The sequence below is a fragment of the Cololabis saira genome, chromosome 1, assembly GCF_033807715.1.
Source record: "Cololabis saira isolate AMF1-May2022 chromosome 1, fColSai1.1, whole genome shotgun sequence".
Taxonomy (NCBI): domain Eukaryota; kingdom Metazoa; phylum Chordata; class Actinopteri; order Beloniformes; family Belonidae; genus Cololabis; species Cololabis saira.
The window spans coordinates 38,679,732-38,730,211 of record NC_084587.1 but is presented as its reverse complement, the minus strand read 5'-3'; the positions used below and the strand labels follow the sequence as shown (position 1 = coordinate 38,730,211).

The following is a 50,480-nucleotide window of genomic DNA, read 5'->3' as shown; positions in this document are numbered from 1 at the left end:
GCCACACTCATCTGTTAGAGAAAAAGAGAGATGCTGGTTATTGGACTCGCTGTGAACAATGCTTCACGACACACACACACACACACACACACACACACACACACACACACACACACACACACACACACACAAAAACAGAAGCAGGGAGAAGATGAGGCTGAAAATAATGATAGATGGATGAGGATGTCTGATGATTTCACTCCATATTTATACTAAACAGAGCACGTAACAGACTGCAGCAGTAGGACTCAAATGAAGAGATGAAATGTTACGCTGCTGTTCTGAGTCGCCGGACGATCACAACAAGGTGGATTAGTCTGAGCTCCATTTGTATTGCTTCAATTTTTAATGCTCTATTGTATTTTGCAGTTTAACAAGTCCAAAAAGCTATGGGCAGCAGCAGGATATTTGCAGGAGGGGGGGCTTGCTCGCTACTCGCCATGACATTAAAGCAAAGTAAATATCTGTTGTGTCTCATTATCATTCATTTTTAAGGGGGAGTATTAGTATAATGAATGCCTGTGCCATCTTCTCTGGGCCCTCCTCCTCCTTCAATATTAAGAAGAAGAATAATATCATTCACACAAGATAAAGTGCAGGAAAATATATATTCCTTTGCAATTAAAATGGTCAGTTTTGCTTATGCACAACAGGAGCCATATAACACCAAGTTTTGTTCTTAATTACCTACAATAACAGTGTGATATATGGGGTGTGCGGTTCTTTGCTGGGAGAGCATGATATGAAACAAGACGCTTTTAATAAAGTCATAAACACAGGCGCAGGCCCTGTGGAGCAGAACATGTGTGAGTGTGTGTGGGAGTGTGCAGTGTTTAATTTGTTTGCACGCAGAAAAAGACTCTGAGACAGAGATGAGCACCTGTATCTGCAGACACGCACAAAAACAGTCACCTCAAGATAACTTTAGAGAAGAAATGGCCTCTCGGTGCAAATGTCAGTGTAAAACAAATCATTTTGAATTGTGTAACCAACTAACATTGACATGTTTCTCAGTTATATCGGGGTTAAAGGTTTCATCACCCCTTTTGCCTCAGGTTTTTTTGATGTTTATGTTCTCACCAGTGGTTATTACAAGGGGCTATCGCCTCCTCTGGACTGGTTGTAAAATTAGTGCTGATTCTGCTTTAAGTTCAGTTTTGTTTTTTCTTTTTAACATTCAAAACACATAACAGACAGCACAACCGCTTATTGATTCAAGGTTTGATTTTTACACACACACACGCACACACACATTGATTTTGATATGGAATTTTGCAACTAAAACCTTTATAATTTCTGCTGACACATTTAGTAAATAGAGAAGAACATCGGGCAAATACTTCAAAGAGCCAACAAAATCATTCCTTAAGAACTGCGGATAGTTGACAAATATTCTGGAGAAAATGTTCCTGGTGACATCCATGACAAGAGAAATAAAACATAAAAAAAAAAAAAAAGAAACTTAAAATAAATTTCTTTCATACTGGAAATTCAATTTGATCAAATAAAGGGATATAATTAAAAAGACTGATAAATCAAACTTAAACTCTGCACAACAGCTGCAAATTAGAAAATTAGATTTTTGGTAATTTGGGAAAGCTGGCCCTTTAATTTCTACACATTTAAGTGAATATAAATTATTTATCACCACACAGGCACAAACTGGCGGCACATATGTTGTGTAATATTTATGTTGTCACTACATTAGCATGACGAATGCAGACACTTTTCATTAGAGACAAATGAAAGCTACTTTGACACAAATATGGCAAAAACAATAACAGCGCAGTGTGAGCCTCTCCATGATTGATAACACTGCAGAGGGGAGATTCAGTGGTGTTGGGCTTAACCAGGCTCTCCCTGAGGGGTTCTCCTTTGGCATTTGTCAGACAAATCCCTTTGTCAACCTCTCCCCTCACCATTTTTATTCATAAGCATTTGGCCCCTAAGAAAGACATCAAACCAAGAATACAACGAGAGGTCAACATCATCCTTGCGCAAAGTTAACCTCTGCATTGATGAAGCTAATTCACATTTCCTCAGTCCAGCCTCTGGGGGTTCAGCAGAGGAGGGGCAGGAGGAGCAGAGGGAGGTACCATAGAGTGTGTGCATACATGAATGTGCTGGGGGGGTGTGTGTGCCTCCTCGGTGTGTGTCAGCAGCCACTTTGTAGTGAGACTCCCTCTTGACCCGGGCCCCTCCGCATGGGGTTTGTATTGATAGCATTTGCTGAAAGGAGGCGAAAGTGAATGTTGTCCGAGCTCATTGCAATGACAATGGAGGCATATGGTTGTGTGTGCGTTGGTGTATGGTCATGGCAGCCACCATATTCCGCTGTGCAGGGTTGCCAGGTGCTTCATGAACAGGCCTACTGAGAGTTGACAAATCATACACAAACGCTGCAGACAGGCTCGTGGCGTTTCTGCCCAACAGGGGGTTCTCTGTTGCTGCCTCTCTCAGTCTTTCTTGGCTTTTTTTACCCCCCATTGATCAAAATAACACAACAGACCACAACAACTTAAAAGAGGTAAAAATAGAAAGTATATCTTTGGTTTTAATCTTCCTAATTAGCACCCTGCTTCTTCATTAACTGTAAAAACTCCACCGAGGGTAAAAGGATAAAGCTAACCTGGTGTAGCAGCATCCCGTCCCACACAAAGCCACTTCTCCTGTCATGAATAGTCAGCTCCACCCTAATGACTATTCAATACAGTCTGCAAGCTGGAGATGAACGGCCAATCCACAGCAGCATCTGCTGCAGGCCTTACTCGCCAGACGCCAGCCTTGTAAGAGGGCCATTGCAGGCTAATTGAAAGACAGAGGCCATCTCTCAGAGAAAGTGTGTGTGCGTGTGTGTGTGTGTGTGTGTGTGTGTGTGTGTGTGTGTGTGTGTGTGTGTGTGTGTGTGTGTGTGTGTGTGTGTGTGTGTGTGTGTGTGTGTGTGTGTGTGTGTGTGTGTGTGTGTGTGTGTGTGTGTGTGTGTGTGTGTGTGTCAGGAAGGAGGCAGACGTGACGGGGGGAGAATAAGGGAAATAAGTGACAAATGATGGAAGGAATGAGGAAAAGGGAATGATGAAGAAAAAGAAAGCGTCTTGTCTCAGAAAGAAACGCTGACCTGTCTGTGTTTGGTCCCATGTGGTCAAATTGGAGAAAGCCCATATGGGCATTGAATGAACACAACCCAAACCCACTTTGTGTAATTAGACTGGCCCCGTAACCTTATCATATTTTAAATGCACATTTGCATCAGTCCATGGTGTGGTTAGAAACAACCAAAACCAAAACTCTGCATCAACTTTAAATACTTTTAAGTAATTAAAGCTAGAACTGCAGCATCTTGGACGATGCAGATTGGGAAACGTCGAGTGGGAACATACAGCCACAAATCCAGAGAATATAATACATCTTAAAAGTCCAGTTTGATCTACAACTTTACATATAAGTAATCAAAAGAAAGCTAATAATTACACTTCTCAATGTAACAGATTTGTTTCTGTTGTTTTTCAGCTCGAGGTCTCTTTGTCCTCCTTTGCATCAAAGAAGAATTTTTAAAAAGAAAGAAAGAAAAAAATCACTGCTTCCGCAAGTGAAAACTAAAGGATTGCTGTCATAATTCTCCCCTGTTCTCCTCTGGCAGTTTTTATTACCAAAGGCTCTGAATAATCTTTTCCACCCATGGCCTTCCCAAATAACACAATCCTTCAGCATCACTGCTTACTGTGTTTTATGGAGAAGTATAGATGAGAAAGGAGGAACATTCAAATGACGCACTATCTGCGGCTGCTCGATGGCATTCATAGTGCAGTGGAGGATTCATCAGCAGCAGCAGCAGTTGGATTTAGAGGCTGAAAGGTGTGTGGAAGTGACTGCTTGATTATTGTATAATTAGCTCCCATTCCAACAAAAACAGCATATTGGGAATGGAAGAATAAAAATAGTGTGAGTCATGTTCTCAGAGACGTTTAACGGTCTAAACTGGCATGGCGCTGACTCATTTTTGATGGCCACATATGCGCAGCTTCAGAATGTGCCCTCTGTAAATTAGGAATGCTTATGTTCAGGCTGCACCGACAACAAGTGTACAGGCCCCAAACCACACCAGTATGATCAGGGCGGGCGGCCCTTCTGTTGCTGCCTGGCAGAGCAGAGAGCGATCAGCCGCTGTTCCACCAGGTAGATGCAGTTAACGGATCGCATGGCCCCAAGTTCACATTTTATTCTCATCATGTGCAAACATTCTTACCATTAGAAAACCTCTTTCAAACTACTTATTGGCTGATTTCTTTTTTTTTTTTTTTTTGAAGAGTCCACAACCAGTGGGTAGATTTTGCATTACTCCAGCCAGAGACCCATGAAAAGGTTTTGTTCAGGAGGGAATAAATCCACAGTGTGCACTCTGCATGGGGTAACTTTTACACTTCTTGTGTTTCTTGGAAGACTGTGCACCTGTTTTTGCTTTTCCCTGCTTGAGGATAATGTCCCAACTTGTAATTTATCGACTGTTCTATCTGACACCATTTTTATGTTTTCTGTGTTTGCTGCAGGCTGAACTGAGTTTGGGGTCGGGGTCTCATGAAAACATTTCCCTTTTGATTTGGGAAGTGGACAGGATGATGCTCGTCTTCATCAAACATTTATTTTATAATATTAAAGTATATATTTAGTATTCATTTAATATACATTAAAAAAATTTCTTGAGGATAATGTATTTTCTTTTATCCTACTGCACTTTTTTATTTGCATTCATCAGACTGACTCTTTACATATTGATAAATTCAATTAATAATCATGATTACTTTATATTAACCTAACCTTCTTCAATTTACAACATTAAATCCAGAAAGAAATTAGGAAATTTAAGTATTTATTTTAAGACTTTAAGCATAATCTTCTCTTAGCCTCAGCATGATAAAACATTTTATATGCATCATATTTAGTTGTAATGGACTTCTTTTATATTTTATTAACTATCTCATAGTGCGGTTTTGTTTTCTATTTCTGGTGCTTCCTCACCAACATGTGTCTAGTTTTCTGTTGTATCCCGTTAGGCTTCAAAATGTCATTTCTACATCCACCTCAATCCATGGAAATAAACAGAATTCTTAAATTAAAACTGATGTCTCAGACTACAAGTACCAGCGTGTAAGTCCAGTAACAGATGAAGCAGACCCTGCGGTTTAAAATTGAGGTTTTTATAAAGCAGTATATTGTCTGGAATAAATTATTAGTAGGCCTATATGTTAAAACTAATTGAAATCAAAATGTGCGTTTTCTGTCTATCAAGCAACAGCAACAGCTGTCACCCTAAGAAAGGTTAAAGATGAATGTTCGTAACACATGAATGTTGGTGAACAAAAAACGTCACAAGAATGTAATGTAGAAAAAAAGATTTAAAAAAAGATAAAAGGTAAAAAAGATGTACTGTTCAACTTTCTGTTTATAATAATTTTGATAATGTACCATCCAAATTTCTCTTAGTACTTCTTTCCATAGGTGCCATCATTCTGTGTAGGACACGTTGATGTTCAGTAATGTTTTTGAGTTAATAGAATTCTGAAGTTAATGTTGTGATTATCTGAAGCTGCTGCCATATAAAATCAAGATCATCTTGGCTCAATGCTACTGCTGTTTTGAGAACCCTTAAGCTTTTACCAGACTTTTGTGAAAGAAGCAAAAAGGGTTCAGATGTGAAGAAAACACTTTGCTGAGCAATGCAGTGCAACCCACGTTCATCACGGTGATAATGGTGCTGCTTATGATCTGCTGTTCTGGCAGCACTAGCTCTGCACTGCGAGGCTGGAGAAGCCGGGCCGTTGGGGATTTGTCAAAGGCCTGTTATTACATCTCTAGTCGCTTAAAATATGGCTGCCTCTCCAGAGATCCAACTGCCAGATAAATCCTCTCTCCTCCAACCAGACTGGCCCTCGCGATGAAACCATCCAATGGTGCATGCACCTCAGCCAGTGACCTCTGGTAATGACATGTGATTTATACAGTACAAGTTTATAAGAGAGACACACATCTGAGCCCCGCATTCTCTCGCTCTCTCTCTCTGTACCTTTATCTGGTGTCATGTGAGATAACTGGCAGGCCTTTTAAGAGAACTGAGACATGACACCCATCTACGGGGTCTCACGAAATGACTACAATGGGGACAGTTTTCCCTGCAGCTGTCTAATGGCAGTATAAGCCTGCAGTGAGCGGTGTCGGCGTGTCTCCTGCTGCAGGAGGTCATTCACATACTGCATGGTGGCACTAAGCTCGCAGACCGCAGTGTGAAAGGCCCAAATCAACACCTGCTTGGAAAGAAATAGAGCTATTAAACTCTGTGTACATTAATAATTGTGTAAGGAGCGTCACAATAAATACTCTAAATTTACACTGATTGATTATGGTGAACTGCAGTTTTCAGAGTTTATTAGAGACGACGCTTCAAAACCAGTTCATTTAAACAAAACCAAAAAAAAAGACAACCCATCATTAGACTTAGGAAAACTGTTAGATACCTAACATACACAGAAAGTAATTTCCAAGATGGTCAATTATATTGTTTATTCTGTCCCCTGCAAGAAATGTCCACTGCAGTTTAGTAAGTTAAGAGATGAAGTTTTCTGGCTGAAGGAGAGCTGAGGCACTGAAAATGTTGTTGACCTTGGCGAGAAAGACACAGATATGATAACACAACATTACAAATATGCTTTTAAGAAAGAGAGCCTCCAGAGCAGCTGGTAACACACATTTGATGTCATGTGAGAAAATCATCACTCTAATTTATAACGTGCTGCAAGTTAAAAGTGTTGCTCCTTTTATCATTTGTGAATCATTTATTATCATTTTTTCAGACTATGAATTATATTTGATATTTGACTTTTTATGGGAATATTATCTTCATTGACAGGGCTCTGCTTTAACAGAATTTAAGTTCACATGTGAACAAATTAGTTGCTACATAATTTGTTTCTTTTTTTTCTATCAAGTGCCTTTCTAATTCTAACTCCAGATCTGGACACATTTTTAAATAATTTGGAAAACCTCATAATAAAATAAAAGAACCAATAGCAAATGTGTTTGAAAGAAGCTGCTTATATTTCCACACAGCATCCAGAAAACAGTTAGCACAGAAATCAGATCTGACCCCCCACCAGCAGCAAATAAATACTGTCTGGTCGTTTTCTTCAGCTGAATAACCCGATAAAACGAAACTGGTCGCATAACCAGATGGCAGTTGCAAACTGGGAACCACTTTCCTTTCTTGTTGTTTATTTTCTAGGGGTAGAAAAAAAGAAAACACTTGGATTCAAATTATATTGTTATGAAACCCTTTTGATTTGGAATAAATTAGGCATTTTTATACATGTAACAAAAAATACTTAATATATTTCCGCAATAAATACAAAATGGGCCATTAATGTTAAAAAAATACATGTACACTAAATTGTAAATTATAAGATGTCGGCAAACGAATAAATATAAGGAGTCAATTAAAGAGCATCACCAAAAATACTTAGAAGTTAAATGCTAAATTTACCTGGTCCCTTTTTGCATCCTCCTCCTTCTACTCCTAATCATCGTCTTTCTTTTCTTTTGCGTTTATTAATGACCTGAAGGTGTCATCACTACATCTTAAACAGATATTCGTTCTAAAAATCAAGGTGTACGAAAATCACAGCAACAAAAAGCACGGAATTGCTGAAGAAGAATTCGGTGAACGATAATAAGTGGAAAAATAAAATACGTTAATTTATAATGTACTTTAAAAAAAAAGGGAAATTGAAATATTATGAATCGAAAAACTGAAACTTTTCGCTTAAACTGCAAATGAGTGATGAATAGAAGTTTGTATTCCCCCTCTTCTAGTTTGCGGCGCATGCAGCCTATGCAAATACTTTCTCCGGTATGTCAGTCAAGCGCCAAAATAACTCATCACGTCAAACCTGCGCGATGCTCGGAGAGCTGAGGAAATGAAATCTTTCTCGGATGATATAAAAGGAGCCCTTTCGCCTGAGTTATGGCCCGGGTTTGGCGTTGCTGAGAGGGATGCATGCTGCTGCCTCTCTCCCCTCAGAGGAGGCATCATCAGAGCTGATATATGGCCCAGCTCTGCATTAGCTTTATAAAACAAAAGATTATCCACGCTTTGAATGGAGCAAAAAAAAATATCCTCCTGACTATCGCTGCGGTCTCTAAAGTAACCCGAGTCGACTTGTCTTTTCAGAACCATCGGCATAATCCAAATACTTTTTAAACTGCAGACTCAACTGGAGCTGAACTGAAGTTTCACGCGTAAAAACGCTCAAATTGTCGACAGATTGTGATTCTTTCACCCCTTCTCCCTTTTTCGCCCTCCCTTCCCCCCTTTCTCTCTCTCTCTCTCCCTCTCTCTCTCTCTTTCTCTCTTTTTGCTTCCCCTCATTTACCCCATATACCTATTCTGGTATCTCACCACACGACTAAATTAGACCAAAGATGATAAGAGCACAAAGCATTATAATTCCGCCGGGCTCCTCCTCCTCCAGCCATGCGTCCTAATTAATGGGACACCCCCAGTCGCAAAAAGCCCCGCACTGGACTGCAACATAGTCAAAGAGTGAACGGAAAGAGGGCGAAAAGTGCCACTGGAGATAATTGATTACCAACCAATCAATGATAACTTGTTAGTAATCGTCAACTCTTTGGACCTCGCCATTTTCAGGGAGGCATCTCACTCCTGCGGACCCGCAGCTCCCGAGGATCGACACTTTGTACAACATCCCACTGTGGAATAAGAAATCATTTTCCTCCTTTGCCCCTGCTATATCTGAGCTTTTTATTTTTATTATTGTTATTATTACCTTATTTTATTTTTTACCTCTGAACTGTTATGTGACATTTTCCTTCCCCCTCGGAAAAAACCTCCGCCGTTTCTTTGACTACATCAAGCAAGTCTTATAAACTCTTGCCGTCAGACCGATGATGACATCGAAAGAAGTGGCCAAATGTGATGCAGCGGAGCACAGGAGGCGAAGTCCGCTGGACCACTTGCCGCCTCCTGCCAACTCCAACAAGCCGCTGACTCCCTTCAGCATCGACGACATCCTGAACAAGCCGTCCGTGAAACGCAGCTACACCATTTGTGGCACCGCTCATCTCATCTCGTCCTCGGAGAAGCACCGTCCGTCCAGCATCCCTCTCTCCAGCCGGGCGCTGCTCACGCAGACCTCGCCGCTGTGCGCGCTGGAGGAGCTGGCCAGCAAGACCTTCAAGGGCCTGGAAGTCAGCGTTTTACAGGCTGCCGAAGGTACAGAAAATATACAGTAACTTTTATTTGATGTTGTTTTGGAATGCATTTTGTTCATTCAATCTGAGAGACATTTTAATTTAGGTTGGGAACATGTTGTTGAGGAGTCTTTAAATACAATGAAATTATCCGTGCTGTACTTGTGGATAAATGTTCTTTTTTTTTTTTTTAACAATATCTTTATTGTTTTTTCATTTACAAACAGAATATTATAATAAAGGACATTTCACATCTAGTTCTGACTTAACAGTTTTAACCCCCCCCCCCCCCCCCCCCCATCCCATCCCACATCCCTTCTCTCTTTACATATTTCTTGTTATACAATCCAAAGTTGGTACCAAAAAATGTTCTTTTTTGCGCAATTTTCCTTTTATATATTAATGAACATATATGTTTTGTATTACGTGATTTTTTTTTTATTTCTTGCATTATATTTATGCATGTGTTATGTAGCCTATGTTATTTTTGAGTGGGGATTCCTTTACGCACGCAGAGCATGTATCAATGATTTTCATTGAAATTCTCTCTACATCACAGGTCGGGACGGAATGACTCTTTTCGGCCAGAGAACCACCCCGAAGAAGCGTCGGAAGTCCCGGACGGCCTTCACCAACCACCAGATCTACGAGCTGGAGAAGCGCTTCCTGTACCAGAAGTACCTGTCCCCGGCCGACCGGGACCAGATCGCGCAGCAGCTGGGCCTGACCAACGCGCAGGTCATCACGTGGTTCCAGAACCGGAGGGCCAAGCTAAAGCGGGACCTGGAGGAGATGAAGGCCGACGTGGAGTCGGCCAAGGCCATCGGACAGGTCCCCCTGGACAAGCTGGCCAAGCTGGCGGACCTGGAGAAATGCGCCAACGGCACGCTGGGCCACCCGCGGCCCGAGTCCCCCGCGCGGGGGCCGGGCCCGCACGGGGAGCGCGGGCTCGGGAACAAACTGCGGACGTCGCCGCTGTCTCCTTTCTCAGACCACACAACTAGTAAAGAGTGCTCGGAGGACGAGGACGTGGAGATTGATGTGGATGACTGATGGCGCATGCAGCGAGGAGCTGGAGGGCCAACGCATCCATATAGACAATAAAGAAGAGAAGAAAATCCAAGGAGAACTTGTACACTTACTGCTTATATTGTATACCATGACTCAGAACATGTACCAAAATGTATGAATTTTTTTATCGGCACAGATTGACTTATTCATAGTGAAAGCATGAACGCAGAGAAAGAAATATGCAGTGATATTTTACAGTATATTCATTAGCAAACTGTTACTTCTTTCGATCAAAGCAATATGGTCTAAAATAACATGAGTAACTTTTTTTTTTTACACAGTAGTACACTACACAGATGCATTCAAATGCACGCGGGCGCATACTCACACACACACACACACGCACGCACGCACGCACGCACGCACGCACGCACGCACACACACACACACACACACACACACACACACACACACACACACACACACACACACACACACACACACACCTGTCCTACTGCTTTTCCTGTAAGGCCTGTCTCATCACACCACAATGAAAGTGCTCGGGTTTTCCATTTGCTTGCATGGAAATGCATGATTTGATTTGTGATCATCATCTATTTATTTTCCCCCTTTTTTTTTTTATTTCATCGCTCTGGTAATACCTGTGAGCCTGCACGACTGCCTCGCCCCTGGCGGCTGCTCTCCTCTTCTCCTGCCCCTCGTCATTGTTTGACCGCAGCTCTTCTGACTTCAGTGCGGATGATGATGATGCCGACGACCGGAGAGGCAGTCCGGAGACTCACAGATATCTGCCTTTATTTCCTGGAAATGTTCGAGCGATGTCGAGAAACGGCAGTTAAAATTGCGGTGGTTTTGACAAGCTATAGGCTTCTTTTTTAGATTATTGTTTGGATCTAATGGATTTGCAGTTATGAAGTTGTTATGTTTTGTATACCTGTAAGTGCCTTTCTGAAATCAGGACATTATTTGAAAACCAATGCACAGACTGTATTGTACATAGGCTACTATGGGAATAAAATTTGCTTTTCAGAATATTTCTTTTATCTTGTAATCTTTGGATTGATATTTTTTTTGTTTGTTCTTTGTTTGTTTGTTTTATTTTAACTAAATACAGAAGCCGTAATTTTACAAACTGCTCTTGTTACCAATTCAGGCGTGTAAGCCTATGAAAAGCGGCCTATTGAGAGTTATTATACTGAATTATTTTGTCCCTTTGTGTCCTTTTCTACTCGAACGCTCTAAACATTTTGTGGCCCGGAATCCCGCATCCCCTTTCACATCCTAAATGCGTATCGTGGCTTCTTGACCCTTAGACGTGTTTCTCCATTTGTGCTAAAAATTTATGTGAGAAACACAAATCTGGTGCCGGGGCTGAAAAAAGACGAGGATGCCACAAAAACACAAAGTTTTGGGCCAGTTTCCCCGGGCCTTTATAGACCTTTTTTGTTCTGCGGGACTGGGCCGTAATTTTGAGCGTAAAGCATGAAAAGTGGGGACAAATGAGCAGCGTTCCCTGATGGGACGAGTCACAAAGGAGCAGGGCCGGTTCCCCGCAGGCAGCAATACTGAGACAAGTGTGTCCCACCGCACAAAAAGGACGCAAACGTTTGGAAGCCATATGGTTTTTGAAATTTCCTCACAATTTCAGACAATTTGATGGATTGAGTTAACCCTCCTTTTAAACAGTTTAACTGGGTGCGAACAAAGGCTATAATGCCTACATAGACTCTCCCTTCATGAGGGCATCTGCGGCTATTAATGTCTGGCCCCTTTCTTTGCTTGGCGTTTTGAACAAGTCAATGAATTACAATGAAACTGCCGCTTTTTGTGAGCCGCTTGTCTTTATCCGCTTTTTAGCCCTGGAATAATATGTTTGACTTCTGTCCAAGAACATTTTCTAAACAAGAAATGGATTTTGTTGGAAGTGTTTTTAATGTTAAATAGGCAGCCATAAAGAGCTGGGACTGTGACATTTCTGCCAAAGTCTGGTTAGGGAGTCTTTTGTTTGTTTTCTTCTCATCTTTTCTCTTCTTTTGGCTTTTTATTTCTTTTGTCTTTAAGGAGTTTAATGAAGCTGAAAACATGGTGATGTGAGAAAGACACTATCCAAAAGAGGAACTCAAAAGGCGACCTCCTGTTTAACCTTCTTTGTTTAAAGAAAGGATAAGTTAAGCTGTCTTCTTCTGGGTTGTTTTATAGTGTTTGCTTTTTTTCTCTTCTTGAAACTATGTTTTTTTTAAAACAGCTCTACCCAAATAAGTTGAAGGCACTTGATATGACTGTGGCTTTTGTAGATTCTATAGGCAAATTAGTCCAAGATTCTGTAACACTTACCCCCTTATTTTGCTCTATAAACAGTATATTTGTAACAGATTATAGAGTAGTTGTAGGTTTTTCAATGTATATATCTAAATTATACCCGCCCCTGCTGGCATTTAAAACTTTATACTTGTATTTGAATAGATATTGAATTACATCATAATAAAATGGTAATTAAATTAATAGAGAAGTTATACTTGTTGGCAAATACTGGCCTTATAGCTTATTACACCTGCACTATTAAGCAGTTTAATAAATGTGTACACACTTATTATGAATGCAAAGTGAGAGATTTTTAAAGGGTGTATGTCAGATTTATTTAGGTCCAGCCTTTCAATTTAAAGGTACCACGCAGGAAAAAAAAAAATCAATTGAGTTAAATTATTTTGAAAACTGACCTGCAAATATGAATATGTCAGTTCAAAACTTATATTGTTTTTGCGTGTGTGTGTTCAGGAGCTTATTCTGAATCAAGCATATTTATGAAGGGAGAGTGTAAAGGGAGGCTACGATTATGGATTTCACTTGCTTATTTTATGAGGGCTTGTCAGGCGGGTCGGTGATAAGTAATACTACAGTTTGAGGGACCACTTCGTGGTAATTAATCTGGAGGTTTTAAGTGTATTCCAGTATTTCACTCCAAGATAGAAAAAATCACTACTTCAATCATCCGGAAAATTGAAGTTTGATGCATGAGTCCCTACTGAAACAATAGTACAGCCCTCTCTCTTTTCATCCCTTCCCCACTCATTTTTATACTCTCTCTGCCTCTCTTTTATTATTTGTGTCAGGTGCAAGTGTAAAACACTATTTGATTGATTAGTTCAATGCTTTCCACCTTATTGTCTGCAACAAAAACTGTATATATATATATATATATATATATATATATATATATATATATATATATATATATATATATATATATATATATATATATATATATATATATATATATATATATATATATATTACTGATTATTATTATCATTATCATCAATATTGCTAATTCTATTATTATTATTATTACTGATTAAGTATAAAAAGGAGATCTTTAAATGACTTTATATTTGCCTCGAGTCAAACCAGTCTATATTTCTAAATGGAGACAAAATGTAGAGTTTTAATCATAGCCTTCCTGTGGAGCCAGTTAATACTTCAAACTTCAATTTTACGGACGATTGAACTAAGCATGTTCCTGACAGAATTGATGTATGTATTAATTTCCTTTAACTGTTGATTAATTAGGCTGCTCCGAAGGCTCAAATGGAATGCTTTACTCATAAATTTGCATATTAATCAAATTCTAGTTGATCATTCAGATAATCGAGACTGTGATTTTTTTGATTTTTTTTTTTTTTTTGTGGGGGGGTGCTGGCAATAAAAACACGAGATCCTCTCAGCTGCTGCAACCACACCGCTAAAATCAAAAATCCAGAATGAGTCAGGCCGAATATTTGGATTAAATTCTTCATTTTGTTTTATGTTTTACTGGAACAAATGCTGCTAATCTAAATGACGGAGGTCTATTAACATGAACACAGCCAATCAGAAATGTGGCTCATAAAAGAGCAGAAAAACATATGAGAGAAGAGGTAGATAAGTGTTGCATCCCTGGCAGCACGATAATAATTTAGCAAAGCAGTAGAATAACAAAATACTTTGTCTTTTAAAAAACGTGTGTGTGTCTTTGTGTGTTTGTGTGTGTTTGTGTGTGCGCACGCGCGCGCGGCAATTATTAACCACCTATTTTAACTCATCTGTTATTGAATTGAAACCAACATGCTATTTAAAAAAAAAATATTGAATTTTTAAATCCTTTAAAAAAGAGGGGTAAAATGAGGATGAATTAAAGACAACTTAAAGAAACAAAGTAAAAAAGGAAACTATTTTTAAAAGAAAAAGAGAGGACTCCAATTTGCGAATTAACTTCAAAAAAGTCAGAAACAGTGACACCTGCCGGTGACTATAAGAACTGCGCTGCACTGCAGTTAGCGCTGGGGGGATACTACCAAGTAATACACATGTATTTTTGAAATAAATTAATTTATTTTCTATTTATTTTAGAGTTTATGATTTGTTTCTTGCTTTTTCTTTTTTGTAGGTAATGTATGATTTCTGTTGTTAAATTCTACAGTAAATGATTTTAGTGTAATCAATTAATAACATAGATTCCTAATTATTTGTTACATGGGAAAATAAATGAACAACTCAATTTAAGCAAAAACACGAAAGGACCACTGAATTTACATAAAAATCCCAAAGAGGCAGACATTGAGGGAGTGTGCTACTTGATAAATCAAATTAACTAAGGTTAATATCCTTGAGAAAAGACCACTCATGTGACACAACGGTACCCTGTTTTTTCTTTACACTTCTGTTTTTCTTTTTCTTTTTTATTTTTTTTTTGGGGGGGGGGGTTATGAAGTGAGCCACTCTGCTGCACCCCACCCTCCTTTTTTTGTCTTATCATACGTCTCATTTACCTTAAAAGTGGAAAGTCATAACTGGGAATGACGTTACACTCAATTTGACTGTGTTTCAGTTTCAAAGTTGGACAAAATCATGGAAACACTTACGTCTTTAACCTTTCTAAACATCAGATTAGCCATTGTTAGTATACTGATTGATAACAATACTCTATGAGGTATTTAGTATACAAACATCATGGCAAAATGTTCTTGCCAAATATTGTCAATTTGGCTTACTTTAAAGTTTACTGCAACCTTTTGAGCTCCAGGGACAGATAACATCCCTTATAGGCTTTCTGACCATGCAAGCTTTTTTTAAATAATTTTTAGCTGGATGATTTGATATTTAGTGGTTAAACCTAACATATTATATTTTTGGTGTAAAAGCAGGTAAAAGGTTAAATGTAAATTAGATTCCACATAAACCGCTGGGAGCAGAGTATACAGCATTTTTTTCCAATCATCCAAACACTATCATATAGCATGTTTTATTTTATTTACACTCTAGAAAGCAGTGTTTTTGATTCTCCACACATACCATAATGGTTAGGTATCGATCCCCTAACCTTCAGGCTGGAGGAGAATGGGTGCAGATCCCGGGGGGGACGGGGGGGGCATGTCCCCCCCAATTTCTGAAAAACATGAATTGTCCCCCCTAATAAAAATACCCTAAATTATTCAAAAATGAACAAATGTATTTTCAGACTTAAAGGTTGAATATGTAGAATATTTATTAAAAATATATTTCTAAAAAAATAATACATCCACCGTGCGTTTTGAAGTGTACAGAAAGCAATGGGTCCATTTTTTTTTTAAGAACCGTTTACCACCATAACTGTGTTAAAACATGATCAGTTAGTTTAAACAACTTGTTTAGGGCTCCATATTTCATCCATATATCAATTGATCGTGCATAAAGTAGTCCAATAGGATAAAAGGAAGATGGTGAGAAGAATTTGAGATGAGTAGACACTACATGTCCAAAACCCTTAAAATTATGATTTACGAATATAACAGCAGTAATATATAATAATGATAATAATAATAATAATAATAATAATAATAATAATAATAATAAATAATAATAAATAATAATAATAATAATAATAATAATAATAATAATAATAATAATAATAATAATAATAATAATAATAATAATAATAATAATAATAATAATAATAATATATAAGAAGTGACACGTCCTGTTTAGGACAAATAAACAAGAAAGGTAAGCACAATAAATGATTCCCTGTGCAGTATTTTTTGGCGAGCCTTTACCAATTTATGGCATAGTATGAGTTGCATATTGGCAAAAAATTAAAAATTAAAATCACGTTGGTGTTCCCCCAAATCCTCACATCGGATTTGCACCCCTGAGGAGAACCAACTCTTTCCACTGATCCACAACTACTTAGTAAAAGTCTATAAATATCATACGCTTGATGTTCTCTCTATGTTATGATAAGCTGCTAAAACCTACAAAAGAAAGAGAGAACCCGTGCACTTCTAACAAATTCATATTTTCCTCTACATTTTCTCTCCTTGTGACGGCGCTTGCGCATGCGTAGACAGCAACAGCAGCGGTGTCTGTGGCGGACGTGACGTCATTGGCGGTATTTTGAAAAGGAGGCAGCGTTGAAGTTGTTGTGTGTTTGACAACAGCGTGTTTAAAATATGGTAAGATGTCATTTTTGTTGGGGTAATACTTGTCACATAGATATGTGCGTTTTGATGTATTCCGTAATGGTTTTACGTTTATAACAGATAATCGATCCTGCTAACGCACTTTGTCGAAAGTTAACAGAAGCTAGCGTGGCTAGTTTTCAGTCTTTGTCATTATGCATTAAAGTCCAGCCTAAATCGATATGTTTGACCAGTATTGTTTCCTTGTTCAGGGGGAGGTGAACGCAGGCGGTCAGACAGCACCGGAGCTTTCAGAGGACGCGCATTCTGCGCTGCTGGAGATGTGTGAGGAGCAGTTCAGTCAGCTGGAGCAGGTACAGGTTTACACTAGAGTTATAGTTAGTATGTTACAGTTATGATGTTAGAGTTAGAGTTATGATGGAGATGTGTGAGGAGCAGTTCAGTCAGCTGGAGCAGGTACAGGTTACACTAGAGTTAGAGTTAGTAATGTATGTTATAGTTAGTTATGATGGAGATGTGTGAGGAGCAGTTCAGTCAGCTGGAGCAGGTACAGGTTTATAGAGTTAGTTATGATGTTAGAGTTAGTTATGATGTTAGAGTTAGTTATGATGTTAGAGTTAGTTATGATGTTAGAGTTAGTTATGATGTTAGAGTTAGAGTTATGATGTTAGAGTTAGTTATGATGTTAGAGTTAGAGTTATGATGTTAGAGTTAGTTATGATGTTAGAGTTAGTTAGAGTTACGATGTTAGAGTTATGATGTTAGAGTTAGTTATGATGTTAGAGTTATGATGTTAGAGTTAGTTATGATGTTAGAGTTAGTTATGATGTTAGAGTTATGATGTTAGAGTTAGTTATGATGTTAGAGTTATGATGTTAGAGTTAGTTATGATGTTAGAGTTATGATGTTAGAGTTAGTTATGATGTTAGAGTTATGATGTTAGAGTTAGTTATGATGTTAGAGTTAGTTATGATGTTAGAGTTAGTTATGATGTTAGAGTTAGTTATGATGTTAGAGTTAGAGTTATGATGTTAGAGTTAGAGTTAGTTAGAGTTATGATGTTAGAGTTATGATGTTAGAGTTATGATGTTAGAGTTAGTTATGATGTTAGAGTTATGATGTTAGAGTTAGTTATGATGTTAGAGTTATGATGTTAGAGTTAGTTATGATGTTAGAGTTAGAGTTATGATGTTAGAGTTAGTTATGATGTTAGAGTTATGATGTTAGAGTTAGTTATGATGTTAGAGTTATGATGTTAGAGTTAGTTATGATGTTAGAGTTAGAGTTATGATGTTAGAGTTAGTTATGATGTTAGAGTTAGTTATGATGTTAGAGTTAGTTATGATGTTAGAGTTAGAGTTATGATGTTAGAGTTAGTTATGATGTTAGAGTTATGATGTTAGAGTTAGTTATGATGTTAGAGTTAGAGTTATGATGTTAGAGTTAGTTATGATGTTAGAGTTAGTTATGATGTTAGAGTTAGAGTTAGTTAGAGTTATGATGTTAGAGTTATGATGTTAGAGTTAGTTAGGATGTTAGAGTTAGTTAGGATGGAGATGTGTGAGGAGCAGTTCAGTCAGCTGGAACAGGTGAGTGCAGGTTACACTCATCAGTCTGATGGTAGAGATAGAGTTAGGATGTGTGGAGTTATAGTTAGGATTTTAGAGTTATAGTTAGGATGTTACACTTATAGTTAGGATGTTACAGTTATAGTTAGGAAGTTAGGATGTTAGAGTTAGAGTTAGGATGTTAGAGTTAGGATGTTATTGTTAGAGTTAGGATGTATGGAGATATAGTTAGGATTAGGGCTGTGCGATTAATCGATTTTAAATCTAAATCGGATTTATTAATCACAATCGATGTTAAAAAGGGAAAATCGGAAAATCGATTTTCCTGTTTTGCAGCTGGCTGCATTACAGACAGAGCTCGTCTAGTCATCTTTGTTTGGTCAAGAAAATTGTAAATGTTGTCACTTTACTAAACTCAAGGAGGATTTACAGTATCTTTCAATTGCACTTCATTCCCAATAGGGAAATTTGTTTGCTATTTTTCTTTAAAAATACCAACCAATCTTAAAGGATACAAGCTACAGACTGTGCTTGTGTTGTGTTGCAGCTTCAGAATGAGATCATACTGAGTGGACCAGACTTCTGTGACAGTCTGCAAGAGCAGGTAAAGTTGTTGACAGTTTCAATCGTTCTTGAAATTTTACAAAAATGGAAACCTGAATTTTAAATGTTATAATAGTTCCCTCTTTTTTCACATCAGTGCTTATACCAAGTCTTATTTACACAAAATATGAACTTTTCCACAAAGTAGTTTGATGAGATGCTCTACTACATTGTCTGCCTGAGATTTCCACAAACATTATTAAAACTTAAACTCCCCATTGAGATAACGCCGGCTTAAGTCGTAAAATGTCTCTACAGGTGAAAAACAGCTGGAAAAGCTTGTGTAGGAAATACAAAGTTTAAAACAAATGTTGTTACACCAACAATTTAGCGCACTAAAAAAATTTTAATAAAGCGAGAACTGTTAAAGAGACTTTCTTAAACTTGACATCTTTTGTTTTCAAACAAAGCCACTTTCCATCCAAATGAGCTTTTCAGCAGCATTGCAAAAGTCAACTAAAAAAAAAATTGCCATCTTCAGCCAAAATTAAGAAGCCTTATTAAGCTTTTCATGGCAGAGGACTTAGTGTGGATTGGGGGGAAAAATAAGGATGAATGACAGCAGTGACAAAGTGCAAGACTTTATTTACTTACATTATCCCAGATAATACTGTTTGGACTTTATTGTCCTGTGACCATGTGTACCAACCTCTTACCGTTAAAAGTTTTTGTTCTTGCTTTGACTAACATGTTGGATTTTATAAACTCTAAACCAGAGGTATTCAACTAGATTCGGCCGGGGCCCACATCTGCAAAAGGACTGTATGGAGAGGGCCGCACAATTTGAAAATGTGGGGGTTTTCAAAATGTATTTTGCACTCAAAGACGATGACTTATGTAAATATAATACATTTGTATTATACATTTGAATATATCTAGTTTACATATGAATTATGTATTAATTGTTTCCAGATTTAGTAATTGTGAATGTTAAATATAATATTCAGATAAAGAAATATTATTTTGAATGCAAGTTCATTTTGAAACCATGCATTGTGCAAACTTAATGAAATTGATATTGACCTACTTTTAATAAAACACGCCATAATGACAAAGAACCACCACCAAGATTTCCTTATTTGAATATTATATTAAGCATTGGGCACAAGCATTTTAGTCCATAGTAGCCAGTTTGATGTTATAAATAAGCAACTAAAATATTAACCATAAGCTCCTTTATTAATTACATCTGTGCATTATATCAGCAAAACAAAACAATCACATGAAATTATAGGAGGCTTAGAAGTTCCATCTGAAATGCAAAGTCCTCACTTATTCAAATGAAAAAAATGTCAGGCCAATCCTAGAAGCCTAATGATGTCAACAAGTCCTCTGTACAACGGAGGTTAATGTGACAAACATTAACACTGTGCAACACTGGCAAAAAATCTGAATTTTTTTTTTTTTTTTCAACAAACAACCCCTTTTTTGAAATATGACCCGGGGCCACATAAAAGCTCCTGGCGGGCCGCATGTGGCCCGCGGGCCGCCAATTGAATATCCCTGCTCTAAACAGTTCACAGTTTGTTTGTTTTTTTTGTTTTTTTTTTCTTTTTAAAGGGGAATCCTAAAATGTACAAGTAGGCTGGATGTTACATATAAACTTCTCTAGTTATCAGTTTTGAAAGGAATACAATGTTGTAGACATACTCTTAAGATTCTCAGTGGTTGTAACAAAGCTTCATGTTAATAAGTTTGAAAGTATATAATTAGAACGTTACTGATTTTTGTTTACACACCGCATGAAGCATCTTCAGAAAATGCATATTTCAAGTTCCTTTCACAAACCCTCATACACTTTTAGTTGATATGTGCTTGTGGCACAAAATCATTATTTTTTTAAATGAAAACTTTTAAATGCAAACTGAGAAGAAAAAATGCCTTTTTTTCCCTAACAATCCTGTCCATTGGGAATTATCTGAAAAGAAAAGTTCCTCTCCGAATACTTTAGTCAGAGCAAGTGTTTGAACATAAAAAGTATTGTTACTTTAAATTAAATATTTTTTGTTGAATTTTAAAGGGCTTGACAGGCTGTTTTTAATTTTTATGGTTTTAATTTGTTAAAATAATTTGATGATCCTTTAAAGTGGTGATGGATTTTTATTTAATTTATTTATTGTGAATATTTATCTTTAATAGTCCATAAACAGACTCACGGCAACAGAGGCTGAACTGAAACAGTGGCAGGCACTGGAGCCAAAACGTAAGTCCTCCGTTCATACTCTGATGGGAGCTGTGACTACAAAATATGATCTTTGTATTTACAACTTAAATATCAACGTCACAAATCACACCCATAGTTTTCTTGCTATATTTTACATTAGCTATTTGCTACGAAGTGAAGAATTTTAGGATTTGTTGTATAAAGTTTTGTTTCAAGATTCACGCCTTGTACATCATTTTGGAAATGTGTGCATTGTGATATACAAGTACTTATTCTTTGATTTTTTTTCTTCTTTTTTTTTCTTCTTCAAATCTCCATCCAGTGCTGGCAACAAATCCTGAAATTGTATTTCATGCTGGAAAAGAGGAGGTATGTTTATCTGTGAAATGCAGTAGCAATATTTATTGATAAATCATTGCCTCTAGTACAAATGTAGACATCTTTGTTGTTACCCGTCCATTAAGGAAAGAAAAAGTCACATATTTAGGTGGAAAAACGCTTGAAAACTGACAACAGTGGTGATAAATAATACTTTGGTAAAAAATGTACTAAAAAACCCAATTTTAAACATGAAGGGTATCCTCAGTTAATTATTGTGTTGTACAAACAGGTATTTTGGTCCACTCTTCATGAGAAAGCTACTCCAGATGTCTCATGTTTGAAGAGTTTCTTTTCCAGACTGCAAGTTTCAGCTCTTTCAACGGATGTTCAACTGGATTTAGATCAGAACTCGTTTACGGCCATTTCAGAATAGTGCAATGTTTTATTCCTAGCAATTCGTAGGTGTTTGTAGTTGTGTTTTGGGTCATTATTCTGTTGGAGGACCTGTGTCTAAGACCAAGCTTTCTATCACTGGGTAACACATTAGTCTTCAGAATGTCTTAAGATTTTATTGTTCTTGCAAAGATTCAAGACACCCTGTACCAGATACAGCAAAGCAGCTCAAGAACATAACTCGTGTTTTCATAGCACCTCCAGTCTTCTTTGCCATGGATGCTTTATTTTTGCGTCTGTGAACATAGAGCTGATCTGACTTGACAAAAAGCTCCAGTTTGGTCTCATCTGTCCAAAGGGAGTCCTCCTCAGTGGTCTACTTTGTCTCAAACAATGATGGATGATGTAATTTGACACTGATGTAACTTGACGTTGGAGTTCACCTTGAATCTCTTTAGAAGTAGTTCCGGGCTCTTTGATTACCATACGCATTAGCCTTCTCTTCAATTTGTCATCAGTTTTCCTCTTACATCAACATCCAAGGTGGTTGCCTACAATTCTGTGGACCCTAAACTTTTGAATGAAATTTACAACTGCAGTCAAAGGAACATCAACCTGTTTGATTGTCTCCTAGCCTTTACCTTAAACTTTCTTGTCTAGAATTTTCTTTCCGATCTCCTGAGACAACTCTCTCCTTTGATTTCTCTGGTCCATGTTCAGTGTGGTGAACACAACGATACCAAACAGCAGAGTGAAGACTTTTCACCCCTTAAATAGTTAGACTGAGTAACTGAACACTGAAGATACATGTGGTGTTAAATACAAGACATACTGTTGTTTAACATATGATCAAACTATTTACAATCTTGCCTAGGGGTCAAGTTTCATTAGTTAGTTTTAGTTTGTAATGATTCTGTTGAACCACAATTAAGAAGCAATATCTGATTTTCATTGGTCAATTTTCAGTAAATTGCTATGATTACTTTTTTCATTTTCATGGTTGTAGGTTTTTGTTTTGTTAAGTGTACCAAAACATTTGTCCATGTGTGTATGCAGCTAAATTCTCTCTCTTGTTTTCTGCAGATGCTCAAGCTGTGCTCTGAACTTGAAATGTATGTTTCTTGTTGTGAAGCCAAAAGAGACAAATTGAAAGAGACTAAAGAGGAGTATGTAAAGTTTGCTTTATACTGCAGGCATTCCATAACTCGATGTTCTTAATCAGGGTTTAAAAATACTTTTAATAATAAATAGATCCGTCTTAATGTCAGAACCTTTTGTCTTTTTTGTAATTTATTTTTTTTTACAGTGAGCAAAGATGGCTGGAGGAGAAGAAACAGGTGCTAAAAGCGACCAACGATCACGTTAAACAACTTCAACAAGAAAAAACAACTTTATCCGAGCGCAAGTGGGTGTTGTGGCAAATATTACACTGATGGAGCTCAGGTTCCTTTTTATATCAAAATTAAGAAAAAAAAATATATTTTGTGTAAATCAATGAATGCTGATCTACTTAAATGAAGCTTATGGGAGTTTTAAAATAATTACATGTATATTTTCAATTCAGTGTGCTGCATGACATCAAGGGAAAAATCCAGAAGATGAAGGCCTACCAGGAACAGCTGATGGAGTCTCTGGGAGAGATCCTGGAGGAGCACCTTCCTCTCCCCCAGAATGAATCTTTCAAAAGCAGGAAGAAGGTACCGCCACCTGCTGTACCGAACAATCTGGGTTGGACTCACTCCAGTACTTCTAACAAGCTTGTGCTTTTCCTTTCAGAACATTGCACAAGAGATTAAAGAAGATCTTATTTCACTCAATGAAATTCTTGAGGTGAGTTTGCACACAGTACAGCATGTCAAATGTTATTGATATCAGTCTAACTGATCAATATTAGCTTTGGTTGAACCACAGTTTCTTAATCATCGAAATAAAGCAAAAAAATGTTGACACAAGAAAACGTTGTTTATATCTGAAATCTTTTTACACGTGATGGACATTGTGTAGTTTGTGTTTTTTGATTGTTTGTTTCTTGTCATGTTTTATGAAAGTGGTTCCTGTGTACAAATTCAAGGACATCACTACAGTACTCTTGTTTTTACTCTTATTTAGTTCATGTCTCCTCTCTTTATATAAAGGACATATCAGAACACAACCTTTGCATAATAAACATTTCATGAATAAGATATGTTTATATGTTTATTCTTTTTAAAAAGAGAGTGAGAGAGAGCTTGATTTTTAAATCTTTGATGATTTCAGAAATCAAGCAGCGTGTAATCTTTTGTTCAGTGTCCATCAACATTATCAACCTTCACCTTAACCAGGTGCTTTTGGTAGAACTCTGGTGGAATATTTGGCCACTCTTGTAGAAAGAATTGGTAGGAATCAACTATCCATGTTCATTTTATGACATATTTCTTATGTACCATCTATTGGTTATTATTTTTTTAATCATTTTTTTTTAAAGCAGACTTGAAAAGCTACCTAAAACCTTCATGTCTGTTTTGTTATGACTCAGTTTGAGGCGAGGCCGAAACACCGTCAGATGCTGCTGCAGTGGTTTCATCTGATTTTATTGAAATGTGCTTATTGTTTAGAAATGTCTCTAAGATCTGCGATTTGTGTGATTGTCTTTCTCTGACCTGCACTGACCTCGTTGGACCTTCACATCACGCTAGTTGTTTGTCCAGTGAATGCTGTCAAACAAACATTCTCTCTTGGCACATGGAAGCTACTTGGTGCCCTTATCAATAACTGGATGTGAAGAGTCTTGGCAGGTGTTAAGCATTCCTGTATTCATCATCTAAGTGGTGTTTATTTTTTCTTTTGTCGACTTTTTTGTTGACTCTCTAATAGAAGATGTGTAAGATGTAAAATGTACAATAATGACACCAGTGCCAAAGAAAAGCTCAATGAAGTCTTTGCCACAGTCGTGTCCAAGACAAATGTAAACTTGTATTGCGTATGACCTGTTGCTTTTATTCATGTTATACAAAACAGCTAATTGCAAGAAGCATTTTCCTACTAATTATACATAATTGCAGACTCATTTAAACATCTCATTTCTGAGAAGTTGTAACATGGTATTATTATTTAAAGGAGCTTGAGGCTCCTTTAAGAAATGAGACTCTCTAGCGCCACCCTTCACCACGACGGCCGTCGGGGGTACTGCAGCCAACAGTGAAGCCGGTGTCGTGCCAAAAAGTGATTGCCTGCCAGAATCTGATTTCTCCCCTGAAAATGGGTCTTTTTACCTGCCAAAAATTGATTGAAGGCCAAATGCAATTAATGAAAGGTTGATTCTACCTAAATAAGATTTGATCTCATTCTTGAGCTTCATAATATAAACACTAGAGCTCACAGGATTGCTTTAAACTCTTTTAAAGGACCATTACAACACAAAATAGGCATTTTCACCTGCCAAAAATTGATTGAAGGCAAAATACAGTTAATGAAAAGTTGTTTCTGCCTAAATATGACTTGATCTCATTCTTGAGCTTCATAATCTGAAAATCTGACGTTTTAGCGCTATCGTTCAACGGCACCGGCACGGGAGAACGGGGAGAACGCACATGCAGCGTCATGTGACGTCACATCCGCAGCCCAGCGCGGGAAATTTGGGCCCGAATTGCAGCACATTTTGCAGCACACAGCCTGTTCAAGGCAAAGGAGAGATACACTAGAGGGCTCATTCTTTTTGGTTTGGAACGCTTCATCTGACATTATTACTAGAAAACTTAAAACATATACAAACTTTTTTCATAAATTCTGCCTCAATCCGGCCTTAAGCTCCTTTAAATATTGCAGTACTTTTGTACTCACTGCTTGTTCTTACAATTTCATGCAAGTGGCAAAAAATTAGTGTCACACAAGAAATGGGTGTTGATGCTGTGTGTCTCCTTGACTCCTGCAGATGCTCATGAACAAGGCCCTGAACACGCCACACGACCCCTACGTGACAATAGATGACACATTCTGGCCTCCTTACATAGAGATGCTCCTCCGTTTTGGAATTGCAGTGAGACACCAGGAGAATAACTTGAAGATCCGACTGGAAACCTTTTTCTAACACACTGAAGTGTTACATTTCTCCAGCATCACTTTTCTAGTAGTTTATATCCAAATTAATTTGTACAGTAATTTGTGTAAGCTAATATGAAGAGTAACTATTAAGCTGTGAGGCTAGTGATATAGTGCATGTTGTACCACATCTGTAAAGTATGTTTAGAAATTGTTCTAATCCTTCAACACAATTTTAGATCTGTTTTACATATTAAAATATCTACATATTAACAATGTGTTAATATTAGAACATCTAAGTTATCAAAACATTTCAGGTCTGAAAGCCTGTAATTCAAAGATGGGTTTTTACCACGTTTACTGTGCCATAAACAGGAAATCAGCTTTGATTAGAGTTATGAAAGATTAGAGTCTTGTAATCCCCCTATTTACATTGTTTTCAAAAACACTGGCTTATGATAATTTGTATTAACACCTGAAGTATCTGTAATCACTTATTAATTCTACACCTATGTTGCATTAGCTCTTAACTGGTAAAAATAGTCTGTTTTTTTTTTTTTTTTTTAATTTTAAGTTAAGCCATAAACTTTGAAAATGTCAGTGATGTATATATGTATATGTATTTAGATGTTTTTAATGTTCAGATTTCTTTTTAATAAATCTCTGAATTTAAGATGTGCTTCTTGATTACTCAATTGTTATTCATTATTATTCGTCAGGGAAAAATATGATTAGTGCTCATGAATTGTCTCAATGTGTAGGTACTGTAGAATACAATAATCCACCTTTTTAGTTTAGTTTATTTGCACATAAAAATATACAACCGTTTTAAAAGTACGGACGAACAGTATGTAGAAAAAAAAGAAATACAATATAACAGAAAATGGGCGGGAGGAACCAAAAAACGCATAAGGGCTTGTCGAGTGGTCCTCCTATAGTGAAACAAACAATATCTACAGAAATATGTAAAACATAGGACAAATGAGGAAAATTAGCTAAATTGCTAGAAAACAAAAACAGGAATCTAATGAGGGTGTGCAGAGAAGTACTGGAAATGAATGGTTAAGCTTTGCTAACTTGGGCTAGCAAATATAATGTGATTTGTTTTTTGAAAGTATTTGTACTCGAGCATTCTCTAATTTGGTGTGGTAAGGTGTTCCAATAAAGAGGAACCTCTGAATCTAATTGAAAATTGGGAAAAAGTAGACCTGAAAAAGGTGGGATGGAGATTGTTTGCAGACTGAAGTGATGAATTTGGGAATTGAATTGAAATAAAGAATGAAAACGGGTTGGAAGTAGCTTGTGAATGGATTGATAGACAAAAAGACAAATCTGAAAAACATTTACAGCAAAAATAGGGAGAATACTTAGGGATTGGAACAATGGGGTGGATCTAGTACAGGGGTGTCCAAAGTCGGTCCTTGAGGGCCGGTGTCCTGCAGGTTTTAGATGTTTCCCTGCTTCAGCACACCGTGATAAAAGTAGCTGTGTCACCAACAGAGTTGTCCAGACCTTGATGGCAAGCTGGTGATGACCGTTAATTTGAATCAGGTGTGTTGAAGCAAGGAGACATCTAAAACATGCAGGACACCGGCCCTCAAGGACCGACTTTGGACACCCCTGATCTAGTAAGTCTATTGGAAAATGTAATCATTTTGATAAAACTTTTTTGCAGGATAAAGATACAGTTGAGGTTGCTCATGAAGGTACTTGTCCAAATGACATTGCAATATGAAATATAAGGGTAATATAATATAAATTAATACAGATTTTTCTTGGTAATAGATGCCGTATACGTCTGATTACTCCAATATTCTTCGCAATCTTGTTCGAGATGAGTGCAATATAATTTTTCCAAGTGAGATTTTCATCAATCATAACACCTAGAAATTTAGTTACCGTAACTCTTTCCAAAATGTTATTGGAAATATGAACATTTGGAAGGGCGTTAGTGGCTTTTTGGTTTCTAGGGGAAAATAACATGTATGAACTTTTCTTTATATTAAGTGATAATTTGTTGGCCTTGAACCAGGTGTCAACCTTGATCAATTCCATGTTCATTTCAGATATTGGTTTATGACGATTGTTACCAGATAAAAAAAATATTGGAGTAATCTGCAAACAGAATAAAAAATGCTTTAGATGATACCATGTATAGATCATTTATGTAAATAAGAAATAGTAACGGGCCCAGAATCGATCCTTGAGGCACACCACAAGAAATCAACCTGTAATCCGAACATGTATTACATGCTTTTGAACCATAACAAACTTGAGCCACTTAAACCAAGAAGAGAACGTTTTTGTAATAATATATCAGGGAGAATACTTAGGGATCGGAACAATGTGGTGGATCTAGTAAGTCTATTGGAAAATGTAATAATTTTGATAAAACGTTTTTGCAGGATAAAGATACAGTTGAGGTTGCTCATGAAGGTACATGTCCAAATGACATTGCAGTATGAAATATAAGGATAAATCATAATATAGTATAATATAAATTAATACAGATGTTTCTTGATTATAGATGCCGTATACGTCTGATTACTCCAATATTCTTTGCACCTTTTTAATTCAAAGATATAAGTTGGAGACCATGGATAAATCTTTGACTCAGATAATGGTTTTACTTCATCATCTTCTTCTTCTCTGTTTTATTGGTGGGTCGCAAACAACTTTAAGGTGCATACCGCCACCTACTGTATAAGATTGTGTAAAATAATTTAATTTAGCCTGTTTTTAAATTCTATTTATCAGCCTAGTGTCTTTTAAGAAATGCATTAGTGCCTTTCTGGTGATTTCAACCCCCTCTCCCTCTGTTCCGAGTATCCCCCTCAAATTCCACTCACGTCCTGCCTCTCTGACTTTTTCCTGTAGCCGTTCTCTTTCTATTTCATATCTCTTACAATAAATTAGAATATGTTCACTGTTTTCTTTTACTCCACAGTTCTCACATTTATCACTGTCCCTTTTTCCCATAACATACAAAGTGCCATTTAATCCTGTGTGGTCCAGTCTGAGTCTTGTTATGACTGTTTCCTCTCTTCTGTTCCTTTCTGTATAATTCTTTGTTAGACTTTTGTATTTTGTGATATCCCTGTCCTTTCTGATCTTCCTCCCACCTTTTCTGCCATATTTCCATCCTTTCTTCTTCATTACTGATTTACCTTCTCCTTTTCCTAGTGGAATTGGTATTGTTATTTCCTTTTGCAATGCCATTTTTGCTCATTTATCAGTAAAAGTAAAATTAAAGTAATGAAATTAAAGCAAGAAGTAAGAGAAAAGACTGCCAGTAAAACAAATTGCCTCCATGGGGATAACAAAAATTCTTCAAGAAATAAATAAATAAAAAATAAATAAATAAAGGTGCAGTCTACATGTTACCTTCATCCTTAAAAAATCAAATCAAATCACCAATTAAATAAATACCCAACTCAACATAGCAAGCATCACCACTCATTAATTTGATATAAAGAAATGATCCTTCTTTTCAATGTTTTTTTAAATAAGGTTAAGGTTCTACATAATTTCAAATCCCTATCTAATTTATTCCACACATCCACCGCTGCCACTGTAGTGCATCTTAGTTTGGTGTTGGTTTTCTGATTTTTGATTTCCTGTATATGCTCTCCCCTCTGAGGTTGTTATGGCTTTGTCTTAAATTGAACATATTTTTAATATTATTTTGAATACATTTTAAAAGTAGGAACCGCTGCTTTTTTTTTCTCAACTTTATTGAAGCAAAAGACATAAGTATACACAGAATTGAGAGCAACATCAGACATATGTGTATACAACATAAACTACACAATTATACAGTCACAAATACGCCAGGGGAATTAGTCATTGACAAAGAAAAACAAATTATTATATAGCTTACAAAGGTCATAAGTTTTAACAGCTTTTTTATTTACAGAATCAGATATGGAGAATATGTATTGTTTGATATATGCGGACAGCTCCGGAAAATTCGACTTTTTATTTAAAAATTTGGATCTGTGGATATAGAATTTAGTTAAAATAACGAGCAAATTGACCAAATAAAATTTACAGTTGAGATTCCTGTCAAATTCAATATATCCAAACAATAAATTTTCCCAGCACAAATTAAATTGGGGGTAGATGTGATCTACAATAAAGCGGGACAATTTACTCCACAGTTTTTTTGTGTACAGGCAAAACCAAAATAAATGAATCAGTGTTTCATTGGGAAAACCACAAAAAGTACAACTCACATCAATGTCTTTCTTAAGTCTCTGTAAATAATGATTGGTAGGATAGAATCTGTGTAGCATTTTAAAGGAAATCTCTTTGACTTTATTAGTTAGGAAAAACTTCTGTGGTAATAGCCAGACTTTTTCCCAATTAATGTTTCCAACAAAAGAAGACCAGTAAGATAGTGAAGAAGGTGTACTGATGATCTTAAACTTAAACTTAAACTTTATTTATTTATATAGCACCAAATCATACAATATGCAACACATGGTGCTTTACATGCAGAATAAAATAACAATAAAAAACACAATTTAAAACATCCCAAACGACCCCACCCCCCACGCGTACACATGTGCACACACTCACACGCCCACACACACACACACACACACACACACACACACACACACACACACACACACACACACACACACACACACACACACACACACACACACACACACACACACACACACACACACACACACAGAGTAAGTGGACTGGTGACATGGCTTAGCACTAATGATCCAGGTGAGGAAAACACTACCTATGGGTGTCCGTCCACACCGAGAGGCTCCACCGACCATGACCACAAGGAGCATCGCCACAGAGACCCCCCCAACCCGGACAGACCAGGGCAGACCCCACACAGAAGGTGGAGTCCCACCCCCAGCTACCCAGGCCTGAGGGACCCCCATGACGACACCCCCATGGGCAGAACAGGCACACCTCCCAGTGTGGACGACCCCCCTGAGGAAACACTGGAGCTAAAAACTAAAAGATTAAAAGAAAGTAAGAAATGCCTAAAAGTGTAAAATTTTAGAGAAATCTATACAAAACTTAAGATGAATAATAAATAACATAAAATAAAAAGTCACTAAAATGGATTAAAGTTTTAAAGATAATAAAAAAGCTAAAGAAGTAGACACAATAAATAGCTAAAAAGACTAGGTAAATGAGATAAGATAAAAGCCAAACTAAAAAGGTGTGTCTTGAGCCTCCTTTTAAAAAAAATGATGTCTTGTTGAAAATGCTTACGAAAAGTAGGAACCGCTGCTTCAGACTCACACTGCGCCCCGTGACGTAGCACCCCGTGACGTAGAACCCCGTCGTCCAATCAGCGGCCGCCGTCGCGTCGCTCGTCATCTCTGAATTCTTGTGGGCGGAGCCACGGATTCCGGTTCCGGGTGTTTTCATCTGCCAGTCGGAGGTTTTCAGACCTCCGATTATGCTCTTTTATCAGAAACTTCTCCCGACTGACGACTGATTGAGGTAGAGTTTTCGTAGCCCAGAGAGCCCCCACTAAAGCCGCTGAACATGACGACCCGCTCGGAGAGGGAGAAGGCCCAGAAGCTGAACGAGCAGCACCAGGCCATCCTGTCCAAAATGCTGCGGGAGGAAGACAACAAGTACTGCGCTGACTGCGAGGCGAAAGGTACCAGTTTCACCACTTTCACACCACAAATGCTCTTATTTAACCCAGAATCCGTGCATAAAGCCGGTCCCGGCTAAGCGGCTCGTCAGCTGACATTTCTCCATTTCTAAATCGACGCAGAGCCTACGGCGTAGGGTTTACGGCGTAGGGTATGCGTCGACGCGCACCTTACGCCGTATGCTCTGCGTCGGTGTAACGCGGAAGCATAAATCAGCCTTTAGTGGCTACCCAGGAAGCTAACTTGTGTAAACCTGACCTCTCTCTTCACATCCTCCACCACCAAACCCGGGGGTTTAACCAACAACGGCAGCCTTTTTTTGAAGGAAAATAGTCCTGTTTTCATTTGAAAACGTAGCCTTTTAAAAGGCAGAGTGCTGGAATGGTCAGGTGTGTTTGAGCTGTTCTCTGTCTTGTCAGGTCCATGACAGTTATTGATCAAACCATGAGTTAGACAGAAACCATCATTATCAAAATACTTGTTCATACTTCTGTGCACTTCTCTCTTTAAGATTAATTTCTATCTGCATCTTAGATTCTTAGTTAGTTAGTTTTTTTCAGCACTTTATACTTTCTCCTCTAGAAACTGCACTCTGGCATACTGAAAGTCCCCCTCTGATTTTTGGCCCAATTGTGTTCCTCTTTTCTTTTTTTTTTTTTTGAGCTGCTTTGGATATAAGCACCTGCTAAATAAAATGTAATATAATCTAATGTACTTTGTGCATCTGGCAGCCTTTTTCGAAGAAAAATAGTCCTGTTTTCATTTAAAAACGGTGGAAAAACGTAGCCTTAAAAGGCAGAGTTCTGGAATGGTCAGGTGTGTTTGAGCTGTTCTTCAGAGTAAATACAAATGTGCATCTCTGTCCTGTCAGGTCCCAGGTGGGCGTCCTGGAACCTGGGGGTTTTCATCTGCATCCGGTGTGCAGGCATCCACAGGAACCTGGGAGTACACATATCCCGGGTGAAGTCAGTCAACCTGGACCAATGGACCTCAGAACAAATCCAGGTGCTGTTTTGGTGGTTTTGTTTCTTAAAACAATCAGCCATTAGATATTGTATCCTCCTTTTGTAACCAAACTGAATATGGCAGGAGACTACTCTGAAATGTGCACATACTTGTGTATATGGACACAACCTTATTTCATGAAACTTGTAATGGACAGAAATTAGATACAGCCCCTTCTGTGGTGCAGTAGCTTCTGAAATCATATAAAACTGAACAAGCTTTACATTTTATCTACATTTATGTCATTTGGAATTTGCATGAAAACAGATTTTTTTTCCCCTGGTAAATTACTGTAACTAGCCAACAGCAAGATTCAAATAATAACTATAAGTCATTAAATGAAAGTTCTAAACCATCCATATGAATACTTTTGAATACAGAAGCATGTGAATAAAAGGCCACGCCATACAAGATCTGCCATTTAAAGTAGCTAGACATTAATTTTAGCTCAGTGCTTTTTATCTAAACCCTAATTAACTGTATAATCTGCTTTTCTGCTTCCTTGTTTGTAGCAAATAATGTTTTGAAGGTCACTAAAACTAAACCAAGGAAATCTTGGCTAGATTGTTGAGGATATATTTGATTCAGAGTTTGATCAGCATCCAAGATCTATATTAATTTCATCTTGATGAATGTAGTAGTCTTTGACTGTTCCTGTACAGCTCTTCGTGGAGTGGGTTGTAGCTACAATGAGTAACCTGATCCTCATGCGTTAAACCAATGGACTGTTCCTGTAGTTATTTTATACAAGAAGCTGTCTTGCTGTGATTACAGTTGTTGTTTTTCTTCTTCTTCTTCTTCTTCTCCAGAGTATACAGGATATGGGTAACACCAATGCTAGGCAGCTTTATGAAGCCAACCTTCCAGACACCTTCAGAAGACCTCAAACAGACCAGTATCCTTCTCTACCAGCAGGGACACCACCGTAAACTGCTACACTGTGGAATACAGATGTATCTTTGTGCCACTTTTATAATTGTTTGTTTGTTCACTTCTTAACTCTTCCCTCAGAGCAGTTGAATTCTTCATCAGGGATAAATACGAGAAGAAGAAATACTACAGCAAGAGTGTGATCAATGGCAGTAGTGTATGTATTGAACAAAATGTTAGCACCTAACGTAACGTGGGCTAAAAAATGCAGTGTTTTTCATACCTTTTTTTTTTTCAGCCAAAAGATGGTAAGAAAGAAAAAGAGCCTGACAGAGGAAGCAAAGCTTCATCTTATACCAAGGTAAGACTGTCATAACCATTCCTCCATGTCTAAACAATGTAGACACATTAACTGTGTTTGTTTGTTATTAATATTATTATTGTAACTTCTAATCTATTTTAAGAGTGAAGAGTCAAGGCCCGTTCCTAAAATCAGTCCTGTGAAGACCCCAGAACCCTCTGTGAATTTACTAGGCCTTGGTGAGTGCTGGATGTGGAAACTGAGACATTATTGATGGAATCAGGGTTAATAAGATTTGAAATTGTAATTTTGTGTTTATCGTCACTTTGATCAATATAAATAGTTGAGGCAGTAGTTAAATTGTCTTGTCCTTGGAATGAAATGTAATTGTTGATGGACTGTAATGTCTTTGTACGTGTCGTAGTTTATTGCTGACATGGTTTGCTGTAGTCGTCTTTAGATCTGGCCTGGTGCTTGCTGAGGCGTGTTGATATTGTGATGTTGCCTGAGAGCATTTCCTCATCAATAACTTACTCATTTTTCACAGCAAACTGATGCCCATAACAGTTATTGATCAAACCATGAGTTGGACAGAAACCATCATTATCAAAATACTTGTTCATACTTCTTTGCACTTCTCTCTTTAAGATTAATTTCTATCTGCGTCTTAGATTGTTAGTTAGTTTGGTTTGTTTTTTTCAGCACTTTATATTCGCCTTCTCCTCTAGAAACTGCACTCTGGCATACTGAAAGTCCCCCTCTGATTTTTGGCGCAATTGTGTTCCTCTTTTCTTTTTTTTTTGAGCCACTTTGGATCTAAGCACCTGCTAAATAAAATGTAATATAATCTAATGTACTTTGTGCACCTGGCAGGCTGCAGTGCCACTGCTTTTGGTCTGTGTTAAATGAGTAGGGAAGCCCTATTGAATTGCTGTAAACTCTAATTAAAAATTCTTACAACTACTCGGCACTACTACCACCACTGCTTTTTTCTTTTTTTTTTCCTGGTTCAGAAGAGGAAGTGTTGCAGCTGAGTCAGCAGCTCAGCTGCGATAGTGAAATACTGTTCGCTTCTTGTTTTGTTTGAAGAACTGACGAGCGTTTGACAAACATGCCGTCAAACGATCTTAATACAAAACAGCCATCCAAGTTCTTCTTAGTTTACTGGTGTGTGTGTTGTAATGGACTTATCCCGTAATGAATCACCTCCCTGTCTTGATGTATAGGAGTTTGTGATCCAGTGATAGGATGATCATTATGTAAGCATTTCAGCTTGTGAGGTTTTGATCTTTTTAACAAAACTGTTGATGCAAAGTATGCATTATACCATTTCATTATAACCAGTTTGTTAATAACAAAAAATAAGAGATAGAAAGAACGTGTGCATGGTATTTAGAGGGCATTGAATTATGACCCGTTACACCATTCATTAATGATTAATGAAAACGAAGCCCAAATGCAGAAGCAGCATGTGAAGATCTAAGTACACATTGTGATTCAGGAGCTTGATGAGCCTCGTTTAGCTTCAATAACTGGATGTAGCCATTATCTGTATGATGTTATCAGTTTGTCACATTATTGTGGAGGAGATTTCGCCCACTCTTCCTCCTAAAGTTGCTTCAGTTGGTTGAGATCCCGGGGCATTTGATCCACGTTTCTAAGTTGTGTTGGGGTCTGAACATACACTGGGCTGTTGATGTCCCATGATAGCTCTCTTTATCAGCAGCTCTGTTGTAGATGTGCCTGGGGGGTCATTGTCCTGCTGCGTGACCCAGTTTCAGACCAATATTCCACCGTGTATCATAGCAAAATTTCTCTTCTGTGCAAAGGGACAATGTCCCAGAAGTCTAGTTTGTTCAGATGCAACTTCGCAAATGTAATTATCCAGTGCATGTCTTTCCTTTTTGCCGTTGTGCTTAACACGCATCCAAATCCTTAACAACACCAGACCTCCAAAAATCAAAGAGTTGCCCCCACTTAATGATGATCAATTGATCAAGTGTATTTGATAAGCTGATTACTTCCTAAGGATACAGTGATGGTGCTGTGATTAGTTTGTTTTTTTGTTTTTTTTTTACATACTGCATCTGCATTTTGGCTTAGGTTTTGTTTAATAAATAATGATATGGTGTAATATGTCACAACAAGTGGTGGTGTTGTTCATCTTAAGTTTCATTTGCCTTTTCACATGACTAAATGCAGTATTGCACCAGTAAAACCAGTTTGTCCTCTTTCTCGTCACAGACGCACCAGCTGCTGCTCTGACTAACAACGGTAGCACAAGCACAAGCCAGAACAACGACCTGGATATATTCGGCCCCATGGTTTCCAATCCCCTTCCCTCTTCCACATCCGCAGCTCAGTTTTCTCAGGTATAACCAAGCAGGAGTTTAATTAAGATTTCATCCCAGGTTCAGAGTGCTGCACAGCAGGGCTCGACAACAGTTGTAAAACCGAAATTAAATGTGCGCTTCAAAATAAAAAGGTGAATGATAACCGTTTAAATCAATAGCCCACAAGAAAGCAACACAGATACTCAGATGCAAATGAAAGAGGAAGAATAAAGAAGAAATGAGCGTGTGTGTAATGGCATTGGTCCAGTCTGCAGAAGTATACTTGCTTTGTGTGGTGCAGTAAAATAGTAAATACAATAAAGTAGTATAGTAGTAATAGTAAAAACAACAGAATTGGTAATTAAGTAAAAAAATTACACTTTTTCCACATCTTTTAAAACTTCTTCTGATATTGGGCTTCTAGAAGATTTGGAAGGAAATGATTTCCCACATCTGTTGTGAGCTTACCATCAGGGTCATGTCTTTGGGCGGTCGGTGGCAGTTTTTTGTGGTATAGTCTTTCATCATCGTCAGCTAAACCTCTGGATTTCTCCACTTCTTCCAGGTGAGCTCCAGTACCTCGGCCAGCACTCCAACACAAGCTCCATCAGCAGGAGCAGTGGGAGGCGGGGCGAGCTCAGGATCAGGCCAGGGAGACCTGGACCTGTTTAGTGAGGCCAGTAGTACCACTAAAACCGAGGACGGCGGCAAGAAGCCTCTGTCCAAGGACTCAATCCTGTCCCTGTATGGAACCAGCAGCATGTCCCAGCAGGCCCCTGCAGGTGAGGGGCCCAGTCCTTCATGTCACGTGCACAAACTGGAAAAAGTTCATGAACGCTACTGTTTTATTGTTGACATCTACAATTACATTTAAAACTGCTTGTTTTTAAAGCAGTAATATTGTACAATCAGTCCTGGGGGAAAAAACGGATTTGATGACAGCTTATTATACTTCAAATCCCATTACTGTCGCCGCGCTATGCTGTCTGAATGTGTCATTCAGTGAGCGCAGCATCCAACCAGCGTCATTTGTGGTAATACTTTTTATTGTATTGCGTCTCAAACACAGCAGAGCGTTGAGCATGATGTGACTATACATGTACATGGTGCAATCACACATATAATCACCACTTTTCATTAGGACCACATTATCTCTCTTTTCCTGCTCTGCCCGACTGACCTTCGGCAGGAGGGCCCCCCTTACGATCCAGGTCCTGATCCAGGTTTCTTCTAGTGATGCACCGAATGTTCCGTAACCGAAATTGTTCGGCCGAAAATAGCAAAAAAAACACTTTCGGTGTTCGGTGGAATAAGTGGGGAAAAAAAAAATTAATAACGGCGTGTGATGAGCCAATCAAACAGCGAACAGCGTGTAGTGAGGGGGCGTGCAGTGTTTAATACAGCAAACATGTCAGCATGTCAGATCATTACTGGGATGTGGGGAAAAAGCAGAGGACACGAGAAATGATCCAGGCTGAGTTGGATTAGGGAAACCGCTTGGTGATGGAGACGGTACGGGACGCACAGCGCAGAGAAAAGGGCCCGTACTACCGATGCGGTGGAGAACCCTCACTGTCTGATATGACGAGATCCTCCAAGAAAATAACCCAGATTTTTTAAATTATTATACAAGGCTTCAAATTGCGGAGATCAGCCCCGCCCCACCACGACCCGATTAACTGGATTTGAACGGGAGAAAATGAAAAAGGATTATGAGAAAAAATACAATAAGTACAGTAAGACAAATTGTGACTGGCGGTTATTTCACTGCACATTTATTTGATTTATGCAATGGTGAAAAAATTGGCAAAATAAATGAAAAACTGCGAAGAACCATTGTTCAGTATTATTCGGTATTCGGCCAAGTGTTTATTATTAGTTTCGGTTTCGGCCACAAATTTTCATTTTGGTGCATCACTAGTTTCTTCCCTCCTAAAGGGGACTTTTTCTTACCACTGTTTGGTTTAAGGCTTTTCTCCCACCAGGGGAGGTTTAACCTGCCATTATTTATGCAGTAATTGCTCAGGAGTCATGATCTGGGTCTCTGGAAAGATCCTAGAGATAACTTGTTATAGTAAACGCTATATAAAAAAAAAATTTGAATTGAATCAAGTTTGGAAAAGAGATGGAACTGGAATGACTTGAGAGATCCCAGACAGGAAAGCTGCCGACCCGCCCACACGGGACCGGCACAGCGCTGGTTATCGTTGAAAAAAAGGGATTGTTCTGAAAAGAAAAGAGCGAGAGCTGGAAATACTATTGCAGTTCTTTATCAAGCAGGACTTGCTGACGTGGTCCGATCCAAACTGCTCACAGTCCTGCAGCTTTGTGTGCAGTTTGGACGGGGAATTGGTGACAGATGCAGGCAGCCAGACACAGGATATCCATAAATATCTTGTTTAGCACAAAGGAGGTTGAGTGTTGGCTAGTGTCAGTTTAAGTATTTAAAGGTCTGTCTGAACAGTCCCATCTGTTTCCCTCCTGCTGTGTTGCTAAGGTGTTCAATAAACAGGTTTTGTGTCTGAAAGCAATATTAGAAAGATGAGATGGCCCCTATGCATCATGTACAGTAGATGTGTAGAGGAAGCAGCCCTGAACATTGGAGGGGCGGGGGCTTCACAGCCGTTGGCCTTATCTAGGTGGAAAACAGCACAAGCACATGGAGAGTTGTTTAAAAGTTGTGAAAATGGCAGGTCTGATGTTGCTTGTAGATGTGTTAGCATGACATCAAATTTTACAAGACTCCTGGGGCCGGATTCACAAAACATTCTTAAGAAAAAAAATCTTCTTAAGTGTATTTTTTTTCTTAAGTTCAGTCTTAAGAAGAAAAAAGAGAAGAAGTCATATTCTCCAAAAAAGTTCTTAAGTATTTTCTCAACTTTCTTCTTAAGTTTCTTCTTAAGAAAAAACTTAAGAATAAATGGTATTCTTGAAATAAAAGTTCTCAAATTTGTTCTTGACTTTTTTCTTAACTTTAAGACAACCTTGGCCTATCTTAAAATGTCTTCTGTGAAAAGGTAATAATAATAATAATAATAATAATAATAATAATAATAAGCCTCTAATATCACCTTTTTCAACACATTTTAGACAAGTTTAGACTAGTAGGTCATAGTTTGAGGATATACTTTGTAATTAATTACACAAAGAGCCTGTTAACTGTTTGTTAGCATGTTAGTTAGCGTGGTAGTTAATTATTATTAATTTTCCCCAATAGTATTTTTTTTCTCACATTAATCTCATCCACCATAACTTTGTGTGACTGACGGTTAAACTACTTGTATAAATGTTGTTTGTTGGCGCGTGCAATGCAATGACATATTTTAAGAAGTTCTTAAGTAGAAAAATAAGAAATTCGTAAGAAATGACAGTTCTTAAGACGGTTCTTAAGAAAATAATGAGGAATTTCACTTAAGAACTTTCTTATGAACTTCTTAATTTTAGATCTTAAGACATTTCTTAATTGTTCTTAATTGTTCTTAAGAATATATTGGTGAATCCGGCCCCTGGTCTTCCACAGGTGGATTCAGTATTCAATAATAATGTTGTTTTTTTGCATAGCTACTTGTCAAATTTTGACAGAAAATGTTCCAACAGTTCACGCTGATTAGACTGAAAGCATAAGCCATAATCTCAGTCAGCTGTTGAGTTTTGTTTAATGCCTTTTTCCTTTTTCTCTCTCGCTTCCTTCGCTCCAGCTCTGAGTCTGTGTGGGGCTCCAGGGACCCCCACGGTTCCCCTCTTGTGGAAATGTCAGTTTGTACATGCAGATGCTTCCTCTCATGTGACAGACCCTCATGGTCGGTGCACTGACATTCAAGCTCCCGGTTAATCTTCCAGACATCTTTGTGGACATTGTGGCTCTTAGATCTAAATGTTGCCACAAACCTGTACTCCCTTTACCAACAATGAGGCTACAATCATACAGAAGTATTTATGTTTGATCCCCAACTTGATTCCAGGAGGAATTTCATATGAATATTCATCACAGAGGTCTCAGGAAAAAAAGCCTTTTAAACCTTTTTTTTAAAGTTATTTTACATCCATTGAATCCATTAGTGGTCTGCACATCTATAGGGTTGTAATGAACAGAAACTGCTAATGGCATATTGAGCACCAGCCTCTATAAATCCTTAAGAGGATTAACTGACTAAAGCAGTCCTCAGATCTCCTGAGATAAATGTGGTGACATCATTAGAAATGAATCTTCAGGGATCAAGTCGATACTTGCTCGTGTTTAGAAACTCTGTCTCACAGAGCTTTCTCAGCCTCTCGTGAAACAGCGTGTTTTTTTTCCCCCTCTCTTTCCCTTTCAGCTGGAATGTTCATGGGCCCCTCTCAGATGCAGTTTCCTGTCCCAGCCCCCGGTGGCTACCAGGCCTTTCCAGGCATGGGCACGGCCATGCCGCCCACCACCGTCATGGGTGCCATGATGGCTCAGAGCGGCGCCGCCATGATGGGACCCAGTCCGGGCATGATGGTTGGCATGACGATGCCAAATGGTTTCATGGGGAACGCGCCTGCTGCTGGCATGATGGGCATGGCGCCGAGGATGGTGGGACCGCAGGGCGGGGCCATGCCTGCAGGCATGGTTCCCGCTCAGGGCTTGTACGCCATCCAGCCGGGGCAGCAAGCTCAGTGGAGCATGGGCCAGGTAGGAACGCTGCTGTCGCCTTCGCCTTATTGTGAAATGCTGTAGCATGCAGGAGTCACTAGATGGCAGCACAGACATGCTTTAAGAACAAGCATAAACCCTAAACGTTTCATACTCTGAACAATATTAAGTGTCCACTCTGAAAACACTGATGTATTTTTTATTAGTCATACACTCTGTTTTGCTTAATAATAATAAGTTGAGGGACAATCATTGGGGTATTTCACAACTGTAAAAAAAAAAAAAAAAAAAAGAAAAGTATAGTACCGTATTTTCGTGACCATACGGCGCGCCGTGTGGAAAGGCGCAGCCTCAGTTATGTGTGCCGTTTCTGTATTTAACACACACACACACGCGCACCAAACAAAAAGGCGCCGTCTACACACACAAATGGCGCACCGCCTTACGATAACACACACACACACACACAAGCATACAAGTGTGCGTATTTAAAAATAGAGCGGGAGCAAAACTGAGTTTGATTGTGCTTTATTTAAGTCTTTATTACAAAGTACTAACATTTTTTAAATCACCGATGAATAATCAAAAATTAAAACAAGCGTCATTAATCAAACCCATCGAAGTCTTCCTCGGTTTCTGAATTAAACAGCTGCGCTAAATCAAATATGCCACAGTTGTCAGGAGTCAGCGTGTCGGGCTTCATCCGCAGCCCGACGGGCTGAGACCAGGAGAACTGCTCAGCGCTGCGACGGGCACGAGCCGGGCGCGCAGCTCTCTGGCCCGATCAGCGCGATCGGGCTGCGGGTGAAGCCTGACGGGCTGAGTCCTGACAACAGTTCCACTTTCTTCGCTGTCAGTCTCTTTCCGTGCCGTGCAGCCCCTCGGAAATGATGCCGGTGTCGGTGCTTTTTTTTCCCACCTGCTTTTTTTTATCGGAGGTCTCCCGTACGTGATGACGTTCCGTCTTGTGATTGGCTTTTGACCGTTTGGGTGAAAAGACCAGGAACAGAGTGACTACAGCAGCCGAGAGAGAGAGAGAAGTCATTGAAAGAAGGTCGTGTCGTGAACAGCAGTTATATGTTTCTTCTCCCTTTTACCTCCACTATGATCTGCTGCTTCTGACTTTACAGAAGTGTATGTCTCTATATGTTCTCATTGTTGAATCTGTAAATGTCTAAGCAAAATAGTCATAATACATTATATAAATATAATTTAAAAAATGTAACGTCAACTAAGCGCTCACTGATTAATCCGCAATTGCCAAAAAAGTCGTTTTGAATGTGAAGACATGGTGAAAAACTACCTTCCTAGCTTAACATGGCAAAAAAATACCATCGCGGGGAAAAAATGCACACTTGCGGGGAAAATATTTCAGCCTGATACAATCTGGTACTCACACCGGCTTTTGCGAAAGCTCGAACACCGGACCCAGCAGACACGTTGGCCCACACCGTTAGCCTACAATCCATCCGCAAACTGTGGTGTAACTTGCCCGGCGCTGCCTTCCACTCTTTTTGAAACTGTGGTCTCCATCGGTCATCCATCCTAGCGTGGCAGCCAAGCACAATAGTAAACGACGGAGCCGGCCGCCGGGCAGGCCGACCTCCCCGCCCGCGGGGAAGCGTCGGCTGCCGCTCGGGCGGCGGTTCCTCCAGAACGCACAGTGTTTCTCAAAGCGCTCCCGCGAGGGAGCCGCAGTGAGACTCCCCGACAACACACATTCGGCGCACTGCGTCATTGAGCGCGCGCCACATTTTGAAAAAAAAAAATAAGACATTTATATGTGCCTTATGGTCACGAAAATACGGCATGTCCTTTTTTTTCCTATTGACTTAGGAGTCACTATAATATAAGTTGTAAAAACAATATCCCATGCACACTCACACACACTTATTTTTTGTCTTTATTCTTTATTATTTATATATTGCATTATTAGTTTGCCATCACTTTTGTGTAGTTTTACTTTCTGTTTTTTGTATGTTAATCTTGACATGAAGTTTTAATATCTTCAGTGGAGGCTTCAAATAAGCCCATTGGGTTTTTTGCCTCTTCCTGCACCTATAGTGTTTATCATTGATATTTCCTGTATATTTTTTAAAAAACTGTGCAAAACAATAAACTAATAAACTAACTAACTAAACTTCACATCATATGATATCTGCAGTAACTTATTACGCCGTGCACGCGATGTGTTCGGTGTGGAATCAAGACAAAAATGTACAGAATGTTACTTTAATAAGTGATTTCTGAGCATCATCATCTATACTGCAGTTATTATTCACCACCACATCACCTTAATGTTTGTTGTTCATGTTCTGCTGTCACTCACACCGGCCTCTGGCGTCCTCAGGTGAACCAGCAGATGTCAGGGTTGACTCTGAACGGCACGGGGGGCCAGGTGGGCTTCGGTCAGCCCCCGTCAGCCATGGGTGGCTGGGCAGCCACTGCGTCCGGTCAGACTTTGAGCACACAGCTGTGGAAGTGAGCATCGCAGCGGGTCGGCGGGTGGGCAGAGTCGAGGCTGCAGGGAGTGGCAAATATACCGTGTGCTTCTCTGCACCTCACTATGAACTGGTGCCCATTATCATCACGGATCAGCCTTGGAAACATGACAATTGTATCTTTCTTTTTTCTCCTCCCTTTCTGTCTCTCTTTCTCTCTATTGTGTGAGTGAATTGGGAGTTATACATGATTACAGCTTGCCAGTTTCTGCCTGTCGTAAGGGTTTTTGATGATAACTTTAATTTTCCTTTTTTGGAAAAATTGCAAGGAAACGGCAGTCCCAACATCGACATATCAGTAAAGCTGCAGGACCAGTTACACAAGCTTTTATTGTATCTCTGTATCATTCTAAGATTATAGAACATTTAAATAATAGTATTTAAAGGGAGGAGATATGACGATCAGCTCAGTCAGTACTGCTCCCAGATGTACAGCTCTGTATAACCTTTTAAAGTACTTGTGGTTCCCCTATAAAATTAAAGTGATAATAAATGATTTGCTTTGACGTGTCATCTGTATTAATCAGAGTTGGGTATTGAAACATTTTAAAGTAATTAGTGGGTAAGTTCTTTGAAAGAACAGTTTATATAATTCTCATTTATAGGTTAATAAATTGAATAAGACATTTTCTTTTAAAATAAAATAAAAAACACAAGTTGGCATGCTTTCATGAGGTAATAATGAGATATTTGTGACATGTTTTGTTGAAAATACCTCAGAAAAACAGGACAAGAGCTGCATTTTCAGCCATGTGTGAACCGCTCTGCTCGTAGTTGCTGGGTTTTGATGGTCTACTGGAATATTTTAAGCCACTATCGAGATCTGATATCGTATGGGGTGTTCTGTGTTTAAAAGCAGGGTCAAAGAAGCAGAACACTTCCTAACATCTGATCCAGCTTTATGCTGATGCGTCCACATAAGAACAGTGATCGGTGCAGCATTTTGCACACGTATTGCTTTTTTTTTTCCTTTTACTGCAGATCTGTTTTCTTGTAAGCCTGCTCTGGATCACTGGGACTTCTTTTCTAATGCTTCTGGAAATGTTCAGAACTAAATGACATTCAGCATTTGTGGAGCTAATCAAACAGAGATATGATAATATGAGAGTAACTGCCTGAATCTATCAGCCTCCTTGAAGTCCCAGCACAGAAAGTCATTTTAGTGTTGAAGGATTGATTCTTACATGTACTTCAGTCTGGTTCTGTTGGAAATATGTGTCTGTGAAAGAGTAGTTTAATTTTGTCTTGTTTTTGTCCTTTCGGGCTGTGAAGTGCTTGCTAAAGAAGAACTGCTATTTTGTGACTCGCAGTTGAACACCAAGAAAAGAAATGGAGCTGCATGTACAGTCATATAAAACACCCGTTAGTACGCAGTGCCATTTCTCTCCCTGTCCTCCAGAGGGCAGCTTTGTCTTTTTGGAAAGTTTCTCCAGCAGGACGCAGACACTTTCTTGCATTAACATGACCACAAAAAGCATAATTAAAGAGGATGTTATGTAAATGAACCTCATCTACAAATCACCAATGCCTCAGTGGGTAAGGAGGACTGTGCTGTTACTGTCACTTAAAGAGCTGTTTTCACGTCACACAAGTTCCCTGGTCTTTGCTCAGAAGTACGGGTGCCAAAACAACACAACCACAGACTTGAGAATCATGCAATAAACAAGCATCTGCATCCACAAACTCATTAAATGAATCAGTCCTGAAATGACTATCATTCAACTGCTGGATGTTCCCTCCGGATTGCAACATTAACCAACTTTCTGCTCATCACCAAGACACTGAGAAAATGAATGTGCTGATTCTGCATGTTTCCTTTTAGCAAGTGCATGACAAATTTAAACAGTTTCAGACATGATGAATGACTGCCAAGGAGAGTAACATCTGCTTCTCTCACGGTTTGACACAATTTCAAATACGGGTCCAATCTGAGGCAGGACAGAGATAATATATAATATATAATAATATAATAATATAATGCTGCTCTCATTTAGAAAACCACAGCCTCATCAACGCCTGGTGGCAGTATGCAGCGGTGCTCACTTCAGCAAAAGAATGGCGTTTCTCTGTCCAGTGAGAGATTTATACAACTCAAGTCTTAATATTTAGTTCTTCGGGTAGTTTACAACGTTTCTTTTCATACCTATTCTTGAAACCCTTGATTTCACATGTAGGTGCCAGTATGTGAGTTATTCAGCTAAACATGTTACTTGCCAGTCTCTCCTCCTCATTCTAACATGCTTATGCAGCACTTCATAAAAAACATTAAGTGAAGTAATATTGCTGCATGAAAGCCCTTTTGTTGAAGTTTATTGTGGAACAAAGGCAACACTCAGTATTTGGAAAAAATCTTGGTCAAACTACATGTTTGCAGTCAGTGGCAGTTTTGTGGGGAAAATGTGCCTCACTGCCTCTCAGGAGTTTTGTTTAGCAGGTTTTTCCCCCCATGAGATAGTTATACTCTGAACTCTTTATCTTGAGAGGGATTTCAATTTTTTGTTCTTTAAAAACACAAGACCCTCTTCTTTTCTCTCCACCCAGTCCATACTGTGCTCTAGTACACACCCAGCCCACGGGACGCTTTGGAAATGAACACCACATTAAAATTATGTCACTACAGAAAATTGCTACATGATCAGAGCTGTTCTTTGCCTGAGCTTACTCTTTTTTTTGATTGTAGGTATTGTGCATAACTGCTACTGCAGGTTTCCATCAACACTAAGCTCGTGCTGGCCTCCAGGCATTGTAAATGTTATTTTGGGTGGGTTTCTTCCAACCAGCCCCACCTGTTGAACTTAGGGTTGCCACCTTTCAGAAATAGAAATAAGGGAGGCCCTGATTTCAGCAGCGCAGGAGCCAAAAGAAAAAAGCCCCCAATTTGGGGGCTTTTTTCTTTTGGGGGCCCCAAACTTCTAAACTGAATAAAAATGTGTTTATTTTTATATAAAAGTTTTATATAAAAAAACAAAATGCTTTGATTTAAAGTTTAAAGTGCTTTAATAGCATTGAACTTGCATGACTGTACAGACAGCCAACCATACTAGCATCTGAAATAGCCTCCTATGCTATGTATGTCCACATCAGCCCAGATGTATAATATACATACAGGTGAAGAATATGGTGTAAAAGTTACTTATTTCAATAATCCAACTAGAATATGGTGTAAAAGTTAATTTATTTCAATAATTCAACTAGAATATGGTGTAAAAGTTCATTTATTTCAATAATTCAACTAGAATATGGTGTAAAAGTTAATTTATTTCAATAATCCAACTAGAATATGGTGTAAAAGTTAATTTATTTCAATAATTCAACTAGAATATGGTGTAAAAGTTAATTTATTTCAATAATTCAACTAGAATATGGTGTAAAAGTTACCTTATTTCAATAATTCAACTAGACTATGGTGTAAAAGTTAATTTATTTAAATAATTCAACTAGAATATGGTGTAAAAGTTAACTTATTTCAATAATTCAACTAGAATATGGTGTAAAGGTTAATTTATTTCAATAATTCAACTAGAATATGGTGTAAAAGTTAATGAAAATACGGTACAAATCGCGTCCCGTATTAGTTCAATACGGGACGCAACATTTTTTTCTCAAATAAAGGACAATTCCGTATTTTACGGGACGGGTGGCAACCCTAGTTGAACTCCCCTCCTTCCAGTCTCACTGCACTGCTAAGTCTCATTGTCAACAACTGCCGGCTACGCTGTTGGAGACCATAGTCGCTGTTTGGTTATAGGACTACATTGTGAGGATGAACAACACTCATTCAAACGGATGAAAAAGCCGTCTCATGCTTGGCAGATCCTGACAGCCTTTAAATGAACTTGTTTCACTCTCTACCTTTGGACTGATTGTGCTACTTGCAGCCGCTCAAGTCCAGTTTGAAAACTTTTACAGTGCCTGAGACCTTTAGCGGAGAGGTTAGGCATTTCTCGCAGCATGTGAACCAACCTAACACAGCTCCAGGATAGAGTCCCCATCCAAGGGAAGAATGTTCCTACTTTCTCCAGCGGCGTAATGGTCTTTTTGACCCCGTGACATCAACATTCCTGCTTCCTGATACGGATGCTGACAGCCCACAGTTTAACTGCTTCAAACTTGAAGCAGTTTGCCAAATATTTACTGATACAAAAATTCCAAATTGAAACAGAGATGGCCTCCTGATGCTCTGAGTAGACTCTTTGTAATTCTTTAATCTGTCAATATTACCAAGTAGATTCAACAGTTTTTCATTTGAGCCGATAGTTTGTTTTTTTTGTGATCAAATTTTTATTTCTTTTTTTTCCTTTTTCTGAAAAAACATGGTGCAAAAAAAACACCAATACATAACAACAAAAAATGAATAGATAAATGTAATGACAAAAACAAAAACAAATACAAAACAAAAAAAAAAAGTAATGCCCATATTATTAAGTATAACAATGCAAAATTAACATAAATTAAGAGCAAAAATAAATAAATAAATGAAAATAAAATCATAACCCCAGACATTACCCACCCACCCCCTGGATCCTAGCAGCTTTAAATCACATCAATGTGTTTATAATATAACTTTTAACATGGTATACTTAGTTTTCCTTTATCACACTAAGGACACAGAAATTATGTATAATGAACAGTTCACTATATCAAAATCTAAACACGACAGAAACTAAATAATTCCTTTATTTCCAGGCTTATCAAATGCCTTCATACCTGCTGCTGCTTGTTTTTTTGTAATTAATTATTTTATTTGTGTATGTAACATTTAGTAGTTGAAAACCGATAACCATAATAGTCTTTTTCCATACATAATATTTTGTATGACATAGATTAACAAAATAAAATACAAATCAATCATCTTTGAGCCGATAGTTTAATACTTGCTGTGGTGAATGTATTTGGCCGCTGGTTAGCGCAGCTGGCCCGGACCAGTGCTGAACCTCACACCAGCAGTGTGAGGTCTAAAAAAAAACAAAACACCTTAAACTGTTTCCCTTTTTAGAGTCTCCATTTAACTAACTGGCTGGTAGCACTAGGCTGGTATAGTATCAGTCACTGTCACTCTCTGGCGTGTCAGAGCTTCATCGTTACAATGAGGTCACATGGATGTGATTAGAAAGAAAAAAAAACCATCTCTGCCAGCACTGAGCAAGCGAGCAAGCAAGTATATAATGTGCCTGTCTTCAATTTTCAATCCAAAGATTAATATGTTTCAAGATTCCAGATGCTTTATTCATCCTGAGGGAAATTGCTGTGCAACAGTTGCAGTCCAAGGTGGGGAAGTAATACAGGAAATAATGTTGAAAACCTGATATACATTTTAGGGGGAAAATCCTCTCTACAGAAAGACATAAAACATCCAGAAGACACTTTCAAGTGGAACACAAACTGAACTTTTGCTATGTGTCAAGTATTTGATGATGACATCAAGCATATAACATCCCCTGTTCCTCTTCCATGACTCACTCAGCAGCCCCAGGCTAGCACAAAGGGGAGGAAGCCACGGTCACGATAACACACGGCCTGGCACTGTTTTTGTTTTTAAACTCTGTCCCAATTCATCAATTAAGCAGCTCACGATGACAAAATAACTTACAAAGTGAAGCATTTCATCCCACAACTCAAACTTCAAGTTATAAAAGGAAACTTGGTAGTTTATATGTGTTTAGTGTAATGTAACAATTTTTTAGAATCATGTTGGTTCCTATGATGGCAAACTGTGCTGTCCTGCTGGTTTTAAAATCTACAAGCTGCTTCTTGAATCTGTTGATAAGCTACAGCACTGCTTGGCATGTTTAGTTTTGGAGAACATTAACATATATGCTAAAGGGTGATTAAGCTGTGGTTATTTCTCCAAGCTGTTCTGTTTCTTTTCATTATACTTCAGAGAATTTACTGAGCTCTTCTTTGATGCCCCCAATCAACTAGGCCTGAAGTCTAGCGGGTAATTAAAGGCATAGAAGTTGATGCAAGAAAAACCTGCAAGAACAAAGTGAACTTTGAAAGTATAAGAGCAAAATGCCCAGCGTCTACCTTTTAGCTTCTGTCAAAAAGCCCATCTCTAGACCACATGAATACACAGCACCAGTCAGCTGCTGTTGGCTGCAGGTATGATGACATTTAGCCAGTATAACTGCATGCTAGGGATGAAAAAGGTTTCCTCATCCTTTGACTAGGCAATGGTCACTGAAATAACAAAACTTACAGAAATAAAAAAAAATTAAAGCTGCAAGCAGCGATGAACGGGCCCTCGCACTCATGGCCACGGCCCCCCATAAGCATATCAGAAATGACACCACCCACGACTTCCTTTGTCAAACCATTCAAAAGTTATAGCAGGAAATAGGGACAACCAATAAAAAGAAGGGGCGGGGCTAATTTTCACCAATTATGGTCAAGGACTCCATACAGAGTCCTATGACACCACCCACGACTCTTTATGTCAAACCATTCAAAAGTTATGGCAGATAAAAGTATTCTAGGGGGCACTGTTGAACCATTAGGCCACGCCCATTATTGCAAACCATGAAATATCAAATTTATCGCCAGGCCTGGCTTGCATGCAAAATTTGGTGACTTTTGGAGAACTATCAAATATGGACCAATCAGATGAAGGGGACGCGCGCTTTTTCGCGTCTAGTGTCGCCACGGTAACACTTTTGAAAGAGAAAAGTAATGCGCGTAGTCGTAAGATGGAGACGCACATTTGGAGGTATAACACACCTGGGTGCACGTTACGGTTCGGGCCGTATTAATTGTCGAAGGAATGGCATGAATTGCGCCAAAATTACACAATTAATTCAAAATGGCTGACTTCCTGTTCGGTTTCAGGCATGACCCCAAGAGACTTTTATTTAAGTTGGGCCATGATACAGGTGTGTACCGATTTTCGTGCATGTACGTCAAACCGTATCGTGGGGCTTTAGGCACAAAGTTTTCAAGGGGGCGCTGTTGAGCCATTTTGCCACGCCCATTGATGTAAACCATTAAATATAAAATTTGTCGCCAGGCCTGGCTTGCGTGCAAAATTTGGTGACTTTTTGGGCACGTTTAGAGGGGCAAAAAGGCCCTCCTTTCGTCAGAAGAAAAAAGAAAGAAAGAAAAAAAATTCCTACAGATACAATAGGGCCTTCGCACTGAAGGTGCTCGGGCCCTAATAATGATAATTTACTAGAGAGCAACTAATGGAAATCAGATTCATTAGTTGGAGAGATTAATACTCATCTAAAATTAAAACCTATTGAAACTGACATGGACAACAATGAAAGAACCCTCAGGTTAACATTTTGTTGCTCAGCCTTTTGAGTCCGTCACTGCAATCAGCGATTTCTGCTCCTCTCAGCAAGACTTCTGCAGGTATTTTGGTCCACTCCTCATGAGCAAGCTGTCTCAGGTTTGAGGGGTTTCTCCTCCAGACTTCATGTTT

At 38.5% G+C, this 50,480-nt stretch overlaps 3 protein-coding genes across 4 annotated transcripts; all 3 read left to right on the top strand.

Annotated features, from left to right (window-relative positions):
• The first annotated feature begins 8,709 nt into the window (after nucleotides 1-8,709).
• lbx1b (ladybird homeobox 1b) lies at nucleotides 8,710-11,130 on the top strand. Its single transcript, XM_061732619.1, has 2 exons — nucleotides 8,710-9,277; nucleotides 9,815-11,130. Exons 1-2 carry the CDS (start codon nucleotides 8,950-8,952, stop codon nucleotides 10,306-10,308), a joined length of 822 nt encoding a protein of 273 aa, XP_061588603.1. The 5' UTR covers nucleotides 8,710-8,949; the 3' UTR covers nucleotides 10,309-11,130.
• Nucleotides 11,131-16,681: 5,551 nt separating this feature from the next.
• Nucleotides 16,682-26,382, top strand: cenpk (centromere protein K). 2 transcript variants are annotated; one of them, XM_061732598.1, is made up of 10 exons: nucleotides 16,682-16,754; nucleotides 16,973-17,074; nucleotides 18,837-18,893; nucleotides 21,032-21,095; nucleotides 21,379-21,425; nucleotides 22,854-22,936; nucleotides 23,077-23,175; nucleotides 23,335-23,467; nucleotides 23,547-23,600; nucleotides 25,681-26,382. In XM_061732598.1, the coding sequence occupies exons 1-10, from the start codon at nucleotides 16,752-16,754 to the stop codon at nucleotides 25,834-25,836; spliced, it is 798 nt and encodes a 265-aa protein (XP_061588582.1). In that variant the 5' UTR covers nucleotides 16,682-16,751; the 3' UTR covers nucleotides 25,837-26,382. The 2 variants fall into 2 exon arrangements, with proteins under 2 accessions (XP_061588582.1, XP_061588589.1); XM_061732605.1 differs by lacking the exon at nucleotides 25,681-26,382 and adding an exon at nucleotides 24,458-25,035.
• A 4,773-nt stretch (nucleotides 26,383-31,155) lies between these two features.
• Nucleotides 31,156-43,556, top strand: LOC133444911 (stromal membrane-associated protein 1-like). Its single transcript, XM_061722805.1, has 10 exons — nucleotides 31,156-31,437; nucleotides 32,307-32,440; nucleotides 33,250-33,335; nucleotides 33,452-33,527; nucleotides 33,609-33,671; nucleotides 33,775-33,850; nucleotides 35,856-35,983; nucleotides 36,510-36,726; nucleotides 40,261-40,598; nucleotides 42,910-43,556. The coding sequence occupies exons 1-10, from the start codon at nucleotides 31,320-31,322 to the stop codon at nucleotides 43,042-43,044; spliced, it is 1,371 nt and encodes a 456-aa protein (XP_061578789.1). The 5' UTR covers nucleotides 31,156-31,319; the 3' UTR covers nucleotides 43,045-43,556.
• The last annotated feature ends 6,924 nt before the right edge of the window (nucleotides 43,557-50,480 follow it).

Bases quoted from the DNA above. Each gene is read 5' to 3' on its own strand.
- LOC133444911 (XM_061722805.1), top strand. From the start codon at position 31,320: ATGACGACCCGCTCGGAGAGGGAGAAGGCCCAGAAGCTGAACGAGCAG. The intron at 33,851-35,855 runs GTGAGTGCTGGA...TTCTCGTCACAG, and splicing joins TGTGAATTTACTAGGCCTTG to ACGCACCAGCTGCTGCTCTG. The intron at 36,727-40,260 runs GTGAGGGGCCCA...TTTCCCTTTCAG, and splicing joins GTCCCAGCAGGCCCCTGCAG to CTGGAATGTTCATGGGCCCC.
- lbx1b (XM_061732619.1), top strand. From the start codon at position 8,950: ATGATGACATCGAAAGAAGTGGCCAAATGTGATGCAGCGGAGCACAGG. The intron at 9,278-9,814 runs GTACAGAAAATA...TCTACATCACAG, and splicing joins CGTTTTACAGGCTGCCGAAG to GTCGGGACGGAATGACTCTT.
- cenpk (XM_061732598.1), top strand. The intron at 21,426-22,853 runs GTATGTTTATCT...TGTTTTCTGCAG, and splicing joins TTCATGCTGGAAAAGAGGAG to ATGCTCAAGCTGTGCTCTGA. The intron at 23,468-23,546 runs GTACCGCCACCT...TTTTCCTTTCAG, and splicing joins CTTTCAAAAGCAGGAAGAAG to AACATTGCACAAGAGATTAA.